Source organism: Anopheles ziemanni (genome assembly GCF_943734765.1).
Source record: "Anopheles ziemanni chromosome X unlocalized genomic scaffold, idAnoZiCoDA_A2_x.2 X_unloc_1, whole genome shotgun sequence".
NCBI lineage: Eukaryota > Metazoa > Arthropoda > Insecta > Diptera > Culicidae > Anopheles > Anopheles ziemanni.
In genome coordinates this window covers 1,036,539-1,108,627 of record NW_026689707.1, presented here as the reverse complement: position 1 = coordinate 1,108,627, position 72,089 = coordinate 1,036,539, and positions in this window count along the sequence as shown.

The window sequence follows — 72,089 nt, the reverse complement described above, 5'->3', positions numbered from 1 at the left end:
TTCAAATATTTGCTTCGTTTTGTATATTTAATTTTTAATTTCTATTAAATATTTTCTCACACATGTTGTACATTGCTAGAAATGATGTTTTGTTAGCTATCTTCTGAAATTATAAAAAGTGCCAACTTTACCAAAATATACAAATTTTTTTCAAAAATAAATGTAAAACTCACACAACATTTTGGCTTTTAGTGTTTCATAAGGCAGTACTTTTTTGGAACTAAACGGAACTCCTTGAGACCATATCATGGCGGTGACACAGGCGTTTCGGGACATACAGCGTAGTAGATTTTTCAAAAGCATTCCGTCGGTCCGCATTATTAGAATCATTTGTTTGGGAGTCATCGGGAAACGAGCAAAATTTCATCATAAGCCTTAGCATATTCTAGAATAAAACACAACACAGTTGAAATAATAATTGAACATGAATTTGTTCATCGATATCGGCAGATATGGAGACATTATTGTTTCTATTAGTAGTCAGGCATCGCTTTGTAGACAGACTTGTTCTAATTCTAAAGTTAACAGATGCGCTAAAGTTAACGGCTATGCTGAAGTATGACCGTATTTTCATTTCTCTGTTTTGCCTCGTTCTGTTTCGTCGACACATGATTGAACATGAAAGCACTGCCTCGCTCGCCGTCGATGGTTCGCTACGAAATCATCGCACTAGCGAATGCACGTCTTCAACAGAATTATGCATTAACACGTTGACTGCCAAGCCTTTTTGAGCGCATTTCACCGTCAGGCCAAGAAAATCGCTTCAGAGAGGGAGTCGCTTACTCATATGTATTAGTGGGAAGCGCTTCGCTCATTGATAACCTACTTTGCGATATAATTCTCTATTTTATTATTTTATTTTTTTATTATTTTATAAATTATTACACTTTTATTATATACGAAGTAACAGCATGGACCGGTCGAAGGCTCGCGCTAATGTAAAAAAAGTTACTACATATTGTGCAAGTTGCCTGAACCAATCACTGATTTGTTTAATTTGTTTCAACATTGTACACAAGAATTTATTTTATAATAAACCTAATAACGAATGAATTTTGTGAACTAATCATACTTATTTCTTTATTCAATGCAAACCGTTTTGCGCATATAACACAGTACAAACAGTAGCATGTTCATGGTATTATAATACAATGTATTATATACACTATAGTGTCTTTCGCACGCGAGAGAGCAAGCAGTTTCGCTGTCACCCAAAAAGTGGGTGACATGGCCTGGAGAGAAATGTTACGGTCACCCAAAATTGGGTGAGATGGCAGTCAAAGTGTTAATTGTGTTTTTTTTATATAATAGAACCAAAGGCAGTACAAATAATACGGCACACCCTGCCTCCAGTAAGGATTGCCCGTGCTACAAAAAAAATTTATAGCGCAATAAGCAGTTCGTGGACTAGCCATCAATGAGAATAAGAAAAAAAAGATGCTGTGGTGCCTTAATACGAGGGCTGACAATAAAGTAAGGTCTCCAATTTTGTTTTCATGGAAAATGACATTTATTTACAAAAAGCGATACACCGTTGGAAAGGCCAAGGTCTTGGCTACTTTTCTACATAATTGCCATTTTTTTCCAACACCTTGCGCATCCGCACGATGAACTTGTCTATGCCGGCAGAATACCACTCTCCGTCCGCCTCGCGCAGCCAGGTGTTGACCTCTTTCTGAACCTCCGCGTCAACTTTGTGATACTGCAAGTTGTTCACAAGGATATGACGGATTGTTTCGCTGGTACATACTCCTCCAAGCTTCTCTTCCAAGTCCCTAATTGTCGCACGGCGGTTTTTGAGCATTTCTGCCTCCACTGCTTGAACAATCGCATCCGAGACCGACGGTCGGCCACTTCTCTCCTCGTCGTGAACATTAGTGCGCCCGGAATTGAACTCGCGGCTTCACTTACGCACGTTTGTTATGTCCATACACTTTTCCCCGTAAACTTCAACTAGTTGACGATGGATTTCAATAGGTGTCACCTTTTTCGCACTCAAAAAACGTATTACAGAACGCAATTCGCACTTGGACGCTGACGCGAGGGGTACCTCCATCGTTCACGGCTGCTCAGCCAAGACTGAGCGGTCGGGGAAGCCTCACCCAGCAGCAAAGTAGTAGTGGGGGAACCAAGAAACACGGCGGTGTTGCCAGATTTCGCCTAGCGCGTGATCCGGCGAAGTTGCAGCGTTGGAGACCTTACTTTATTGTCAGCCCTCGTATTGCTGGTCTGACGTCCAATTATGTAGCGTTAAGGACTATGGTAGAAGAGGCACAACCAATTATGGTCTTCATCACAGAAACTCATATTGTTGAAGAGGATGCTTTTATCCAGTATGGCATTGCAGGATATCGTGTGGCGTATTGTTTGTCACAATCGCGACACACAGGAGGTGTCGCTGTGTATGTCCATGAAAGTATTGGGTTCAAACTGTTAGGCACTGAGTCTTGTGCAGGAAGTGGGGTACTAGCAATATCGGTGAACAAGGGCATGAGAGCCACAAACTGCGGTGAAGTTTATCGTTCTCCGAGTTCTAGTACACCTGATTTCTTAAGTTTTTTTGGATGGGTGGCTCGAAATGGTCATAGACCATGAAAGACGCAATATTGTACTTAGGGACTCCAATATTGACTGGCTCAAAGAGGCTGAGTCTAAAAATTTGAAAACCATTATACAAATTCATGGTCTAAACGGAGAAACTCAGTCTCCAGGATACATAAAAACCACTTTATCTTTTTCATCAAACGAATACCCTATAATTTTCCACATAGTGAACACTTTACCGTCAAATATTGTGGGATTAATCGGAGCATATTTTTTATCAGAACATGGAGCAATTTTAAACTTTAACGAAAAAAATTTTAAATTCATTTCAATGAATAATCACAATTCGTTTGTTATAGCTCCAAGAATGGAATCTATACTGCATGTTCCTACGACATTAAACGACACTTGAATGGTACTAAGCGAAGAAATCGTTCCATTTGTATATATTGCAAACACCATAGCAAACCCTTGTAACGGTACCATACCGGTTCGTGTAGTAAATTTTCAAAATCGTCCAATTACTTTAAAGGCATCAAAACCCACTATAAAACCAGCCAGTAACTACTGTATGCTTAAAATAAATACACCAAAATTTGATAGCGCTAATGCTTATCTACGATACAGTATTTTCAGTCATACAATTACTAGTTTCAACCGGTTAATTGAACCATCCAAATGTTGCGGTGATTCATACACCTGCTCAATTGCGGCTTACAAGCATATAGTGGCAAGAACCAATCGCTGAGGGGAATCATCGAAGCGAATTGTGGCGGCTGCCAACCGGTTGCAAACTTGCGGTTGTTTGGCAACCTTGCAACGGCGGCGCTGTTTACCGCATATTCAAATGTGTTACACAAATTTCCGTATCCATTTGCATTATGGTTTTGATTAAAGGTATGACACCAAAAGTTGCTTCGTCGTTTGCTTCGGTTGGTTCGCATTCGAGCGCATCGGAAATTGCTTTATTCAGAGTAGTGGGGCTCCGGGCTTGTAAGAAAAATCGGGTGCTAGGATTTTTTAAACCATTGATAAACGTACGGACTGCGATGGGTTCGACTATTTTGGTAGCGGCTGCTTCCGTTGGAAACGTATTGACTGACACATGGGCTGCTGCTAGTTTGGATGCTAGCTTTTCTATTTCCACACCATACTCGGAAACAGGTTGTTTGGATTGTCTTTTTGCAGACATTTCTTTTTCTACTGCTAGTGGTGTCAGACGTACGCAAAAGCGGTTTCGCAACAGTTGGAAAGCTTTATCAATGCACGATGCATTTTCTATTGTTCCAATGGCACTTCCGTTGCAGGTGGTTTTAATAAACTTCAGTAAAAACTGTAAATCGACACTTACGATGAAGGTATTTAGTTCCGACGTGGATTCATTAAACGGTTTAACCAACTTTAAAGCTAGGTTAATGTCCAATTTGGGCCTCATTGTAATTCCTTCCTCGGTCATGGTTTGGGTTTTGGTTGGAGCTAACCTTTTTGGTTTAACCTTTGATTTGGCTATTACCTTGGCAGAAATGCGTACTGATCTTTTCATATGAGCGATTTAAAGCAACTAAATATGGCGTACACTTGCACTGATTACCGTTCACACATATACTGGTTTATCACAGTTGCGGAATAATTTAGGTATAAAAATGTAAAAATGTAAATCAATCATTAAAACAGTACTTATAGAATTATGCAACAATTTGATAGAATAAATAGGGTTAGTGTTATAAATAATAAAAAGGTATAATATGAAGTGTACGAAGATATTGCAAAAGTTACCAGGAGAACTTCGCAAAAAAAAAAGAAAAATCTAAAAATGTATCCACACACATAAAACGTTTTACGCTGACAAGGATTTGTAAAAGATAAATTTTTTTTTTTTTAGAAAATGATTTTTTCAACCATAGCAATATTAGCTGGTATTCGCGGCACTTTTCAATTCAGCTTTCTTTTGTTGTTTTTCGTTACACATGGATTACAATTCTCTTTTTTTCCCTACTGTTCTAAACTTAAACTTAATTTAACGTACGCACTCGCAGGTTGGTGTTAGTTTTTCTTTCGTTGATTCACTCGCTTACCTCGCTTCTTGCTGGTGTAATAGTGATATCATTTCGCTGGCCAGGTGTCGTCTTCGAGGATGGTTAGGGCCGATTCGCGATGGCGGCAAGCGACGACCACATGCTTCTGCTGCGGGATCTTCGGTGGTGTCGATGTCCTCTCAGTGCCGATTCGTGATGGCGGAAAACGGCGACCGCATGCTTCTTTTTTTTTTTTGCTTGAGAAATACATACGTTACTCCCTACGCTGGCCCTTTTGGTGCCCCACACGGCATGCACCTACAAGGTAGAGCCGTGTTTGGCGGGCTTCTGGCCATCGGGCCACTAACTCCTAATCATATGTTTTCCGGGACGCATCCCCATTCCATCTTCCACGTCGGACGTGGCCGCTTTCCCGGCTTCGCTGCCGGTAACTTCTCCGCGTCGCTCGTTGCCGGGCGTTCCTCTGCTGTCGACGAGCGTTCTCCAGGCCCAGTTCGGCCTGCTGCAGGGTTGCTGCTGTTTCTGCCTGGTGATCCGGCGCCGCGTCATGGTGTCGAAGCCTCGCCACATAGAGTGCCATCGTGGCCTCGAACATCCTTACCGCTGCCTCTTCCACACGCTCCCAGGAGTCAGGATCATGCAGCATGTGGTCGAGGAGTGTGTCCGCTGTCACTGGTTGGAGACCATGACCCGTCAGGAGCCGGCTACGTACGTCCGCGAACCGCGGACACTCAAACAAGACATCCTCCGGTGACGCGTCGACTCCCGGACAGGCTGAGCAATTCGGGGACCGGGTAAACTTCCTGGAGTGCAGGTATTGCCTAAAAAAGCCGTGGCCTGTCAGGACCTGCTACAGGTGGAAGTTCACCCGTCCGTGCTTCCGATTCACCCATCTCTCCACGTCCGGGAGGACTCTGTGGCTCCAGCGGACGAAGCGGCTGGATTCCTCGCCATCCTGCGCCAGCTCTGCTGCCAGGTGCGCAGTGTCGCTGCCCTCTCCTCTTTGCGGATTGCTTCAGGGGTGCCCCCGGACTGCTGCCTCCGCTCGTGGCAGCGATGGTCTTCCTTGAGGAGCTCGACGATTGGCGGCAGACCGGCCACCAGCGTGGCGACGTCGTACCTCACGGTCCGGAAGGTTGCAATCAACTTCGCCGAACGGTTCTGCACTCGGTTGAGTAGGCGGCGATTGCTCTGGATCTTCGTGGCTTCCCACCAGACCGGACCTGCGTATCGTAGGATCGAGGTTGATACGCTTGCAAGGTACCGACGCCTGACGCTGGAAGGGCCACCATGATTCTTGAGAAGGTAACCGAGTGCCCGGTTGATCTTATTGGCCTTCTCGGTTACAGCACGAACATGGAAATTCCAGGAAAGATGATGTTTCGACGTTTGGACCGAAGCGTCGAGCCCCCAACGCGCACCGGAACCCTCGGATGGCCCTGCCGCAGACAGCTGACCATCACCATTTCGGTCTTTTAGGGCGAGGGACAGCTGGTGCTCCGCCATCCACCGCCGCACCACGTTGATCGCCCTTGTTGCCAGCGTTGATGACTCCCTTGGTGTTCGGCCGGGCACCAGCAGGACGATGTCATCCGCGAACCCCACTATTTCCGCTCCCGGTGGCAGCTCCAGTCCGAGGACTGCGTCGTACATAGCATTCCATAGGGTGGGTCCCAAGATGGATCCCTGTGGAACGCCGGCGGTGACGGGCCTCGATACCTGCCCGGTGTTGGTGGAGTAATGGAGCACACAGTCGCGGAAATAGCTGCCGATGATGCGAAGCAGTGACTGGGGAACGCCTTTGGCCTCCAGGGCCCTCCCAATGTGGGTCCAGCCAGCAGAATTGAAGGCGTTGCGGACGTCCAGGGCGACCACCATACAGCACCGGCGGTCTCGCTGGTTGGTACGCTTGAACGCCATCGCCCGACGTCCTGCCTTCACCACCTCCTGGATTGCCTCCACCGTAGATCTCCCCTTACGGAAACCGTACTGGCGGGGAGAGAGGCGAGGACCATCTGGCAGTGGGGCCTCCAGATGGTCGTTGAGGCGATCCAGGACTATGCGCTCAAACACTTTACCGACAGTGTCGAGCATGCATAGGGGCCGGAAGGATGACGCATGGCCCAGTGGTTTCCCTGGCTTGGGCAGCAACACAAGGCGCTGTGACTTCCACTGCACCGGGAAGTCTCCGCTGTCCAGCAACCGCTGGTAGATGCCCCGGAACGTTGCAGGAGACTCCCGGATAGCCGCCGTTACCGCGCCGTCCGAACCGGGGGCCTTTCGGGGGTTGAGCTTGGCCGCGATTGTCAGGAGTTGCTCGTCGGTGATGGGGCGCAGGGGCGGTTCCTCCACGCCCGGTGCGCCCTGGTGCCTCCGGCCACTCCATTGGGGGGTGCGTGGGAAACAATTCGTCAACTATGCCTCTCAGGACCTCGGCATCTCGTTCCTTCGGCGAACGGGCACCCGCGAACCCATGAAGTCACTACGCGGTACGCATCCCCCCAAGGGTTGTCCTCGATGCTATCGGCTAACTCCTCGTAGCAGCGAAGCTTACTGGCGTTGATGGAGAGTGCCCGCGCGCAGTGAACGCAGCGTGGGCTCGCGCGTGCAACGGACAGTAGCCCTGGCACGCTGGCAGCCCACTCGCAGTTCCGCTATCTCCTCTGTCCACCAAAACACGTGGGTCCGGTTTCTTGCAGTCATCCTTGGCATCACCTCATCACACGCGCGCTGCAACGTGGTAACGAGAGTGGCCGGGTCCCGCGCAACCTCGTCGAAGTGCTGCAAGCGGAGCGCCTCCGTGAACAACTCAGCTGAAAACACAGACGTGTCCCATCGTCGGCTCGGCGGGGGTGGTTGGTTTTCTCTCGCTGGACGACTCGTTGGTGCTACTGGCGTGCCTACGATATACCACAGCGGTTGGTGGCGCGCAGTGACAGCAGCTCCGCAAGCGCCATAATTTCATGGCCTCTGCAGTTGGTGGATCGACGACCCCACTCAACCGCAGCCGCGTTGAATTCACCTGCTGTGACGACACGCTGACGTCCATGTGCTGCTACCTGGACCGCTTCCATTAACACTCTGAACCGGGGGAGATCCCAGGATGGTGGTACGTAGCAACTGATGAAGGTGAGGCCGTTCACCTCCACCGTCACCAACCCTTACGCGACGTTGACGTTTCGCTGGATTGGGTATCTCCCCAGTGCGACGACCCACGTTCTTATGGAAGGATCGAAGACCCAGTTGCCGTTGTTCGCGGGAACGCGGTGGTAATCGGACAATAATGCCACGTCCACACCGCGTCCGCGGGCCAACTGAGTCAGGAGATCCCGTGCCATTGCACTCCGTCTTAAATTCTGCTGGATCACAGAGAATTTGAACGGCGGTTTCTGCATTGTGTCGATCCGAGGGTGTGTTGTACTCCACACACCAGGCACCTCTCTTTGTCAGAGCAATTCACCGCTTTGTGGTGCGCACTTACGGTATAATGCAGAGAAGTCGGGGCCGTTGCAGGATCGGGCGAGGTGTCCTCGCAGCAGGCAGCGAGCGCAGGTGACCTGCTCAACTGGCTTCCTCGGCGCCAGTTCCACCCACGATCTTGTGTGCCCAACGAGCAGCTTCTGCCCGAGTAGCGCGTTGGCGATGCGCCTTGAGACTCGGAAGTTCACCCGTTGGTCCTTGCGTTGGTATCGGTGGAGGGCGACTTCCTCCTCGGCGTTTATATCTCCGACCGCTGCTCCAACCGCCACCGCGACGCCCGCTTTCTCAGTCAACATGTCCACGCCCCGCAGCCGCAGAGTGATGGTGTTGGCGCGTAGGACGACCGTGCCCCCTTCTGAAGCCAGCTGCTTAACCTTCTGGAGGACCGCCCTCGTATCTGCTGATCTCCTAAGGACCATCTCCGCGGTGTTACCCGCGATTCGGGAACCCTTTCTCACCAGTTCAGCTACTTCCGGGACCGCTCACACTTTTCGGAATACATCCAGGAAGGATACACCCGCTGGGGCTATCCTCACCTAAAGTCTTGGTCCAACGCTGGCTCAATGCGCCCGGCTTCTAGTTCAGCGTTCAGCGTGCCGTCACAAGGTGCCAGACTCGCCCGGCGGGCAGTGATAAGTGTTGCGCTCCGGCGCTCCACGACGTTCGCTGCTGCAGCCAAGTGGGGCGGGCACCACCGTGACATCCAGGCATCTGGACATATCGACATCTGGACATATAACGGAGGTGTCCAAAGGTCAGCTCAGTGTGGACAGAAACCACACGCATAAGGACACAAGCTGGCTTGATGAACTCCGGCTCCTGGAACTGATGGGGATGCGGTCCTCCACATCCCCGTTCCCTGGTCGTCTGCGGCTTCGGCTTCGGTTCTCATGGTGGCCGCGAGGACGTGTACTGCTGCTGCTGACGCCATCTCCTACTTGCGTTGCGGGTGAGTGCCTGGTGTTTGGCATTTCGCTTCTGCTTCTCCTGGACCGCTGCTGCCTGCTGCTGCTGCTGCGCGTGCGGCCTGCTGGATCGGTGCGAGCTGGGGCATCGATGGAGATGGTGGAATCTGTGTCGGGCTCCGAACGCGCACGTCGCCTGCCTCGCCTGCGTCTCCCTGGATTGCGAAGGCGGTGCTCCGCTACTCGTAGGCGACCTGCTTCCCTCCTTGCCGCGGCGGCCGGCGAAGGTGGCTGGGTGGCATTGAGCCCCTCACTCTCTGCCCGTTCCTCAGCTCTCCGCTGCCTTCTCGCTGCGTTCCGCCTATCATTATACGCGCTACGCCGCTCCACACGTTCCGCAGCTAACTCTGCTGCCCTTTCCACCGCTTCCGCGTCGGCCTCGTCCTGGCGCTCCCTGGCCCTGCGGGCACGATCCTCGTTCCACTCTCGCTGCAGCGTCTCAGTGATCCGTTTGACCACTTCAGTTATCCGGCTCCACTCCTCTTGGCCACGGAGGAGGTGCCACTAACTAACTTGCTCGCTGAGCTGAGTGAACGGCTCGCGTACTTGATGAAACCGAGGACAGCAGAATATCGCGTGCTCTGGAGTCTCCTCAACGCCGGGACAGGATTTGTAGTCTGGAAAGTCGGTGAATTCCATGGTTTTCAGGTGAGCCCTGAAGAACCCGTGTCCAGTCAGCAACTGGCACAGATGGAAACCGACCTCTCCTTGCTTTCGGTCGATCCACGCCACGATGTCTGGTATAAGCCGGTGCGACCAGCGGATCCTTGACAAGGCGCCGCCAGGGGTTGCCACGTCAGCGTCCCACCGCTCCTGCCACGAGCGGATGGTAGCGATCCGCTCCTCCTTGCGGATGGTCTGACCGCTGGTCCCGGGTCCTCCACGCTGTTGCCGCTCGAAGCATCTGGCGTCCTCCAAACTGGAACTATTCCCGCGACGTCACAGCACGCACGGTACGAGGCGGTGCGGAAGGCCGAAGCTGCCCTTTGCACCACTCGGCGCTACGCCCGCTCCAGAATCCGCTGCGCTTCGCGAACCTCGACGATGGAACTCCACACTGGTGCAGCATACCTAAGCACAGACTCCACCACTGCCGCCAGCAGACGTCTCTTCCACTATGGTTCCGCATCAGGCGAGAGACGGCGTCGTCCACTCTCTGCGCCTTCTCAGCAACCTGCGTGAGGTGCGGATACCAGGAAATTTTGCAGTCCAGCAACACTCTCAGGTAGCATAGCTGCTTCTTGACAGCCACTACTTGGTCGTTCACGACAACGGTGACAGGGTTGTCTGGATCGTCAACGGCGACGTTCCGTTTCGACACAAGTACCGCCTCCGTCTTCTGCGTCGCGATGCTGAGTTGTCTATGCGCCACCATCCACTCATTCACCACGGTGACTGCGGCAGCCGCTCGTTCCGAGGAGTCCTGCGGTCCCACGCCCTCCACCAGCAGCACCAGGTCGTGGGTGGGGTCGAGGCTCGACCCCTGTGGAACGCCTGCACTACGCCGCCTGGACGCTGCTCCGTCGCTGCACTCGAACACCAGTCTCCGATCCTCCATCCAGCTAGCGAGAATCCTCTGCAGGTCGAACGGGACCTCCATGTCCTGGGCCGCTGTAGCGATGTGGCTCCAGCTAGCGGTGTTAAACGCGTTTCTGACGTCCAGTGACACTATCATCAGACAGTGGTGCACATGGCGTCGCGTTATCGGCTCCCTGGTGTTGAGTACTGCGCCGGATGGAGGTGAGGATTGTCCGGGGCCTCCAAATGCTCGTTGAGCCGGTCGAGCATGAGGCACTACAGGACCTTGCCAGCGCCGTTCAGCATCCCCAGGGGTCGGAACGACGAGGGCTCTCCTGGGGGCTTACCGGGCTTCGCCAGCAGCACCAGCCGCTGTTCCTTCCACGGTGATGGGAGCACACCATTGTCGAAGCACGACTGGTACACTCACCGGAAGACCTCGGGGTGTTGGCGGATGGCAGCCTCAAGCGCTCCATTGCAGATCCCGTTGAGGCCGGGTGCCTACCGGGGGGCCAAGGATCGCGCTATCTCCAGAAGCTCCTCGTCCGTGACCGCGCGTGTCGGAGGAGCACCATCTTCGGCGGCCAGTGGGGTCGGCCACACGAAGGGATCGTGTTGGGGGAACAGATCGTCAACGATGCGCTCAAGCACTGCGCGTTCCCTTTCGGGAACGACGCGGCTGCTCCGCAGGCGAGCCATCACGATCTTGTACCCAGCTCCGAATGTGTTCTCCTCGGCCTCCCGGATGAGCTCGTCGAAACTTTCATCCTTGCTCGCCTTGATGGCCCGGGGCAGGCGTGATCTGAGAGCCATGTGGCGCTCAGCTGCTACCAGTCGCTCACCTGGGTCCGCGGTAGAGCGGGCGCTTTCGCTGGCTGCCTGGCATTCTCTCCGCTGCCTGTCGAGCTCCGGGGTCCACCAGAACGCCGAGGACCTCACCTGGAAGGCTGGACCGTGGTTGCGCTCCATGGTTTCGTCGAAGGCGCGTGCTACCAGACCTACGGGTGAGTCCACGAGCTCCGAAAAATGGCTGTGCCGCCGAGCCTCCACGTAAGTCTCCGCGCGAACAGCCGCACCTTCCATCGCCGTCTTGCTGCGGCGCCGCTGCCGCTCGTTCCAGGATGCTGCTCCTCCCTGACACCACGCTGCTGCTGCTGCTGCTGACGATACACCTTGAAGCTCAGGTACTGGTGGTCGCTAGCGCTGTAGGACTCCAATACACGCCAAGTTCCTGATCGCGCGAGGCCCGGACTCGCAAACGACACGTCCACCACGCTGGCCGTAGCAACCCCATTCCCGGTGAAGGTGGGAGTGTTGCCACGGTTGAGCGTCTCCAGGACGAGGTAGCTCATCGTCGTACGCAACTCAAGACCTTTCGGCGTGTCGGAGAAGCCTCCAAAAGCCGTATGGGCGGCGTTGAAGTCTCCCGCGACCACCAGTCGTGCGTGACCCTGTGCTTCGATCTCCAGGAGGTCGAGGTACTGCTCAATCCTGGGCGGTCTCCAGCTAGGGGAGGTGTAGCAGCTGACGAAGCAGATGCCACCGATCTGCGCTGCCACCATCCCAGGGACACCGCTCCAAACTCGCTGGATGGGTGATGCACCTGTCGCGATGACCGCAACCTGCCCATTGCAGTCTACCGCCCAGTTCCCGTTGCCACCCGGGGGACGGTAAATTTCGCTTGCCAGGACGACATCGACCCTCGCCTCCCTAGCCGTCTGCAGCATGAGGTCCTACGCTGCTCGACCCCTACCCAGGTTCATCAGCAGTACCCTCAGCACGGACCGATCCTCCTGGTTACGTGTCCGTCTTAGCGGGAGCATGGCGCTGCTTTGCTTCTACATGAGGGATCCCCGATCATGTGGGGTTCACCACATACCATGCACCTCACCGGGGCGGTGCAGATCCTGGCGATGTGGCCCTTACCGCCACACCTGAAGCAGCAGTCCGAACGATCTACTCCTTTGCAAGCGGCTGCGTGATGCCCTCGATCTTTGCAACGGAAACACCGTTGGTCTGGTAGGCCAAGCGGTGGGAGTATCTAAATACGAACCCGAGTGTAGCCAATGCGAAGCGTATTCGGGCTCAGCTCAAGCGCCTGGCGCCGAGGAACGCGCATTCGCGCTACTTGTAGTCCATCGCTACGAGTCTGCATAAAGATCGCCTCTGCAGATACTTTTGTACCAGTGGCGAGCTCTACTGCCTGCGCCACCTAGTCAGTTGTGACCAGCATGTCGACGCCTCTCAGCTCGGCCGTCGCCATCTCCGTTTGTAAACTTGCCTTTGCGGTATCTCCCACCGCTTTGGCCACCTTCTCGAGGACCGCATTGCTGTCCGCTGTCTTCGCCAGATAAAGAGTTAGGACGTTATCCGCTGATCGCCGGGGACGATCGATGGCATCGTCCATGTCGCGGTCTTGTCGAACAGCCAAATAGACGTCCTTGTAGCTGCGCTCGGGCAGAGCCGTCAGCTTGATGGCGTCGAGTCGCGTCTTCCTCGGGCGCGATCGACGCTTCTTTTTTTTTATTTTATTATAATCTTACTGTTATTCGGCCCGAGGGCTTTATAACGACTAAACTTAAAATTAATTACAAAAAATTAGCAAGGGGTAGAGGACGCAGGGTCACCGAACGGAAGGACTAAGCAGGAGAGGAGAGGAGACGAGAACGGAATAGAGAGGTTGAAGTCAAACAGACTGTAAACGTCATTGAAGGCTGACAGTGCGCGGAGGAACGGGTCGTTTTGGCCGTAACGGGTAAGACGACGGGGGATAGCCAACGGTGGTCTATCACGTAGTGGGTGAGAAGGGGCATAAAGAGGGATTGAGGACAGGAGGGAAGGGGCATCCAAGTGATTGAGGAGAACGCCCGCGACAAAGAGTGCCTGAGCGTTTTTATGCCGCACACGAATCTCCCCCAACCCAAGGAGCTGACACCGAGTGGAATAGGACGGAATAGGAGAGGAGTTGTTACCAAGGAACCGACGGGCAGCAATCCGCGTGAACCTCCGCTGAATGCCCTCAAGCCTGTTCATGGAGGTTACCCCTGGAGGAGACCAAACAACACAAGCGTAATCGAGGGCAGAGCGGAGCCAACAACAATAAAGCGACTTGAGGCAGAGAGGGTCGCGAATCTCAGTCGCAATCCGTGTTATGTGGCCAAGCGTTTTGTTTGCCTTGGCGACGGTCGCGTCTAGATGCGCGTCGAAGGTGAGGGCGCTGTCCAACCAGACCCCAAGGTCCTTGACCACGGATACACGGGATAGGGGGAGCCCACAAACCGTATAGTCCGCATGGACAAGATTACGAGGTCTGCCGAACGACACCACACAACATTTATCAGGGCACAGCGTGAGTCCGTTGATGATGCACCACGTCGAGAAATCGTCAACAGCACTTTGGAGGGGACAGGAGTCAGTAAGTGAGGAGATAGGCAGGAAGATCTTGACATCATCGGCGTAGAGCAGGTGGCCATCACTAGGAAGGATGCTCATACAATCGTTAACGAAAAGACAGAACAGGAGGGGACCAAGAACACTTCCCTGGGGGACACCAGAGACGCCCACGAAGGGGTCGGATAAGCAATCCACCACTTTCACACGGTAGATGCGACCGGTCAGGAAAGACATGATCCAGGATAGGAAAGGATCACGGATGCCAAGCCGCTCAAGCTTAGCCATCAGAAGATCGTGCGGAAGCTAGTCGAAGGCGGCTTTGAAGTCAGTGTAAATGACATATAGCTGCCTTCCGGCCGAGATGTTCTCAAAGGCGCATTTAACTAAGGTCATCAGGTTGGACGAAGTTGAGCGACAAGGTGGTGAGGAGAAATGTAGGAAGAGAAACAAGAGAGGAGAGAGGTATGAACAATTGATTCTAGCACTTTGGCGATGGAGCACAGGTGGGATATGCCGCGGTAGTTAGAGGGAGTCGAACGGCAGCCCTTCTTGTGAGTAGGGACCATCCAGGCAGACTTCCACATCGACGGCACAAACCCTTCGGTGAGCGAGCGGTTGAAGAGGCGAGCCAGTCTCGGGGTGAAAGTATCCCTGCAGTCCCTAAGAACACAAGAAGGGATACCGTCAGGACTAGGGGAGGATGAGGGCTTTAGGGAGGAGAGTGCAGACAGGACAGTAGCATTGCCAACTGACACGGAGTGGAGCAACGCCGAGAGAGCCGGGACCCCAGAGATCGCCCTAGCAATAGATACAGAGGACCGCGCTGGGTCAACAAAATTTCCCGCAAAATGTATGGCAAAGAGCCCGCTCATCTCAGCGTGGGTCGACGCAGTCGTATTACCTTCGGACAGGGAGGAGGGGAGTTGGGAGGAAGAGCCCCGCCTGGAATTGACATGACGTCAAAAGGAGCGGGGATGGGATGAGAAGCGGGTTTGCACACGCCGAAGGTACACCCCATAGCGAGCCCGATTGAGCCCACGGTAAGCAGCCGAAGCATACTTAAATGCCCTCTTATGGAGCTCGCTGTTTACACGGTTGTAAATACGGAGCGTACGCTTTACATCAGCCTTCAACGCACGAAGTTGCCTGTTGGACCAGGGAGGATCAGGGGAAGGGCGTAGAGGAGGACAACAATTGGAGAGGAACGAGGAAATTACAATATTAAAACTAGAAACGGTGATCTCAATCGAGGGACAAGAATCGATAAAAGACCAATCGTGTGCTGCAATTAAACTATTAAGTCTAGACGCGTCCAGTTTACGGAAATTAAGCCCGGTCACACCAGGCCGAGCAATTGGTACGGCAACATTGCCTGGGACGGACAGAGAGACCGCTAGAGCGGGATGGTGTCGGTCTTCGGGAACGAGCGGTGCTGGATCATGGCAGACTGGAGAGCAGAACGCGGACAGGGCTGGATTCACGAACACGAGATCCAGTTGACGGCCAAGATCATTCCGGACTCCCGAAATCTGCACCAGGTCATTAAGGGACATCCCATCCATGAGCGCTGCAGAGGTAGCGGTGGTAGAGGCCGGCAGGAAGGACCTTGATGCAGCTGCTGGCTGCCAGTCTATGTGGGGGATGTTCAGATCCCCAAACAAAAGGAGCTGGTCGGACGGTTTGGCGCGTTCCTGGATTCGCCCAATGTAGTCGTGCAGCATGTCGATGATGGAAGGAGAGCAGCGGTCGGGAGGAATGTACACAGCACCCACGAAGAGTGCCGCATGAATCAACTGGATGCGTACCCAGGTCAGCTCCAGCTCGCAGTTGGGGAAGTTGATGGGAAACGCCTTGAGCCGCTCAGAACAGGCAATGAGAACACCACCGCCTCGGGAGTGTCTGCTGTTCGATACATTTCTGTCGCAGCGGTGCACAGAGAATGATGTGTCAAATAACATTTCCGACGGAATGTTATCGTCCAGCCACGTTTCGGTTAGCACAATGATGTCCGCCTCGGATTCCGAAATGGCCAGCCGAAATTCATTAGTCTTCGTCCGCAGGCCCCTTACGTTCTGATAGTGGCAGTGAATCGGCGATGCTGAATGCGCGGTGGGAGAGGGCGCCGGTGAGTGTGTAGAGATCCGTGCAGCTTGGTATGATGATGATGATGATGAGCGAGTGCGGGGAAAAAGGTATTGCTCAGTTAAGCGCTGGTCGGTGGAAGAGGCTGTTGCTCGCAGAGCTCGGTCGGAGACCGGGACGGTTCCGGGTCCAGTGAAGTGTCCGAAGTGAGGGTGTAAGTTGTGATGGATGGTGGTGGAGCATCCGAGGTTGGTGGGTCGGTAGCAATAGATGGCCCGATTCGAAAAATTGCTGGCTCTAAGGACGCCCTATGGTTCGAAAACTCACGGAATCCGATACCCTGCGGCCACGTGGATGGCGAGAGAGCCTTGTCACGTAAGTGCAGCGACATGCCGACCTTGAAAGAGACAAAGGTGGCAGTGCTAAGGTCTCTGTCCTTATTTACCAGTTTCCTGATGATGACGTCTTCAGTGCCCAGCTGTCGCTTAACCAAGCAATCCACCACTTCGTCGGAAACCAACGGGGCGATTCTGGTAAGGTACAGCCAGAATCTGGCGGCACCGTTAATAGAGCCAAAGATTCATCAATCGTCGCGGTGCCCTGGACGATGCGGGGCGTGGGGTCAGAATCCGGGGGCGAGCGGGCAATCAGACGGCGCTTGGCGGTGTTGGTAGCAACCATATCTTCAGCATGAGTCCGGTTAGGCTGAGAGAGGCTGAGAATATGTAAAAATCAACAAGGCTGAATCAGAAAGAAGGCACTTCCTTAGGCGCCCATGAACATTACGCCCTAGAAAAAGAAGGGAAAATAAAAACGTTAAGAATGATTTGCAAACAAATAAAGCACACACTTTCAACGCAATCGCTTCTACTGCTACAAGTCAAATTGATGAATTCTATTCAAGCCACGCTCCCTGTAATGCCGGGGTTAACACGTTAACCGCCCAACCTATTTTTTTACACTTTCCGTAGACGCCACTCGCTTTGCAATTTCGTTCGATGTTGAGTGCATGAGAATAATCAACTTACCATTGCGTGCCCCAGTTTCGACGGGACAAATTAACAGCACAAGTCATCAGCAACATTTCCGTCTCGAGACGGTACTTGAATAATTACCGATCAATTACCGATTAAACCCCGTGTTCCAAAATCATAAATTTACAGGAACCTAAGCTAACGAAGATGTATACCTTTTCGGCAGCAAGAACACTCGGCTAGTTTACACAACAGGAAACCAACCAGGCTAAAATTGACAGCTCGCGGGCACCATAATGCATATTATGACATAATTTCTCAAGAAAACTGTTACAAAAAGCGCGTGCGTGCAGTTGTGGAGTTCTGTACTAAACGAATACAGGGCTTTACCTACATACATACAGGAGCCAACCAACAATTCTGCTCGAAAAACTGTTCGAGTGCTGGAAAAATTTCCAAATTTTATTTTAGCCGACCTCAGCCCACACAAAAATTAGAAGTTTCTTTGTATGCGCAGAGGAATTTTGAGGGAAACCGTGTTCCGTACGATAAAAGGAAAATATTTGACAATCGCTCTTTCTAATTTATGTGTTCAGTTTGTCTTACTTGTGTCTACCATTGTTAGACGAGGAATTGATCTGTAATATTTTTCCAGACTTTTACTGCCCAAGTAAGCTCTGGCAGGGCGTTTGACATAAAAATGATGTCCGCTCGTGTAATATCGCAAAGTTCCACAAAACGGGTTTTGCAGTTATCTGAACATTTTCATATTTGAATTTAGCGTATTATTTATTCTATAGTAAGACTGATGTCAGTGCTTTGTCGCACGATGTTTTGTCGGACGACAGGTCCCCGCCAATTTTTCTGTAATTTTTCAAATTCTTGGGCGATTAAATGAATTTTATTATTTTTCTTACCGCCCCGCAACACGAGCCGCAAACTCAACAAGTTTGCGACGCAAAGAGGGGAACAACCGAAAAATTTTCTTCAAAATCTTTTCAGCTCCGTGAGCTGAAAACTGCAACCGCAAAGTTTTTGACAGCTAACCGCAAACTCAAAGCCATCAGAAGATCGTGCGGAAGCTAGTCGAAGGCGGCTTTGAAGTCAGTGTAAATGACATCTAGCTGCCTTCCGGCCGAGATGTTCTCAAAGGCGCATTTAACTAAGGTCATCAGGTTGGACGAAGTTGAGCGACAAGGTGGTGAGGAGAAATGTAGGAAGAGAAACAAGAGAGGAGAGAGGTATGAACAATTGATTCTAGCACTTTGGCGATGGAGCACAGGTGGGATATGCCGCGGTAGTTAGAGGGAGTCGAACGGCAGCCCTTCTTGTGAGTAGGGACCATCCAGGCAGACTTCCACAACGACGGCACAAACCCTTCGGTGAGCGAGCGGTTGAAGAGGCGAGCCAGTCTCGGGGTGAAAGTATCCCTGCAGTCCCTAAGAACACAAGAAGGGATACCGTCAGGACTAGGGGAGGATGAGGGCTTTAGGGAGGAGAGTGCAGACAGGACAGTAGCATTGCCAACTGACACGGAGTGGAGCAACGCCGAGAGAGCCGGGACCCCAGAGATCGCCCTAGCAATAGATACAGAGGACCGCGCTGGGTCAACAAAATTTCCCGCAAAATGTATGGCAAAGAGCCCGCTCATCTCAGCGTGGGTCGACGCCGTCGTATTACCTTCGGACAGGGAGGAGGGGAGTTGGGAGGAAGAGCCCCGCCTGGAATTGACATGACGTCAAAAGGAGCGGGGATGGGATGAGAAGCGGGTTTGCACACGCCGAAGGTACACCCCATAGCGAGCCCGATTGAGCCCACGGTAAGCAGCCGAAGCATACTTAAATGCCCTCTTATGGAGCTCGCTGTTTACACGGTTGTAAATACGGAGCGTACGCTTTACATCAGCCTTCAACGCACGAAGTTGCCTGTTGGACCAGGGAGGATCAGGGGAAGGGCGTAGAGGAGGACAACAATTGGAGAGGAACGAGGAAATTACAATATTAAAACTAGAAACGGTGATCTCAATCGAGGGACAAGAATCGATAAAAGACCAATCGTGTGCTGCAATTAAACTATTAAGTCTAGACGCGTCCAGTTTACGGAAATTAAGCCCGGTCACACCAGGCCGAGCAATTGGTACGGCAACATTGCCTGGGACGGACAGAGAGACCGCTAGAGCGGGATGGTGTCGGTCTTCGGGAACGAGCGGTGCTGGATCATGGCAGACTGGAGAGCAGAACGCGGACAGGGCTGGATTCACGAACACGAGATCCAGTTGACGGCCAAGATCATTCCGGACTCCCGAAATCTGCACCAGGTCATTAAGGGACATCCCATCCATGAGCGCTGCAGAGGTAGCGGTGGTAGAGGCCGGCAGGAAGGACCTTGATGCAGCTGCTGGCTGCCAGTCTATGTGGGGGATGTTCAGATCCCCAAACAAAAGGAGCTGGTCGGACGGTTTGGCGCGTTCCCGGATTCGCCCAATGTAGTCGTGCAGCATGTCGATGATGGAAGGAGAGCAGCGGTCGGGAGGAATGTACACAGCACCCACGAAGAGTGCCGCATGAATCAACTGGATGCGTACCCAGGTCAGCTCCAGCTCGCAGTTGGGGAAGTTGATGGGAAACGCCTTGAGCCGCTCAGAACAGGCAATGAGAACACCACCGCCTCGGGAGTGTCTGCTGTTCGATACATTTCTGTCGCAGCGGTGCACAGAGAATGATGTGTCAAATAACATTTCCGACGGAATGTTATCGTCCAGCCACGTTTCGGTTAGCACAATGATGTCCGCCTCGGATTCCGAAATGGCCAGCCGAAATTCATTAGTCTTCGTCCGCAGGCCCCTTACGTTCTGATAGTGGCAGTGAATCAGCGATGCTGAATGCGCGGTGGGAGAGGGCGCCGGTGAGTGTGTAGAGATCCGTGCAGCTTGGTATGATGATGATGATGATGAGCGAGTGCGGGGAAAAAGGTATTGCTCAGTTAAGCGCTGGTCGGTGGAAGAGGCTGTTGCTCGCAGAGCTCGGTCGGAGACCGGGACGGTTCCGGGTCCAGTGAAGTGTCCGAAGTGAGGGTGTAAGTTGTGATGGATGGTGGTGGAGCATCCGAGGTTGGTGGGTCGGTAGCAATAGATGGCCCGATTCGAAAAATTGCTGGCTCTAAGGACGCCCTATGGTTCGAAAACTCACGGAATCCGATACCCTGCGGCCACGTGGATGGCGAGAGAGCCTTGTCACGTAAGTGCAGCGACATGCCGACCTTGAAAGAGACAAAGGTGGCAGTGCTAAGGTCTCTGTCCTTATTTACCAGTTTCCTGATGATGACGTCTTCAGTGCCCAGCTGTCGCTTAACCAAGCAATCCACCACTTCGTCGGAAACCAACGGGGCGATTCTGGTAAGGTACAGCCAGAATCTGGCGGCACCGTTAATAGAGCCAAAGATTCATCAATCGTCGCGGTGCCCTGGACGATGCGGGGCGTGGGGTCAGAATCCGGGGGCGAGCGGGCAATCAGACGGCGCTTGGCGGTGTTGGTAGCAACCATATCTTCAGCATGAGTCCGGTTAGGCTGAGAGAGGCTGAGAATATGTAAAAATCAACAAGGCTGAATCAGAAAGAAGGCACTTCCTTAGGCGCCCATGAACATTACGCCCTAGAAAAAGAAGGGAAAATAAAAACGTTAAGAATGATTTGCAAACAAATAAAGCACACACTTTCAACGCAATCGCTTCTACTGCTACAAGTCAAATTGATGAATTCTATTCAAGCCACGCTCCCTGTAATGCCGGGGTTAACACGTTAACCGCCCAACCTATTTTTTTACACTTTCCGTAGACGCCACTCGCTTTGCAATTTCGTTCGATGTTGAGTGCATGAGAATAATCAACTTACCATTGCGTGCCCCAGTTTCGACGGGACAAATTAACAGCACAAGTCATCAGCAACATTTCCGTCTCGAGACGGTACTTGAATAATTACCGATCAATTACCGATTAAACCCCGTGTTCCAAAATCATAAATTTACAGGAACCTAAGCTAACGAAGATGTATACCTTTTCGGCAGCAAGAACACTCGGCTAGTTTACACAACAGGAAACCAACCAGGCTAAAATTGACAGCTCGCGGGCACCATAATGCATATTATGACATAATTTCTCAAGAAAACTGTTACAAAAAGCGCGTGCGTGCAGTTGTGGAGTTCTGTACTAAACGAATACAGGGCTTTACCTACATACATACAGGAGCCAACCAACAATTCTGCTCGAAAAACTGTTCGAGTGCTGGAAAAATTTCCAAATTTTATTTTAGCCGACCTCAGCCCACACAAAAATTAGAAGTTTCTTTGTATGCGCAGAGGAATTTTGAGGGAAACCATGTTCCGTACGATAAAAGGAAAATATTTGACAATCGCTCTTTCTAATTTATGTGTTCAGTTTGTCTTACTTGTGTCTACCATTGTTAGACGAGGAATTGATCTGTAATATTTTTCCAGACTTTTACTGCCCAAGTAAGCTCTGGCAGGGCGTTTGACATAAAAATGATGTCCGCTCGTGTAATATCGCAAAGTTCCACAAAACGGGTTTTGCAGTTATCTGAACATTTTCATATTTGAATTTAGCGTATTATTTATTCTATAGTAAGACTGATGTCCGACAAAACATCGTGCGACAAAGCACTGACGACAGGTCCCCGCCAATTTTTCTGTAATTTTTCAAATTCTTGGGCGATTAAATGAATTTTATTATTTTTCTTACCGCCCGCAACACGAGCCGCAAACTCAACAAGTTTGCGACGCAAAGAGGGGAACAACCGAAAAATTTTCTTCAAAATCTTTTCAGCTCCGTGAGCTGAAAACTGCAACCGCAAAGTTTTTGACAGCTAACCGCAAACTCAAATGCATCAGAACCAGAAGATGAAGAAGAAACAACTGTGAAAATAACAAAACTCAAAAACTAAATTAACGGAAATACGGGGATAAATTTAAGAGTTTATTTCGCAGCTACGGTAATATTTTGTCATTTTATAGCTAGAATATCAACTATAAATTCACTGTAGATGAAACTAAATTACATTTCCGTTGGATTTTCCAACTTTGTTTCAAGTTTTGGGTACTCGACGCGATGATCCGCAATAGGGTAGTTAGCCACACTTCACTCATCAACAGATTATCCATCTTTTACTTTTTGTGTGAACTGAAATAAGATCTTGTTTGCTTTGAAGGAAGCTTTTTGAGTTAACTGAAACAAAAACAGCAGAGACTGACGCGTGCATAGACTGTCAGAAACTTTGTGCTTGCATTGACTGGCGACAGCATTGGTACTGCAAAACGCGGCTACACGAACCGCAAAGAATTTGACGTCAACTTGTACGGTTTTCGAGATTGCGCTTGGAGTTTGCGGCTCGTGTAGCGGGGCTTTTAGATGAAAGCCACAACTCCGAGTTCATAAAGTCCAATTTTGTTGACGGATAAAACCGGATGCGTCCATCCGATAAAATCAAATGATTTTGATTTCATCGTGCGATTAAATCGTGCGAAGCTTGCAGCGAATCGTGCGAAGCTCCGCTGACGCGGAAAAGCACTGACACCAGCCTAATGAACAAAATCCGTTGCAAACAACAAAGCAAAAAGTAAACAAATCGCCACTTTGACATATAAATCCCAGTCGAAAGAAAATCGGAACCGGTCGTGCCTGATTCCGATTTTGAGGAAGGAATTCATCTCCCGCTAGGCGATTTCGAGTACTTTCCATTATCCGCAACCACCCCTGACCAGTACTTTGGATGTTGTATACAAGACTCGGTGCATGCTTTCTCCCTTACACGCCCAGGCTATTTTTTGCTATTTTCCTCTTCTTTGTTATGAACGTACCGCTTCTGTTGCGTATGGCAACGGTCCGATGTGTAGAAATATTGAGAAGTAGAGGGCGCTAGGAACTACGACCGATCATCGCTGCTGATAATCAGTAAATTCTGCCACTAATACGCGGTGATCGGAGTAGTGGTAAAGGCGAACGTGCCGAACCGACAGCTAATCGGGACAGGGCAACGCCTGATATCCGAAAATTAGCAAAGGGCAAGGACCGAGGTTGTAGCGTGACAGGCCAGAAAGTGATAAAAGGACGCGTGGCAGAGGATAACGGGTCTTACTTTCTGGGCAACGGGAGAAGACTCACGTTGTATTTTTTAAATCAATTTATATTCATTTCGTTATTCTCTATTAACTATTGACCAATTAAAGAGTTCAAAAAAAGCATAACAATCTTCTTATTGCCGGCCGAAAGTGTTTTATAGTTGAAGCTCATAGTTAATCACCTACTAGGCGTCTCCATCATGCCATATGCCGAATCGTGTGTGGTAAGAAATATATGAAATTTCCATTCAATAGCCTCACGGCCACGACAGCTGAAAAATAATTTTCACCCGAAAAAAACCGGTTTTTTTTTCGCTTCAACACCGTTTTCACGACGTTCACCATGGCCGGGCTCTTTATCGTAGGGCACTCACAACACTGTCTTTTATCAGAAGATTTTGGATGAAATTGATAATTCTTTAATTAATATATCAAATAAACGTTCAATATTTGCTAGACTCGGTGATCATACGCACCACGGCAGAAGAGTTTGCTTAGATTTGAGCTGTCAAAACATTTTCACCCTTTTTTCGCTACCATTTTCGTGGTCCTTCAGCAGATTTTGAAAAACTTTTTCGGCACTCACAGTCGCGAAAATGTGAGTGCCGAAAATGTTTTTCGCCTCTCGTGGCCGTGAGGCTAATGAAATATAGGTCGATGATCGTATCGTAAAAATGTGAAGCAGGGTAGTGGTTGATCATCACGTAAAAGGGGAAAGACAAACCAAGTCAATGGCAAAGAATGACATTTGGTTTGGTTTGCTTTGAAAGCTTTAGGTCGCTTTTTCTTGTTCTACAGCACACAAACCCATCTTTTTATAACCAAAATTCCTATGAATAATGAACCCTACACTAACATTTTGTTCTGTTTGTACCCTTACCTGTAAAAGTTGAAGTTAATCTTCAAGAGTTGGTGAATCACACTGCGTGTAGAATAATTGAAATGCAAAAAGCAGAAATCTTGCGTCACCTTTTATCTTCTTTGTGTGATTCACTAAGCGTCGTATTATTGCGCTAGTGGGGCATTGACGGATCTAGTGGACACAGCATTTACAATCAACTGTTTCATGGTTCTGGAGAAAATACTGCTTCAGACAGTGATTTACAGATATCGGCATTAACTCCTATCCGTCTTTCGTTCATTAGAGACAATTCAGATATCTTTTGGATAAACTTGATGCCCCAAAGTGTTGGTTGTGCAGGCCAATTGTGATCAAGTTTGCGAAAGATTCAAAAGAAAAAGTTATACAAACAGTAGATGAAATCAAAAGCCAAATAACCAGGTTAGTTCCTTATGCAATTCAGCTAAATGAAACAAGGTATATGACGGTAAATTATTCATTTTACATGAGTTGAATTGATGGACATATTTAGGCATATTTAACCGACACTATGTCTACGCAAACATGTTGTGTTTATGGTGCAAAACCAACAGAAATGAACAGTGTAGAGCACTTATAAAATGGAATTATTCCAAATCCTGAGAATTTATCTTATGACTTATATGCCACTACACTGCACTGTTGGATGAGATTTTTCCAATGCTTGCCAAATTTCGTACAGAATTGAATTAAAAAAACGGAAGCATGCTACAAATTATAAAAACATGTACAATGATGGAAAAAAAAATTGTGTTGGAAAAGATGTACAAGGAATTTGGTGTTAAAGTAGATGAACTAAGGTAGATGGGTAGAAATACTACGACTGGAAATGTTTGTCGTCGGGATTTTTCAAACATAGAAAAATTGAGCGATATTTTGCAAATGGAAACAGAACTTATAGAAAGGTTTCGAAATATTTTAATAGCCATCAACTGTTCACAGCCTTTAAATCCAAAAACTATTAGTCTTTATTGCAAAGACACATACAAGTTTTACATACATCATTAAAATTGGTACAAAATGCCTTCTACTGTCCATAAAGTTCTTGCGCATGTAGGTGAAATTAATCTAAATGCCCTAAGCACCATTGGGATCCTTAGGAGAGGAAGCAGCAGAAGGTAGAAATAAAATATAAAGAAGGGATAGACGAGAACACGTCCGTAAAATGAAACAAGAATTCAATATTAAAGTCATTTTTAATGAGAGCCCTACAATCATCCGATCCATACATTTCAAAAACAAATCCCATACCCACACGGCATGCACCTACACGGTAGAGCCGTGTGGGGCGGGCGTCTGGCTGTCGAGCCACTATCCACATTAAGCGTTAGCCTACTGAGACTCGTCCCCTGATGTTCATCTGCGTTGAACGCGAACTCTTGCGCGGCCCTCGCGCCGCTCTCTTCGTCTCGTCGCCCGTTGCCGGGCGTTCCTTTGCTCTCTTCGAGCGTTCTGCAAGGACAGTTGAGCCTGCTGTAGGGTTGTCGCCGTTGCTGTCTGGTGCTCTGGCGCCGCATCGTGGTGTCGGAGGCTGGCCACTCTGAGGGCCATACTGGCCTCGAACACCCTCGTCGGCATCCGACGGAAACCGTACTGGCGGGGAGAGAGGCGAGGACCATCTGGCAGTGGGGCCTCCAGATGGTCGTTTAGACGATCCAGGACTCTCGAACACTTTACCGACAGTGTCGAGCATGCATAGGGCCCTTCGGCAGCAATACCAAGCGCTGCGCCTTCCACGCCACCGGAAAGTCCCCGTTGTCCAGCAACCGCTGGTAGATGCCGCCGTTACCGCGCCGTTGGGGACCCCGTCCGAACCGGGGGCCTTTCGGGGGTTGAGCTTGGCCGCGATTGTCAGGAGTTCCTCGTCGGTGATGGGGCGCAGGGGCGGTTTCCCCACGCCCGGCCCTGGTGCCTCCGGCCACTCCATTGGGGGGGTGCGTGGGAAACAATTCGTCAACTATGCCTCTCAGGACCTCGGCATCTCGTTCCTTCGGCGAACGGGTACCCTTATACCCATGAAGTCACTACGCGGTACGCATCCCCCCAAGGGTTGTCCTCGATGCTATCGGCTAACTCCTCGTTGCAGCGAAGCTTACTGGCGTTGATGGAGAGTGCCCGCGCGCAGTGAACGCAGCGTGGGCTCGCGCGTGCAACGGACAGTAGCCCTGGCGCGCTGGCAGCCCACTCGCAGTTCCGCTATCTCCTCTGTCCACCAAAACACGTGGGTCCGGTTTCCATCATTGGCATCACCTCATCACACGCGCGCTGCAACGTGGTGACGAGAGTGGCCGGGTCCCGCGCAACCTCGTCGAAGTGCTGCAAGCGGAGCGCCTCCGTGAACAACTCAGCTGAAAACACAGACGTGTCCCATCGTCGGCTCGGCGGGGGTGGTTGGTTTTCTCTCGCTGGACGACTCGTTGGTGCTACTGGCGTGCCTACGATATACCACAGCGGTTGGTGGCGCGCAGTGACAGCAGCTCCGCAAGCGCCATAATTTCATGGCCTCTGCAGTTGGTGGATCGACGACCCCACTCAACCGCAGCCGCGTTGAAGTCACCTGCTGTGACGACACGCTGACGTCCATGTGCTGCTACCTGGACCGCTTCCATTAACACTCTAAACCGGGGGAGATCCCAGGATGGTGGTACGTAGCAACTGATGAAGGTGAGGCCGTTCACCTCCACCGTCACCAACCCTTACGCGACGTTGACGTTTCGCTGGATTGGGTATCTCCCCAGTGCGACGACCGACGTTCTTATGGAAGGATCGAAGACCCAGTTGCCGTTGTTCGCGGGAACGCGGTGGTAATCGGACAATAATGCCACGTCCACACCGCGTCCGCGGGCCAACTGAGTCAGGAGATCCCGTGCCATTGCACTCCGTCTTAAATTCTGCTGGATCACAGAGAATTTGAACGGCGGTTTCTGCATTGTGTCGATCCGAGGGTGTGTTGTACTCCACACACCAGGCACCTCTCTTTGTCAGAGCAATTCACCGCTTTGTGGTGCGCACTTACGGTATAATGCGGAGAAGTCGGGGCCGTTGCAGGATCGGGCGAGGTGTCCTCGCAGCAGGCAGCGAGCGCAGGTGACCTGCTCAACTGGCTTCCTCGGCGCCAGTTCCACCCACGATCTTGTGTGCCCAACGAGCAGCTTCTGCCCGAGTAGCGCGTTGGCGATGCGCCTTGAGACTCGGAAGTTCACCCGTTGGTCCCCGCGTGGGCGACTTCCTCCTCGGCGTTTATATCTCCGACCGCTGCTCCAACCGCCACCGCGACGCCCGCTTTCTCAGTCAACATGTTCACGCCCCGCCGCCGCAGAGTGATGGTGTTGGCGCGTAGGACGACCGTGCCCCCTTCTGAAGCCAGCTGCTTAACCTTCTGGAGGACCGCCCTCGTATCTGCTGATCTCCTAAGGACCATCTCCGCGGTGTTACCCGCGATTCGGGAACCCTTTCTCACCAGTTCAGCTACTTCCGGGACCGCTCACACTTTTCGGAATACATCCAGGAAGGATACGCCCGCTGGGGCTATCCTCACCTAAAGTCTTGGTCCAACGCTGGCTCAATGCGCCCGGCTTCTAGTTCAGCGTTCAGCGTGCCGTCACAAGGTGCCAGACTCGCCCGGCGGGCAGTGATAAGTGTTGCGCTCCGGCGCTCCACGACGTTCGCTGCTGCAGCCAAGTGGGGCGGGCACCACCGTGACATCCAGGCATCTGGACATATCGACATCTGGACATATAACGGAGGTGTCCAAAGGTCAGCTCAGTGTGGACAGAAACCACACGCATAAGGACACAAGCTGGCTTGATGAACTCCGGCTCCTGGAACTGATGGGGATGCGGTCCTCCACATCCCCGTTCCCTGGTCGTCTGCGGCTTCGGCTTCGGTTCTCATGGTGGCCGCGAGGACGTGTACTGCTGCTGCTGACGCCATCTCCTGCTTGCGTTGCGGGTGAGTGCCTGGTGTTTGGCATTTCGCTTCTGCTTCTCCTGGACCGCTGCTGCCTGCTGCTGCTGCTGCGCGTGCGGCCTACTGGATCGGTGCGAGCTGGGGCATCGATGGAGATGGTGGAATCTGTGTCGGGCTCCGAACGCGCACGTCGCCTGCCTCGCCTGCGTCTCCCTGGATTGCGAAGGCGGTGCTCCGCTACTCGTAGGCGACCTGCTTCCCTCCTTGCCGCGGCGGCCGGCGAAGGTGGCTGGGTGGCATTGAGCCCCTCACTCTCTGCCCGTTCCTCAGCTCTCCGCTGCCTTCTCGCTGCGTTCCGCCTATCATTATACGCGCTACGCCGCTCCACACGTTCCGCAGCTAACTCTGCTGCCCTTTCCACCGCTTCCGCGTCGGCCTCGTCCTGGCGCTCCCTGGCCCTGCGGGCACGATCCTCGTTCCACTCTCGCTGCAGCGTCTCAGTGATCCGTTTGACCACTTCAGTTATCCGGCTCCACTCCTCTTGGCCACGGAGGAGGTGCCACTAAAGGGAGTCGCCGGAACTTGCTCGCTAAGCTGAGTGAACGGCTCGCGGACTTGATGAAACCGAGGACAGCAGAATATCGCGTGCTCTGGAGTCTCCTCAACGCCGGGACAGGATTTGTAGTCTGGAAAGTCGGTGAATTCCATGGTTTTCAGGTGAGCCCTGAAGAACCCGTGTCCAGTCAGCAACTGGCACAGATGGAAACCGACCTCTCCTTGCTTTCGGTCGATCCACGCCACGATGTCTGGTATAAGCCGGTGCGACTAGCGGATCCTTGACGAGGCGCCGCCAGGGGTTGCCACGTCAGCGTCCCACCGCTCCTGCCACGAGCGGATGGTAGCGATCCGCTCCTCCTTGCGGATGGTCTGACCGCTGGTCCCGGGTCCTCCACGCTGTTGCCGCTCGAAGCATCTGGCGTCCTCCAAACTGGAACTATTCCCGCGACGTCACAGCACGCTCGGTACGAGGCGGTGCGGAAGTCCAAAGCTGCCCTTTGCACCACTCGGCGCTACGCCCGCTCCAGAATCCGCTGCGCTTCGCGAACCTCGACGATGGAACTCCACACTGGTGCAGCATACCTAAGCACAGACTCCACCACTGCCGCCAGCAGACGTCTCTTCCACTATGGTTCCGCATCAGGCGAGAGACGGCGTCGTCCACTCTCTGCGCCTTCTCAGCAACCTGCGTGAGGTGCGGATACCAGGAAATTTTGCAGTCCAGCAACACTCTCAGGTAGCATAGCTGCTTCTTGACAGCCACTACTTGGTCGTTCACGACAACGGTGACAGGGTTGTCTGGATCGTCAACGGCGACGTTCCGTTTCGACACAAGTACCGCCTCCGTCTTCTGCGTCGCGATGCTGAGTTGTCTATGCGCCACCATCCACTCATTCACCACGGTGACTGCGGCAGCCGCTCGTTCCGAGGAGTCCTGCGGTCCCACGCCCTCCACCAGCAGCACCAGGTCGTGGGTGGGGTCGAGGCTCGACCCCTGTGGAACGCCTGCACTACGCCGCCTGGACGCTGCTCCGTCGCTGCACTCGAACACCAGTCTCCGATCCTCCATCCAGCTAGCGAGAATCCTCTGCAGGTCGAACGGGACCTCCATGTCCTGGGCCGCTGTAGCGATGTGGCTCCAGCTAGCGGTGTTAAACGCGTTTCTGACGTCCAGTGACACTATCATCAGACAGTGGTGCACATGGCGTCGCGTTATCGGCTCCCTGGTGTTGAGTACTGCGCCGGATGGAGGTGAGGATTGTCCGGGGCCTCCAAATGCTCGTTGAGCCGGTCGAGCATGAGGCACTACAGGACCTTGCCAGCGCCGTTCAGCATCCCCAGGGGTCGGAACGACGAGGGCTCTCCTGGGGGCTTACCGGGCTTCGCCAGCAGCACCAGCCGCTGTTCCTTCCACGGTGATGGGAGCACACCATTGTCGAAGCACGACTGGTACACTCACCGGAAGACCTCGGGGTGTTGGCGGATGGCAGCCTCAAGCGCTCCATTGCAGATCCCGTTGAGGCCGGGTGCCTACCGGGGGGCCAAGGATCGCGCTATCTCCAGAAGCTCCTCGTCCGTGACCGCGCGTGTCGGAGGAGCACCATCTTCGGCGGCCAGTGGGGTCGGCCACACGAAGGGATCGTGTTGGGGGAACAGATCGTCAACGATGCGCTCAAGCACTGCGCGTTCCCTTTCGGGAACGACGCGGCTGCTCCGCAGGCGAGCCATCACGACCTTGTACCCAGCTCCGAATGTGTTCTCCTCGGCCTCCCGGATGAGCTCGTCGAAACTTTCATCCTTGCTCGCCTTGATGGCCCGGGGCAGGCGTGATCTGAGAGCCATGTGGCGCTCAGCTGCTACCACTCGCTCACCTGGGTCCGCGGTAGAGCGGGCGCTTTCGCTGGCTGCCTGGCATTCTCTCCGCTGCCTGTCGAGCTCCGGGGTCCACCAGAACGCCGAGGACCTCACCTGGAAGGCTGGACCGTGGTTGCGCTCCATGGTTTCGTCGAAGGCGCGTGCTACCAGACCTACGGGTGAGTCCACGAGCTCCGAAAAATGGCTGTGCCGCCGAGCCTCCACGTAAGTCTCCGCGCGAACAGCCGCACCTTCCATCGCCGTCTTGCTGCGGCGCCGCTGCCGCTCGTTCCAGGATGCTGCTCCTCCCTGACACCACGCTGCTGCTGCTGCTGCTGACGATACACCTTGAAGCTCAGGTACTGGTGGTCGCTAGCGCTGTAGGACTCCAATACACGCCAAGTTCCTGATCGCGCGAGGCCCGGACTCGCAAACGACACGTCCACCACGCTGGCCGTAGCAACCCCATTCCCGGTGAAGGTGGGAGTGTTGCCACGGTTGAGCGTCTCCAGGACGAGGTAGCTCATCGTCGTACGCAACTCAAGACCTTTCGGCGTGTCGGAGAAGCCTCCAAAAGCCGTATGGGCGGCGTTGAAGTCTCCCGCGACCACCAGTCGTGCGTGACCCTGTGCTTCGATCTCCAGGAGGTCGAGGTACTGCTCAATCCTGGGCGGTCTCCAGCTAGGGGAGGTGTAGCAGCTGACGAAGCAGATGCCACCGATCTGCGCTGCCACCATCCCAGGGACACCGCTCCAAACTCGCTGGATGGGTGATGCACCTGTCGCGATGACCGCAACCTGCCCATTGCAGTCTACCGCCCAGTTCCCGTTGCCACCCGGGGGACGGTAAATTTCGCTTGCCAGGACGACATCGACCCTCGCCTCCCTAGCCGTCTGCAGCATGAGGTCCTACGCTGCTCGACCCCTACCCAGGTTCATCAGCAGTACCCTCAGCACGGACCGATCCTCCTGGTTACGTGTCCGTCTTAGCGGGAGCATGGCGCTGCTTTGCTTCTACATGAGGGATCCCCGATCATGTGGGGTTCACCACATACCATGCACCTCACCGGGGCGGTGCAGATCCTGGCGATGTGGCCCTTACCGCCACACCTGAAGCAGCAGTCCGAACGATCTACTCCTTTGCAAGCGGCTGCGTGATGCCCTCGATCTTTGCAACGGAAACACCGTTGGTCTGGTAGGCCAAGCGGTGGGAGTATCTCCATACGAACCCGAGTGTAGCCAATGCGAAGCGTATTCGGGCTCAGCTCAAGCGCCTGGCGCCGAGGAACGCGCATTCGCGCTACTTGTAGTCCATCGCTACGAGTCTGCATAAAGATCGCCTCTGCAGATACTTTTGCACCAGTGGCGAGCTCTACTGCCTGCGCCACCTAGTCAGTTGTGACCAGCATGTCGACGCCTCTCAGCTCGGCCGTCGCCATCTCCGTTTGTAAACTTGCCTTTGCGGTATCTCCCACCGCTTTGGCCACCTTCTCGAGGACCGCATTGCTGTCCGCTGTCTTCGCCAGATAAAGAGTTAGGACGTTATCCGCTGATCGCCGGGGACGATCGATGGCATCGTCCATGTCGCGGTCTTGTCGAACAGCCAAATAGACGTCCTTGTAGCTGCGCTCGGGCAGAGCCGTCAGCTTGATGGCGTCGAGTCGCGTCTTCCTCGGGCGCGATCGACGCTTCTTTTTTTTATTTTATTATAATCTTACTGTTATTCGGCCCGAGGGCTTTATAACGACTAAACTTAAAATTAATTACAAAAAATTAGCAAGGGGTAGAGGACGCAGGGTCACCGAACGGAAGGGCTAAGCAGGAGAGGAGAGGAGACGAGAACGGAATAGAGAGGTTGAAGTCAAACAGACTGTAAACGTCATTGAAGGCTGACAGTGCGCGGAGGAACGGGTCGTTTTGGCCGTAACGGGTAAGACGACGGGGGATAGCCAACGGTGGTCTATCACGTAGCGGGTGAGAAGGGGCATAAAGAGGGATTGAGGACAGGAGGGAAGGGGCATCCAAGTGATTGAGGAGAACGCCCGCGACAAAGAGTGCCTGAGCGTTTTTATGCCGCACACGAATCTCCCCCAACCCAAGGAGCTGACACCGAGTGGAATAGGACGGAATAGGAGAGGAGTTGTTACCAAGGAACCGACGGGCAGCAATCCGCGTGAACCTCCGCTGAATGCCCTCAAGCCTGTTCATGGAGGTTACCCCTGGAGGAGACCAAACAACACAAGCGTAATCGAGGGCAGAGCGGAGCCAACAACAATAAAGCGACTTGAGGCAGAGAGGGTCGCGAATCTCAGTCGCAATCCGTGTTATGTGGCCAAGCGTTTTGTTTGCCTTGGCGACGGTCTAGTCTAGATGCGCGTCGAAAGTGAGGGCGCTGTCCAACCAGACCCCAAGGTCCTTGACCACGGATACACGGGATAGGGAGAGCCCACAAACCGTATAGTCCGCATGGACAAGATTACGAGGTCTGCCGAACGACACCACACAACATTTATCAGGGCACAGCGTGAGTCCGTTGATGATGCACCACGTCGAGAAATCGTCAACAGCACTTTGGAGGGGACAGGAGTCAGTAAGTGAGGAGATAGGCAGGAAGATCTTGACATCATCGGCGTAGAGCAGGTGGTCATCACTAGGAAGGATGCTCATACAATCGTTAACGAAAAGACAGAACAGGAGGGGACCAAGAACACTTCCCTGGGGGACACCAGAGACGCCCACGAAGGGGTCGGATAAGCAATCCACCACTTTCACACGGTAGATGCGACCGGTCAGGAAGGACATGATCCAGGATAGGAGAGGATCACGGATGCCAAGCCGCTCAAGCTTAGCCATCAGAAGATCGTGCGGAAGCTAGTCGAAGGCGGCTTTGAAGTCAGTGTAAATGACATCTAGCTGCCTTCCGGCCGAGATGTTCTCAAAGGCGCATTTAACTAAGGTCATCAGGTTGGACGAAGTTGAGCGACAAGGTGGTGAGGAGAAATGTAGGAAGAGAAACAAGAGAGGAGAGAGGTATGAACAATTGATTCTAGCACTTTGGCGATGGAGCACATTTGGGATATGCCGCGGTAGTTAGAGGGAGTCGAACGGCAGCCCTTCTTGTGAGTAGGGACCATCCAGGCAGACTTCCACATCGACGGCACAAACCCTTCGGTGAGCGAGCGGTTGAAGAGGCGAGCCAGTCTCGGGGTGAAAGTATCCCTGCAGTCCCTAAGAACACAAGAAGGGATACCGTCAGGACTAGGGGAGGATGAGGGCTCTAGGGAGGAGAGTGCAGACAGGACAGTAGCATTGCCAACTGACACGGAGTGGAGCAACGCCGAGAGAGCCGGGACCCCAGAGATCGCCCTAGCAATAGATACAGAGGACCGCGCTGGGTCAACAAAATTTCCCGCAAAATGTATGGCAAAGAGCCCGCTCATCTCAGCGTGGGTCGACGCAGTCGTATTACCTTCGGACAGGGAGGAGGGGAGTTGGGAGGAAGAGCCCCGCCTGGAATTGACATGACGTCAAAAGGAGCGGGGATGGGATGAGAAGCGGGTTTGCACACGCCGAAGGTACACCCCATAGCGAGCCCGATTGAGCCCACGGTAAGCAGCCGAAGCATACTTAAATGCCCTCTTATGGAGCTCGCTGTTTACACGGTTGTAAATACGGAGCGTACGCTTTACATCAGCCTTCAACGCACGAAGTTGCCTGTTGGACCAGGGAGGATCAGGGGAAGGGCGTAGAGGAGGACAACAATTGGAGAGGAACGAGGAAATTACAATATTAAAACTAGAAACGGTGATCTCAATCGAGGGACAAGAATCGATAAAAGACCAATCGTGTGCTGCAATTAAACTATTAAGTCTAGACGCGTCCAGTTTACGGAAATTAAGCCCGGTCACACCAGGCCGAGCAATTGGTACGGCAACATTGCCTGGGACGGACAGAGAGACCGCTAGAGCGGGATGGTGTCGGTCTTCGGGAACGAGCGGTGCTGGATCATGGCAGACTGGAGAGCAGAACGCGGACAGGGCTGGATTCACGAACACGAGATCCAGTTGACGGCCAAGATCATTCCGGACTCCCGAAATCTGCACCAGGTCATTAAGGGACATCCCATCCATGAGCGCTGCAGAGGTAGCGGTGGTAGAGGCCGGCAGGAAGGACCTTGATGCAGCTGCTGGCTGCCAGTCTATGTGGGGGATGTTCAGATCCCCAAACAAAAGGAGCTGGTCGGACGGTTTGGCGCGTTCCCGGATTCGCCCAATGTAGTCGTGCAGCATGTCGATGATGGAAGGAGAGCAGCGGTCGGGAGGAATGTACACAGCACCCACGAAGAGTGCCGCATGAATCAACTGGATGCGTACCCAGGTCAGCTCCAGCTCGCAGTTGGGGAAGTTGATGGGAAACGCCTTGAGCCGCTCAGAACAGGCAATGAGAACACCACCGCCTCGGGAGTGTCTGCTGTTCGATACATTTCTGTCGCAGCGGTGCACAGAGAATGATGTGTCAAATAACATTTCCGACGGAATGTTATCGTCCAGCCACGTTTCGGTTAGCACAATGATGTCCGCCTCGGATTCCGAAATGGCCAGCCGAAATTCATTAGTCTTCGTCCGCAGGCCCCTTACGTTCTGATAGTGGCAGTGAATCGGCGATGCTGAATGCGCGGTGGGAGAGGGCGCCGGTGAGTGTGTAGAGATCCGTGCAGCTTGGTATGATGATGATGATGATGAGCGAGTGCGGGGAAAAAGGTATTGCTCAGTTAAGCGCTGGTCGGTGGAAGAGGCTGTTGCTCGCAGAGCTCGGTCGGAGACCGGGACGGTTCCGGGTCCAGTGAAGTGTCCGAAGTGAGGGTGTAAGTTGTGATGGATGGTGGTGGAGCATCCGAGGTTGGTGGGTCGGTAGCAATAGATGGCCCGATTCGAAAAATTGCTGGCTCTAAGGACGCCCTATGGTTCGAAAACTCACGGAATCCGATACCCTGCGGCCACGTGGATGGCGAGAGAGCCTTGTCACGTAAGTGCAGCGACATGCCGACCTTGAAAGAGACAAAGGTGGCAGTGCTAAGGTCTCTGTCCTTATTTACCAGTTTCCTGATGATGACGTCTTCAGTGCCCAGCTGTCGCTTAACCAAGCAATCCACCACTTCGTCGGAAACCAACGGGGCGATTCTGGTAAGGTACAGCCAGAATCTGGCGGCACCGTTAATAGAGCCAAAGATTCATCAATCGTCGCGGTGCCCTGGACGATGCGGGGCGTGGGGTCAGAATCCGGGGGCGAGCGGGCAATCAGACGGCGCTTGGCGGTGTTGGTAGCAACCATATCTTCAGCATGAGTCCGGTTAGGCTGAGAGAGGCTGAGAATATGTAAAAATCAACAAGGCTGAATCAGAAAGAAGGCACTTCCTTAGGCGCCCATGAACATTACGCCCTAGAAAAAGAAGGGAAAATAAAAACGTTAAGAATGATTTGCAAACAAATAAAGCACACACTTTCAACGCAATCGCTTCTACTGCTACAAGTCAAATTGATGAATTCTATTCAAGCCACGCTCCCTGTAATGCCGGGGTTAACACGTTAACCGCCCAACCTATTTTTTTACACTTTCCGTAGACGCCACTCGCTTTGCAATTTCGTTCGATGTTGAGTGCATGAGAATAATCAACTTACCATTGCGTGCCCCAGTTTCGACGGGACAAATTAACAGCACAAGTCATCAGCAACATTTCCGTCTCGAGACGGTACTTGAATAATTACCGATCAATTACCGATTAAACCCCGTGTTCCAAAATCATAAATTTACAGGAACCTAAGCTAACGAAGATGTATACCTTTTCGGCAGCAAGAACACTCGGCTAGTTTACACAACAGGAAACCAACCAGGCTAAAATTGACAGCTCGCGGGCACCATAATGCATATTATGACATAATTTCTCAAGAAAACTGTTACAAAAAGCGCGTGCGTGCAGTTGTGGAGTTCTGTACTAAACGAATACAGGGCTTTACCTACATACATACAGGAGCCAACCAACAATTCTGCTCGAAAAACTGTTCGAGTGCTGGAAAAATTTCCAAATTTTATTTTAGCCGACCTCAGCCCACACAAAAATTAGAAGTTTCTTTGTATGCGCAGAGGAATTTTGAGGGAAACCGTGTTCCGTACGATAAAAGGAAAATATTTGACAATCGCTCTTTCTAATTTATGTGTTCAGTTTGTCTTACTTGTGTCTACCATTGTTAGACGAGGAATTGATCTGTAATATTTTTCCAGACTTTTACTGCCCAAGTAAGCTCTGGCAGGGCGTTTGACATAAAAATGATGTCCGCTCGTGTAATATCGCAAAGTTCCACAAAACGGGTTTTGCAGTTATCTGAACATTTTCATATTTGAATTTAGCGTATTATTTATTCTATAGTAAGACTGATGTCAGTGCTTTGTCGCACGATGTTTTGTCGGACGACAGGTCCCCGCCAATTTTTCTGTAATTTTTCAAATTCTTGGGCGATTAAATGAATTTTATTATTTTTCTTACCGCCCCGCAACACGAGCCGCAAACTCAACAAGTTTGCGACGCAAAGAGGGGAACAACCGAAAAATTTTCTTCAAAATCTTTTCAGCTCCGTGAGCTGAAAACTGCAACCGCAAAGTTTTTGACAGCTAACCGCAAACTCAAATGCATCAGAACCAGAAGATGAAGAAGAAACAACTGTGAAAATAACAAAACTCAAAAACTAAATTAACGGAAATACGGGGATAAATTTAAGAGTTTATTTCGCAGCTACGGTAATATTTTGTCATTTTATAGCTAGAATATCAACTATAAATTCACTGCAGATGAAACTAAATTACATTTCCGTTGGATTTTCCAACTTTGTTTCAAGTTTTGGGTACTCGACGCGATGATCCGCAATAGGGTAGTTAGCCACACTTCACTCATCAACAGATTATCCATCTTTTACTTTTTGTGTGAACTGAAATAAGATCTTGTTTGCTTTGAAGGAAGCTTTTTGAGTTAACTGAAACAAAAACAGCAGAGACTGACGCGTGCATAGACTGTCAGAAACTTTGTGCTTGCATTGACTGGCGACAGCATTGGTACTGCAAAACGCGGCTACACGAACCGCAAAGAATTTGACGTCAACTTGTACGGTTTTCGAGATTGCGCTTGGAGTTTGCGGCTCGTGTAGCGGGGCTTTTAGATGAAAGCCACAACTCCGAGTTCATAAAGTCCAATTTTGTTGACGGATAAAACCGGATGCGTCCATCCGATAAAATCAAATGATTTTGATTTCATCGTGCGATTAAATCGTGCGAAGCTTGCAGCGAATCGTGCGAAGCTCCGCTGACGCGGAAAAGCACTGACACCAGCCTAATGAACAAAATCCGTTGCAAACAACAAAGCAAAAAGTAAACAAATCGCCACTTTGACATATAAATCCCAGTCGAAAGAAAATCGGAACCGGTCGTGCCTGATTCCGATTTTGAGGAAGGAATTCATCTCCCGCTAGGCGATTTCGAGTACTTTCCATTATCCGCAACCACCCCTGACCAGTACTTTGGATGTTGTATACAAGACTCGGTGCATGCTTTCTCCCTTACACGCCCAGGCTATTTTTTGCTATTTTCCTCTTCTTTGTTATGAACGTACCGCTTCTGTTGCGTATGGCAACGGTCCGATGTGTAGAAATATTGAGAAGTAGAGGGCGCTAGGAACTACGACCGATCATCGCTGCTGATAATCAGTAAATTCTGCCACTAATACGCGGTGATCGGAGTAGTGGTAAAGGCGAACGTGCCGAACCGACAGCTAATCGGGACAGGGCAACGCCTGATATCCGAAAATTAGCAAAGGGCAAGGACCGAGGTTGTAGCGTGACAGGCCAGAAAGTGATAAAAGGACGCGTGGCAGAGGATAACGGGTCTTACTTTCTGGGCAACGGGAGAAGACTCACGTTGTATTTTTTAAATCAATTTATATTCATTTCGTTATTCTCTATTAACTATTGACCAATTAAAGAGTTCAAAAAAAGCATAACAATCTTCTTATTGCCGGCCGAAAGTGTTTTATAGTTGAAGCTCATAGTTAATCACCTACTAGGCGTCTCCATCATGCCATATGCCGAATCGTGTGTGGTAAGAAATATATGAAATTTCCATTCAATAGCCTCACGGCCACGACAGCTGAAAAATAATTTTCACCCGAAAAAAACCGGTTTTTTTTTCGCTTCAACACCGTTTTCACGACGTTCACCATGGCCGGGCTCTTTATCGTAGGGCACTCACAACACTGTCTTTTATCAGAAGATTTTGGATGAAATTGATAATTCTTTAATTAATATATCAAATAAACGTTCAATATTTGCTAGACTCGGTGATCATACGCACCACGGCAGAATAGTTTGCTTAGATTTGAGCTGTCAAAACATTTTCACCCTTTTTTCGCTACCATTTTCGTGGTCCTTCAGCAGATTTTGAAAAACTTTTTCGGCACTCACAGTCGCGAAAATGTGAGTGCCGAAAATGTTTTTCGCCTCTCGTGGCCGTGAGGCTAATGAAATATAGGTCGATGATCGTATCGTAAAAATGTGAAGCAGGGTAGTGGTTGATCATCACGTAAAAGGGGAAAGACAAACCAAGTCAATGGCAAAGAATGACATTTGGTTTGGTTTGCTTTGAAAGCTTTAGGTCGCTTTTTCTTGTTCTACAGCACACAAACCCATCTTTTTATAACCAAAATTCCTATGAATAATGAACCCCACACTAACATTTTGTTCTGTTTGTACCCTTACCTGTAAAAGTTGAAGTTAATCTTCAAGAGTTGGTGAATCACACTGCGTGTAGAATAATTGAAATGCAAAAAGCAGAAATCTTGCGTCACCTTTTATCTTCTTTGTGTGATTCACTAAGCGTCGTATTATTGCGCTAGTGGGGCATTGACGGATCTAGTGGACACAGCATTTACAATCAACTATTTCATGGTTCTGGAGAAAATACTGCTTCAGACAGTGATTTACAGATATCGGCATTAACTCCTATCCGTCTTTCGTTCATTAGAGACAATTCAGATATCTTTTGGATAAACTTGATGCCCCAAAGTGTTGGTTGTGCAGGCCAATTGTGATCAAGTTTGCGAAAGATTCAAAAGAAAAAGTTATACAAACAGTAGATGAAATCAAAAGCCAAATAACCAGGTTAGTTCCTTATGCAATTCAGCTAAATGAAACAAGGTATATGACGGTAAATTATTCATTTTACATGAGTTGAATTGATGGACATATTTAGGCATATTTAACCGACACTATGTCTACGCAAACATGTTGTGTTTATGGTGCAAAACCAACAGAAATGAACAGTGTAGAGCACTTATAAAATGGAATTATTCCAAATCCTGAGAATTTATCTTATGACTTATATGCCACTACACTGCACTGTTGGATGAGATTTTTCCAATGCTTGCCAAATTTCGTACAGAATTGAATTAAAAAAACGGAAGCATGCTACAAATTATAAAAACATGTACAATGATGGAAAAAAAAATTGTGTTGGAAAAGATGTACAAGGAATTTGGTGTTAAAGTAGATGAACTAAGGTAGATGGGTAGAAATACTACGACTGGAAATGTTTGTCGTCGGGCTTTTTCAAACATAGAAAAATTGAGCGATATTTTGCAAATGGAAACAGAACTTATAGAAAGGTTTCGAAATATTTTAATAGCCATCAACTGTTCACAGCCTTTAAATCCAAAAACTATTAGTCTTTATTGCAAAGACACATACAAGTTTTACATACATCATTAAAATTGGTACAAAATGCCTTCTACTGTCCATAAAGTTCTTGCGCATGTAGGTGAAATTAATCTAAATGCCCTAAGCACCATTGGGATCCTTAGGAGAGGAAGCAGCAGAAGGTAGAAATAAAATATAAAGAAGGGATAGACGAGAACACGTCCGTAAAATGAAACAAGAATTCAATATTAAAGTCATTTTTAATGAGAGCCCTACAATCATCCGATCCATACATTTCAAAAACAAATCCCATACCCACACGGCATGCACCTACACGGTAGAGCCGTGTGGGGCGGGCGTCTGGCTGTCGAGCCACTATCCACATTAAGCGTTAGCCTACTGAGACTCGTCCCCTGATGTTCATCTGCGTTGAACGCGAACTCTTGCGCGGCCCTCGCGCCGCTCTCTTCGTCTCGTCGCCCGTTGCCGGGCGTTCCTTTGCTCTCTTCGAGCGTTCTGCAAGGACAGTTGAGCCTGCTGTAGGGTTGTCGCCGTTGCTGTCTGGTGCTCTGGCGCCGCATCGTGGTGTCGGAGGCTGGCCACTCTGAGGGCCATACTGGCCTCGAACACCCTCGTCGGCATCCGACGGAAACCGTACTGGCGGGGAGAGAGGCGAGGACCATCTGGCAGTGGGGCCTCCAGATGGTCGTTTAGACGATCCAGGACTCTCGAACACTTTACCGACAGTGTCGAGCATGCATAGGGCCCTTCGACAGCAATACCAAGCGCTGCGCCTTCCACGCCACCGGAAAGTCCCCGTTGTCCAGCAACCGCTGGTAGATGCCGCCGTTACCGCGCCGTTGGGGACCCCGTCCGAACCGGGGGCCTTTCGGGGGTTGAGCTTGGCCGCGATTGTCAGGAGTTCCTCGTCGGTGATGGGGCGCAGGGGCGGTTTCCCCACGCCCGGCCCTGGTGCCTCCGGCCACTCCATTGGGGGGGTGCGTGGGAAACAATTCGTCAACTATGCCTCTCAGGACCTCGGCATCTCGTTCCTTCGGCGAACGGGCACCCGCTAACCCATGAAGTCACTACGCGGTACGCATCCCCCCAAGGGTTGTCCTCGATGCTATCGGCTAACTCCTCGTTTCAGCGAAGCTTACTGGCGTTGATGGAGAGTGCCCTCGCGCAGTGAACGCAGCGTGGGCTCGCGCGTGCAACGGACAGTAGCCCTGGCGCGCTGGCAGCCCACTCGCAGTTCCGCTATCTCCTCTGTCCACCAAAACACGTGGGTCAGGTTTCCATCCTTGGCATCACCTCATCACACGCGCGCTGCAACGTAGTGACGAGAGTGGCCGGGTCCCGCGCAACCTCGTCGAAGTGCTGCAAGCGGAGCACCTCCGTGAACAACTCAGCTGAAAACACAGACGTGTCCCATCGTCGGCTCGGCGGGGGTGGTTGGTTTTCTCTCGCTGGACGACTCGTTGGTGCTGCTTGGGTGCCTACGGTGTACCACAGCGGTTGGTGGTCGCTCGCCGTATAGTCTGGTTGGACGAACCAGTCCTCGCCACCCGCGATACTCCGAGATGCCATGCTGATGTCATTTACCACTGGGGGGCAACGGCACTCTCCGTAAGGTCGGTGTTCGGCCGCGGTTCAGCACCCGCAGTGACAGCAGCTCCGCAAGCGCCATAATTTCATGGCCTCTGCAGTTGGTGGATCGACGACCCCACTCAACCGCAGCCGCGTTGAAGTCACCTGCTATGACGACACGCTGACGTCCATGTGCTGCTACCTGGACCGCTTCCATTAACACTCTGAACCGGGGGAGATCCCAGGATGGTGGTACGTAGCAACTGATGAAGGTGAGGCCGTTCACCTCCACCGTCACCAACCCTTACGCGACGTTGACGTTTCGCTGGATTGGGTATCTCCCCAGTGCGACGACCGACGTTCTTATGGAAGGATCGAAGACCCAGTTGCCGTTGTTCGCGGGAACGCGGTGGTAATCGGACAATAATGCCACGTCCACACCGCGTCCGCGGGCCAACTGAGTCAGGAGATCCCGTGCCATCGCACTCCGTCTTAAATTCTGCTGGATCACAGAGAATTTGAACGGCGGTTTCTGCATTGTGTCGATCCGAGGGTGTGTGGTACTCCACACACCAGGCACCTCTCTTTGTCAGAGCAATTCACCGCTTTGTGGTGCGCACTTACGGTATAATGCGGAGAAGTCGGGGCCGTTGCAGGATCGGGCGAGGTGTCCTCGCAGCAGGCAGCGAGCGCAGGTGACCTGCTCAACTGGCTTCCTCGGCGCCAGTCCCACCCACGATCTTGTGTGCCCAACGAGCAGCTTCTGCCCGAGTAGCGCGTTGGCGATGCGCCTTGAGACTCGGAAGTTCACCCGTTGGTCCCCGCGTTGGTATCGGTGGAGGGCGTCTTCCTCCTCGGCGTTTCTCGGCGCGACCGCCACCGCGACGCCCGCTTTCTCAGTCAACATGTCCACGCCCCGCAGCCGCAGAGTGATGGTGTTGGCGCGTAGGACGACCGTGCCCCCTTCTGAAGCCAGCTGCTTAACCTTCTGGAGGACCGCCCTCGTATCTGCTGATCTCCTAAGGACCATCTCCGCGGTGTTACCCGCGATTCGGGAACCCTTTCTCACCAGTTCAGCTACTTCCGGGACCGCTCACACTTTTCGGAATACATCCAGGAAGGATACGCCCGCTGGGGCTATCCTCACCTAAAGTCTTGGTCCAACGCTGGCTCAATGCGCCCGGCTTCTAGTTCAGCGTTCAGCGTGCCGTCACAAGGTGCCAGACTCGCCCGGCGGGCAGTGATAAGTGTTGCGCTCCGGCGCTCCACGACGTTCGCTGCTGCAGCCAAGTGGGGCGGGCACCACCGTGACATCCAGGCATCTGGACATATCGACATCTGGACATATAACGGAGGTGTCCAAAGGTCAGCTCAGTGTGGACAGAAACCACACGCATAAGGACACAAGCTGGCTTGATGAACATCCCCGTTCCCTGGTCGTCTGCGGCTTCGGCTTCGGTTCTCATGGTGGCCGCGAGGACGTGTACTGCTGCTGCTGACGCCATCTCCTGCTTGCGTTGCGGGTGAGTGACTGGTGTTTGGCATTTCGCTTCTGCTTCTCCTGGACCGCTGCTGCCTGCTGCTGCTGCTGCGCGTGCGACCTACTGGATCGGTGCGAGCTGGGGCATCGATGGAGATGGTGGAATCTGTGTCGGGCTCCGAACGCGCACGTCGCCTGCCTCGCCTGCGTCTCCCTGGATTGCGAAGGCGGTGCTCCGCTACTCGTAGGCGACCTGCTTCCCTCCTTGCCGCGGCGGCCGGCGAAGGTGGCTGGGTGGCATTGAGCCCCTCACTCTCTGCCCGTTCCTCAGCTCTCCGCTGCCTTCTCGCTGCGTTCCGCCTATCATTATACGCGCTACGCCGCTCCACACGTTCCGCAGCTAACTCTGCTGCCCTTTCCACCGCTTCCGCGTCGGCCTCGTCCTGGCGCTCCCTGGCCCTGCGGGCACGATCCTCGTTCCACTCTCGCTGCAGCGTCTCAGTGATCCGTTTGACCACTTCAGTTATCCGGCTCCACTCCTCTTGGCCACGGAGGAGGTGCCACTAAAGGGAGTCACCGGAACTTGCTCGCTGAGCTGAGTGAACGGCTCGCGGACTTGATGAAACCGAGGACAGCAGAATATCGCGTGCTCTGGAGTCTCCTCAACGCCGGGACAGGATTTGTAGTCTGGAAAGTCGGTGAATTCCATGGTTTTCAGGTGAGCCCTGAAGAACCCGTGTCCAGTCAGCAACTGGCACAGATGGAAACCGACCTCTCCTTGCTTTCGGTCGATCCACGCCACGATGTCTGGTATAAGCCGGTGCGACCAGCGGATCCTTGACAAGGCGCCGCCAGGGGTTGCCACGTCAGCGCCCCACCGCTCCTGCCACGAGCGGATGGTAGCGATCCGCTCCTCCTAGCGGATGGTCTGACCGCTGGTCCCGGGTCCTCCACGCTGTTGCCGCTCGAAGCATCTGGCGTCCTCCAAACTGGAACTATTCCCGCGACGTCACAGCACGCACGGTACGAGGCGGTGCGGAAGTCCAAAGCTGCCCTTTGCACCACTCGGCGCTACGCCCGTTCCAGAATCCGCTGCGCTTCGCGAACCTCGACGATGGAACTCCACACTGGTGCAGCATACCTAAGCACAGACTCCACCACTGCCGCCAGCAGACGTCTCTTCCACTATGGTTCCGCATCAGGCGAGAGACGGCGTCGTCCACTCTCTGCGCCTTCTCAGCAACCTGCGTGAGGTGCGGATACCAGGAAATTTTGCAGTCCAGCAACACTCTCAGGTAGCATAGCTGCTTCTTGACAGCCACTACTTGGTCGTTCACGACAACGGTGACAGGGTTGTCTGGATCGTCAACGGCGACGTTGCGTTTCGACACAAGTACCGCCTCCGTCTTCTGCGTCGCGATGCTGAGTTGTCTATGCGCCACCATCCACTCATTCACCACGGTGACTGCGGCAGCCGCTCGTTCCGAGGAGTCCTGCGGTCCCACGCCCTCCACCAGCAGCACCAGGTCGTGGGTGGGGTCGAGGCTCGACCCCTGTGGAACGCCTGCACTACGCCGCCTGGACGCTGCTCCGTCGCTGCACTCGAACACCAGTCTCCGATCCTCCATCCAGCTAGCGAGAATCCTCTGCAGGTCGAACGGGACCTCCATGTCCTGGGCCGCTGTAGCGATGTGGCTCCAGCTAGCGGTGTTAAACGCGTTTCTGACGTCCAGTGACACTATCATCAGACAGTGGTGCACATGGCGTCGCGTTATCGGCTCCCTGGTGTTGAGTACTGCGCCGGATGGAGGTGAGGATTGTCCGGGGCCTCCAAATGCTCGTTGAGCCGGTCGAGCATGAGGCACTACAGGACCTTGCCAGCGCCGTTCAGCATCCCCAGGGGTCGGAACGACGAGGGCTCTCCTGGGGGCTTACCGGGCTTCGCCAGCAGCACCAGCCGCTGTTCCTTCCACGGTGATGGGAGCACACCATTGTCGAAGCACGACTGGTACACTCACCGGAAGACCTCGGGGTGTTGGCGGATGGCAGCCTCAAGCGCTCCATTGCAGATCCCGTTGAGGCCGGGTGCCTACCGGGGGGCCAAGGATCGCGCTATCTCCAGAAGCTCCTCGTCCGTGACCGCGCGTGTCGGAGGAGCACCATCTTCGGCGGCCAGTGGGGTCGGCCACACGAAGGGATCGTGTTGGGGGAACAGATCGTCAACGATGCGCTCAAGCACTGCGCGTTCCCTTTCGGGAACGACGCGGCTGCTCCGCAGGCGAGCCATCACGATCTTGTACCCAGCTCCGAATGTGTTCTCCTCGGCCTCCCGGATGAGCTCGTCGAAACTTTCATCCTTGCTCGCCTTGATGGCCCGGGGCAGGCGTGATCTGAGAGCCATGTGGCGCTCAGCTGCTACCAGTCGCTCACCTGGGTCCGCGGTAGAGCGGGCGCTTTCGCTGGCTGCCTGGCATTCTCTCCGCTGCCTGTCGAGCTCCGGGGTCCACCAGAACGCCGAGGACCTCACCTGGAAGGCTGGACCGTGGTTGCGCTCCATGGTTTCGTCGAAGGCGCGTGCTACCAGACCTACGGGTGAGTCCACGAGCTCCGAAAAATGGCTGTGCCGCCGAGCCTCCACGTAAGTCTCCGCGCGAACAGCCGCACCTTCCATCGCCGTCTTGCTGCGGCGCCGCTGCCGCTCGTTCCAGGATGCTGCTCCTCCCTGACACCACGCTGCTGCTGCTGCTGCTGACGATACACCTTGAAGCTCAGGTACTGGTGGTCGCTAGCGCTGTAGGACTCCAATACACGCCAAGTTCCTGATCGCGCGAGGCCCGGACTCGCAAACGACACGTCCACCACGCTGGCCGTAGCAACCCCATTCCCGGTGAAGGTGGGAGTGTTGCCACGGTTGAGCGTCTCCAGGACGAGGTAGCTCATCGTCGTACGCAACTCAAGACCTTTCGGCGTGTCGGAGAAGCCTCCAAAAGCCGTATGGGCGGCGTTGAAGTCTCCCGCGACCACCAGTCGTGCGTGACCCTGTGCTTCGATCTCCAGGAGGTCGAGGTACTGCTCAATCCTGGGCGGTCTCCAGCTAGGGGAGGTGTAGCAGCTGACGAAGCAGATGCCACCGATCTGCGCTGCCACCATCCCAGGGACACCGCTCCAAACTCGCTGGATGGGTGATGCACCTGTCGCGATGACCGCAACCTGCCCATTGCAGTCTACCGCCCAGTTCCCGTTGCCACCCGGGGGACGGTAAATTTCGCTTGCCAGGACGACATCGACCCTCGCCTCCCTAGCCGTCTGCAGCATGAGGTCCTACGCTGCTCGACCCCTACCCAGGTTCATCAGCAGTACCCTCAGCACGGACCGATCCTCCTGGTTACGTGTCCGTCTTAGCGGGAGCATGGCGCTGCTTTGCTTCTACATGAGGGATCCCCGATCATGTGGGGTTCACCACATACCATGCACCTCACCGGGGCGGTGCAGATCCTGGCGATGTGGCCCTTACCGCCACACCTGAAGCAGCAGTCCGAACGATCTACTCCTTTGCAAGCGGCTGCGTGATGCCCTCGATCTTTGCAACGGAAACACCGTTGGTCTGGTAGGCCAAGCGGTGGGAGTATCTCCATACGAACCCGAGTGTAGCCAATGCGAAGCGTATTCGGGCTCAGCTCAAGCGCCTGGCGCCGAGGAACGCGCATTCGCGCTACTTGTAGTCCATCGCTACGAGTCTGCATAAAGATCGCCTCTGCAGATACTTTTGCACCAGTGGCGAGCTCTACTGCCTGCGCCACCTAGTCAGTTGTGACCAGCATGTCGACGCCTCTCAGCTCGGCCGTCGCCATCTCCGTTTGTAAACTTGCCTTTGCGGTATCTCCCACCGCTTTGGCCACCTTCTCGAGGACCGCATTGCTGTCCGCTGTCTTCGCCAGATAAAGAGTTAGGACGTTATCCGCTGATCGCCGGGGACGATCGATGGCATCGTCCATGTCGCGGTCTTGTCGAACAGCCAAATAGACGTCCTTGTAGCTGCGCTCGGGCAGAGCCGTCAGCTTGATGGCGTCGAGTCGCGTCTTCCTCGGGCGCGATCGACGCTTCTTTTTTTTATTTTATTATAATCTTACTGTTATTCGGCCCGAGGGCTTTATAACGACTAAACTTAAAATTAATTACAAAAAATTAGCAAGGGGTAGAGGACGCAGGGTCACCGAACGGAAGGGCTAAGCAGGAGAGGAGAGGAGACGAGAACGGAATAGAGAGGTTGAAGTCAAACAGACTGTAAACGTCATTGAAGGCTGACAGTGCGCGGAGGAACGGGTCGTTTTGGCCGTAACGGGTAAGACGACGGGGGATAGCCAACGGTGGTCTATCACGTAGCGGGTGAGAAGGGGCATAAAGAGGGATTGAGGACAGGAGGGAAGGGGCATCCAAGTGATTGAGGAGAACGCCCGCGACAAAGAGTGCCTGAGCGTTTTTATGCCGCACACGAATCTCCCCCAACCCAAGGAGCTGACACCGAGTGGAATAGGACGGAATAGGAGAGGAGTTGTTACCAAGGAACCGACGGGCAGCAATCCGCGTGAACCTCCGCTGAATGCCCTCAAGCCTGTTCATGGAGGTTACCCCTGGAGGAGACCAAACAACACAAGCGTAATCGAGGGCAGAGCGGAGCCAACAACAATAAAGCGACTTGAGGCAGAGAGGGTCGCGAATCTCAGTCGCAATCCGTGTTATGTGGCCAAGCGTTTTGTTTGCCTTGGCGACGGTCTAGTCTAGATGCGCGTCGAAAGTGAGGGCGCTGTCCAACCAGACCCCAAGGTCCTTGACCACGGATACACGGGATAGGGAGAGCCCACAAACCGTATAGTCCGCATGGACAAGATTACGAGGTCTGCCGAACGACACCACACAACATTTATCAGGGCACAGCGTGAGTCCGTTGATGATGCACCACGTCGAGAAATCGTCAACAGCACTTTGGAGGGGACAGGAGTCAGTAAGTGAGGAGATAGGCAGGAAGATCTTGACATCATCGGCGTAGAGCAGGTGGTCATCACTAGGAAGGATGCTCATACAATCGTTAACGAAAAGACAGAACAGGAGGGGACCAAGAACACTTCCCTGGGGGACACCAGAGACGCCCACGAAGGGGTCGGATAAGCAATCCACCACTTTCACACGGTAGATGCGACCGGTCAGGAAGGACATGATCCAGGATAGGAGAGGATCACGGATGCCAAGCCGCTCAAGCTTAGCCATCAGAAGATCGTGCGGAAGCTAGTCGAAGGCGGCTTTGAAGTCAGTGTAAATGACATCTAGCTGCCTTCCGGCCGAGATGTTCTCAAAGGCGCATTTAACTAAGGTCATCAGGTTGGACGAAGTTGAGCGACAAGGTGGTGAGGAGAAATGTAGGAAGAGAAACAAGAGAGGAGAGAGGTATGAACAATTGATTCTAGCACTTTGGCGATGGAGCACAGGTGGGATATGCCGCGGTAGTTAGAGGGAGTCGAACGGCAGCCCTTCTTGTGAGTAGGGACCATCCAGGCAGACTTCCACATCGACGGCACAAACCCTTCGGTGAGCGAGCGGTTGAAGAGGCGAGCCAGTCTCGGGGTGAAAGTATCCCTGCAGTCCCTAAGAACACAAGAAGGGATACCGTCAGGACTAGGGGAGGATGAGGGCTCTAGGGAGGAGAGTGCAGACAGGACAGTAGCATTGCCAACTGACACGGAGTGGAGCAACGCCGAGAGAGCCGGGACCCCAGAGATCGCCCTAGCAATAGATACAGAGGACCGCGCTGGGTCAACAAAATTTCCCGCAAAATGTATGGCAAAGAGCCCGCTCATCTCAGCGTGGGTCGACGCAGTCGTATTACCTTCGGACAGGGAGGAGGGGAGTTGGGAGGAAGAGCCCCGCCTGGAATTGACATGACGTCAAAAGGAGCGGGGATGGGATGAGAAGCGGGTTTGCACACGCCGAAGGTACACCCCATAGCGAGCCCGATTGAGCCCACGGTAAGCAGCCGAAGCATACTTAAATGCCCTCTTATGGAGCTCGCTGTTTACACGGTTGTAAATACGGAGCGTACGCTTTACATCAGCCTTCAACGCACGAAGTTGCCTGTTGGACCAGGGAGGATCAGGGGAAGGGCGTAGAGGAGGACAACAATTGGAGAGGAACGAGGAAATTACAATATTAAAACTAGAAACGGTGATCTCAATCGAGGGACAAGAATCGATAAAAGACCAATCGTGTGCTGCAATTAAACTATTAAGTCTAGACGCGTCCAGTTTACGGAAATTAAGCCCGGTCACACCAGGCCGAGCAATTGGTACGGCAACATTGCCTGGGACGGACAGAGAGACCGCTAGAGCGGGATGGTGTCGGTCTTCGGGAAAGAGCGGTGCTGGATCATGGCAGACTGGAGAGCAGAACGCGGACAGGGCTGGATTCACGAACACGAGATCCAGTTGACGGCCAAGATCATTCCGGACTCCCGAAATCTGCACCAGGTCATTAAGGGACATCCCATCCATGAGCGCTGCAGAGGTAGCGGTGGTAGAGGCCGGCAGGAAGGACCTTGATGCAGCTGCTGGCTGCCAGTCTATGTGGGGGATGTTCAGATCCCCAAACAAAAGGAGCTGGTCGGACGGTTTGGCGCGTTCCCGGATTCGCCCAATGTAGTCGTGCAGCATGTCGATGATGGAAGGAGAGCAGCGGTCGGGAGGAATGTACACAGCACCCACGAAGAGTGCCGCATGAATCAACTGGATGCGTACCCAGGTCAGCTCCAGCTCGCAGTTGGGGAAGTTGATGGGAAACGCCTTGAGCCGCTCAGAACAGGCAATGAGAACACCACCGCCTCGGGAGTGTCTGCTGTTCGATACATTTCTGTCGCAGCGGTGCACAGAGAATGATGTGTCAAATAACATTTCCGACGGAATGTTATCGTCCAGCCACGTTTCGGTTAGCACAATGATGTCCGCCTCGGATTCCGAAATGGCCAGCCGAAATTCATTAGTCTTCGTCCGCAGGCCCCTTACGTTCTGATAGTGGCAGTGAATCGGCGATGCTGAATGCGCGGTGGGAGAGGGCGCCGGTGAGTGTGTAGAGATCCGTGCAGCTTGGTATGATGATGATGATGATGAGCGAGTGCGGGGAAAAAGGTATTGCTCAGTTAAGCGCTGGTCGGTGGAAGAGGCTGTTGCTCGCAGAGCTCGGTCGGAGACCGGGACGGTTCCGGGTCCAGTGAAGTGTCCGAAGTGAGGGTGTAAGTTGTGATGGATGGTGGTGGAGCATCCGAGGTTGGTGGGTCGGTAGCAATAGATGGCCCGATTCGAAAAATTGCTGGCTCTAAGGACGCCCTATGGTTCGAAAACTCACGGAATCCGATACCCTGCGGCCACGTGGATGGCGAGAGAGCCTTGTCACGTAAGTGCAGCGACATGCCGACCTTGAAAGAGACAAAGGTGGCAGTGCTAAGGTCTCTGTCCTTATTTACCAGTTTCCTGATGATGACGTCTTCAGTGCCCAGCTGTCGCTTAACCAAGCAATCCACCACTTCGTCGGAAACCAACGGGGCGATTCTGGTAAGGTACAGCCAGAATCTGGCGGCACCGTTAATAGAGCCAAAGATTCATCAATCGTCGCGGTGCCCTGGACGATGCGGGGCGTGGTGTCAGAATCCGGGGGCGAGCGGGCAATCAGACAGCGCTTGGCGGTGTTGGTAGCAACCATATCTTCAGCATGAGTCCGGTTAGGCTGAGAGAGGCTGAGAATATGTAAAAATCAACAAGGCTGAATCAGAAAGAAGGCACTTCCTTAGGCGCCCATGAACATTACGCCCTAGAAAAAGAAGGGAAAATAAAAACGTTAAGAATGATTTGCAAACAAATAAAGCACACACTTTCAACGCAATCGCTTCTACTGCTACAAGTCAAATTGATGAATTCTATTCAAGCCACGCTCCCTGTAATGCCGGGGTTAACACGTTAACCGCCCAACCTATTTTTTTACACTTTCCGTAGACGCCACTCGCTTTGCAATTTCGTTCGATGATGAGTGCATGAGAATAATCAACTTACCATTGCGTGCCCCAGTTTCGACGGGACAAATTAACAGCACAAGTCATCAGCAACATTTCCGTCTCGAGACGGTACTTGAATAATTACCGATCAATTACCGATTAAACCCCGTGTTCCAAAATCATAAATTTACAGGAGCCTAAGCTAACGAAGATGTATACCTTTTCGGCAGCAAGAACACTCGGCTAGTTTACACAACAGGAAACCAACCAGGCTAAAATTGACAGCTCGCGGGCACCATAATGCATATTATGACATAATTTCTCAAGAAAACTGTTACAAAAAGCGCGTGCGTGCAGTTGTGGAGTTCTGTACTAAACGAATACAGGGCTTTACCTACATACATACAGGAGCCAACCAACAATTCTGCTCGAAAAACTGTTCGAGTGCTGGAAAAATTTCCAAATTTTATTTTAGCCGACCTCAGCCCACACAAAAATTAGAAGTTTCTTTGTATGCGCAGAGGAATTTTGAGGGAAACCGTGTTCCGTACGATAAAAGGAAAATATTTGACAATCGCTCTTTCTAATTTATGTGTTCAGTTTGTCTTACTTGTGTCTACCATTGTTAGACGAGGAATTGATCTGTAATATTTTTCCAGACTTTTACTGCCCAAGTAAGCTCTGGCAGGGCGTTTGACATAAAAATGATGTCCGCTCGTGTAATATCGCAAAGTTCCACAAAACGGGTTTTGCAGTTATCTGAACATTTTCATATTTGAATTTAGCGTATTATTTATTCTATAGTAAGACTGATGTCAGTGCTTTGTCGCACGATGTTTTGTCGGACGACAGGTCCCCGCCAATTTTTCTGTAATTTTTCAAATTCTTGGGCGATTAAATGAATTTTATTATTTTTCTTACCGCCCCGCAACACGAGCCGCAAACTCAACAAGTTTGCGACGCAAAGAGGGGAACAACCGAAAAATTTTCTTCAAAATCTTTTCAGCTCCGTGAGCTGAAAACTGCAACCGCAAAGTTTTTGACAGCTAACCGCAAACTCAAATGCATCAGAACCAGAAGATGAAGAAGAAACAACTGTGAAAATAACAAAACTCAAAAACTAAATTAACGGAAATACGGGGATAAATTTAAGAGTTTATTTCGCAGCTACGGTAATATTTTGTCATTTTATAGCTAGAATATCAACTATAAATTCACTGCAGATGAAACTAAATTACATTTCCGTTGGATTTTCCAACTTTGTTTCAAGTTTTGGGTACTCGACGCGATGATCCGCAATAGGGTAGTTAGCCACACTTCACTCATCAACAGATTATCCATCTTTTACTTTTTGTGTGAACTGAAATAAGATCTTGTTTGCTTTGAAGGAAGCTTTTTGAGTTAACTGAAACAAAAGCAGCAGAGACTGACGCGTGCATAGACTGTCAGAAACTTTGTGCTTGCATTGACTGGCGACAGCATTGGTACTGCAAAACGCGGCTACACGAACCGCAAAGAATTTGACGTCAACTTGTACGGTTTTCGAGATTGCGCTTGGAGTTTGCGGCTCGTGTAGCGGGGCTTTTAGATGAAAGCCACAACTCCGAGTTCATAAAGTCCAATTTTGTTGACGGATAAAACCGGATGCGTCCATCCGATAAAATCAAATGATTTTGATTTCATCGTGCGATTAAATCGTGCGAAGCTTGCAGCGAATCGTGCGAAGCTCCGCTGACGCGGAAAAGCACTGACACCAGCCTAATGAACAAAATCCGTTGCAAACAACAAAGCAAAAAGTAAACAAATCGCCACTTTGACATATAAATCCCAGTCGAAAGAAAATCGGAACCGGTCGTGCCTGATTCCGATTTTGAGGAAGGAATTCATCTCCCGCTAGGCGATTTCGAGTACTTTCCATTATCCGCAACCACCCCTGACCAGTACTTTGGATGTTGTATACAAGACTCGGTGCATGCTTTCTCCCTTACACGCCCAGGCTATTTTTTGCTATTTTCCTCTTCTTTGTTATGAACGTACCGCTTCTGTTGCGTATGGCAACGGTCCGATGTGTAGAAATATTGAGAAGTAGAGGGCGCTAGGAACTACGACCGATCATCGCTGCTGATAATCAGTAAATTCTGCCACTAATACGCGGTGATCGGAGTAGTGGTAAAGGCGAACGTGCCGAACCGACAGCTAATCGGGACAGGGCAACGCCTGATATCCGAAAATTAGCAAAGGGCAAGGACCGAGGTTGTAGCGTGACAGGCCAGAAAGTGATAAAAGGACGCGTGGCAGAGGATAACGGGTCTTACTTTCTGGGCAACGGGAGAAGACTCACGTTGTATTTTTTAAATCAATTTATATTCATTTCGTTATTCTCTATTAACTATTGACCAATTAAAGAGTTCAAAAAAAGCATAACAATCTTCTTATTGCCGGCCGAAAGTGTTTTATAGTTGAAGCTCATAGTTAATCACCTACTAGGCGTCTCCATCATGCCATATGCCGAATCGTGTGTGGTAAGAAATATATGAAATTTCCATTCAATAGCCTCACGGCCACGACAGCTGAAAAATAATTTTCACCCGAAAAAAACCGGTTTTTTTTTCGCTTCAACACCGTTTTCACGACGTTCACCATGGCCGGGCTCTTTATCGTAGGGCACTCACAACACTGTCTTTTATCAGAAGATTTTGGATGAAATTGATAATTCTTTAATTAATATATCAAATAAACGTTCAATATTTGCTAGACTCGGTGATCATACGCACCACGGCAGAATAGTTTGCTTAGATTTGAGCTGTCAAAACATTTTCACCCTTTTTTCGCTACCATTTTCGTGGTCCTTCAGCAGATTTTGAAAAACTTTTTCGGCACTCACAGTCGCGAAAATGTGAGTGCCGAAAATGTTTTTCGCCTCTCGTGGCCGTGAGGCTAATGAAATATAGGTCGATGATCGTATCGTAAAAATGTGAAGCAGGGTAGTGGTTGATCATCACGTAAAAGGGGAAAGACAAACCAAGTCAATGGCAAAGAATGACATTTGGTTTGGTTTGCTTTGAAAGCTTTAGGTCGCTTTTTCTTGTTCTACAGCACACAAACCCATCTTTTTATAACCAAAATTCCTATGAATAATGAACCCTACACTAACATTTTGTTCTGTTTGTACCCTTACCTGTAAAAGTTGAAGTTAATCTTCAAGAGTTGGTGAATCACACTGCGTGTAGAATAATTGAAATGCAAAAAGCAGAAATCTTGCGTCACCTTTTATCTTCTTTGTGTGATTCACTAAGCGTCGTATTATTGCGCTAGTGGGGCATTGACGGATCTAGTGGACACAGCATTTACAATCAACTGTTTCATGGTTCTGGAGAAAATACTGCTTCAGACAGTGATTTACAGATATCGGCATTAACTCCTATCCGTCTTTCGTTCATTAGAGACAATTCAGATATCTTTTGGATAAACTTGATGCCCCAAAGTGTTGGTTGTGCAGGCCAATTGTGATCAAGTTTGCGAAAGATTCAAAAGAAAAAGTTATACAAACAGTAGATGAAATCAAAAGCCAAATAACCAGGTTAGTTCCTTATGCAATTCAGCTAAATGAAACAAGGTATATGACGGTAAATTATTCATTTTACATGAGTTGAATTGATGGACATATTTAGGCATATTTAACCGACACTATGTCTACGCAAACATGTTGTGTTTATGGTGCAAAACCAACAGAAATGAACAGTGTAGAGCACTTATAAAATGGAATTATTCCAAATCCTGAGAATTTATCTTATGACTTATATGCCACTACACTGCACTGTTGGATGAGATTTTTCCAATGCTTGCCAAATTTCGTACAGAATTGAATTAAAAAAACGGAAGCATGCTACAAATTATAAAAACATGTACAATGATGGAAAAAAAAATTGTGTTGGAAAAGATGTACAAGGAATTTGGTGTTAAAGTAGATGAACTAAGGTAGATGGGTAGAAATACTACGACTGGAAATGTTTGTCGTCGGGCTTTTTCAAACATAGAAAAATTGAGCGATATTTTGCAAATGGAAACAGAACTTATAGAAAGGTTTCGAAATATTTTAATAGCCATCAACTGTTCACAGCCTTTAAATCCAAAAACTATTAGTCTTTATTGCAAAGACACATACAAGTTTTACATACATCATTAAAATTGGTACAAAATGCCTTCTACTGTCCATAAAGTTCTTGCGCATGTAGGTGAAATTAATCTAAATGCCCTAAGCACCATTGGGATCCTTAGGAGAGGAAGCAGCAGAAGGTAGAAATAAAATATAAAGAAGGGATAGACGAGAACACGTCCGTAAAATGAAACAAGAATTCAATATTAAAGTCATTTTTAATGAGAGCCCTACAATCATCCGATCCATACATTTCAAAAACAAATCCCATACCCACACGGCATGCACCTACACGGTAGAGCCGTGTGGGGCGGGCGTCTGGCTGTCGAGCCACTATCCACATTAAGCGTTAGCCTACTGAGACTCGTCCCCTGATGTTCATCTGCGTTGAACGCGAACTCTTGCGCGGCCCTCGCGCCGCTCTCTTCGTCTCGTCGCCCGTTGCCGGGCGTTCCTTTGCTCTCTTCGAGCGTTCTGCAAGGACAGTTGAGCCTGCTGTAGGGTTGTCGCCGTTGCTGTCTGGTGCTCCGGCGCCGCATCGTGGTGTCGGAGGCTGGCCACTCTGAGGGCCATACTGGCCTCGAACACCCTCGTCGGCATCCGACGGAAACCGTACTGGCGGGGAGAGAGGCGAGGACCATCTGGCAGTGGGGCCTCCAGATGGTCGTTTAGACGATCCAGGACTCTCGAACACTTTACCGACAGTGTCGAGCATGCATAGGGCCCTTCGACAGCAATACCAAGCGCTGCGCCTTCCACGCCACCGGAAAGTCCCCGTTGTCCAGCAACCGCTGGTAGATGCCGCCGTTACCGCGCCGTTGGGGACCCCGTCCGAACCGGGGGCCTTTCGGGGGTTGAGCTTGGCCGCGATTGTCAGGAGTTCCTCGTCGGTGATGGGGCGCAGGGGCGGTTTCCCCACGCCCGGCCCTGGTGCCTCCGGCCACTCCATTGGGGGGGTGCGTGGGAAACAATTCGTCAACTATGCCTCTCAGGACCTCGGCATCTCGTTCCTTCGGCGAACGGGCACCCGCTAACCCATGAAGTCACTACGCGGTACGCATCCCCCCAAGGGTTGTCCTCGATGCTATCGGTTAACTCCTCGTTTCAGCGAAGCTTACTGGCGTTGATGGAGAGTGCCCTCGCGCAGTGAACGCAGCGTGGGCTCGCGCGTGCAACGGACAGTAGCCCTGGCGCGCTGGCAGCCCACTCGCAGTTCCGCTATCTCCTCTGTCCACCAAAACACGTGGGTCAGGTTTCCATCCTTGGCATCACCTCATCACACGCGCGCTGCAACGTAGTGACGAGAGTGGCCGGGTCCCGCGCAACCTCGTCGAAGTGCTGCAAGCGGAGCACCTCCGTGAACAACTCAGCTGAAAACACAGACGTGTCCCATCGTCGGCTCGGCGGGGGTGGTTGGTTTTCTCTCGCTGGACGACTCGTTGACCTGCTGACCTGCTCAACTGGCTTCCTCGGCGCCAGTCCCACCCACGATCTTGTGTGCCCAACGAGCAGCTTCTGCCCGAGTAGCGCGTTGGCGATGCGCCTTGAGACTCGGAAGTTCACCCGTTGGTCCCCGCGTTGGTATCGGTGGAGGGCGACTTCCTCCTCGGCGTTTATATCTCCGACCGCTGCTCCAACCGCCACCGCGACGCCCGCTTTCTCAGTCAACATGTCCACGCCCCGCAGCCGCAGAGTGATGGTGTTGGCGCGTAGGACGACCGTGCCCCCTTCTGAAGCCAGCTGCTTAACCTTCTGGAGGACCGCCCTCGTATCTGCTGATCTCCTAAGGACCATCTCCGCGGTGTTACCCGCGATTCGGGAACCCTTTCTCACCAGTTCAGCTACTTCCGGGACCGCTCACACTTTTCGGAATACATCCAGGAAGGATACGCCCGCTGGGGCTATCCTCACCTAAAGTCTTGGTCCAACGCTGGCTCAATGCGCCCGGCTTCTAGTTCAGCGTTCAGCGTGCCGTCACAAGGTGCCAGACTCGCCCGGCGGGCAGTGATAAGTGTTGCGCTCCGGCGCTCCACGACGTTCGCTGCTACAGCCAAGTGGGGCGGGCACCACCGTGACATCCAGGCATCTGGACATATCGACATCTGGACATATAACGGAGGTGTCCAAAGGTCAGCTCAGTGTGGACAGAAACCACACGCATAAGGACACAAGCTGGCTTGATGAACATCCCCGTTCCCTGGTCGTCTGCGGCTTCGGCTTCGGTTCTCATGGTGGCCGCGAGGACGTGTACTGCTGCTGCTGACGCCATCTCCTGCTTGCGTTGCGGGTGAGTGACTGGTGTTTGGCATTTCGCTTCTGCTTCTCCTGGACCGCTGCTGCCTGCTGCTGCTGCTGCGCGTGCGACCTACTGGATCGGTGCGAGCTGGGGCATCGATGGAGATGGTGGAATCTGTGTCGGGCTCCGAACGCGCACGTCGCCTGCCTCGCCTGCGTCTCCCTGGATTGCGAAGGCGGTGCTCCGCTACTCGTAGGCGACCTGCTTCCCTCCTTGCCGCGGCGGCCGGCGAAGGTGGCTGGGTGGCATTGAGCCCCTCACTCTCTGCCCGTTCCTCAGCTCTCCGCTGCCTTCTCGCTGCGTTCCGCCTATCATTATACGCGCTACGCCGCTCCACACGTTCCGCAGCTAACTCTGCTGCCCTTTCCACCGCTTCCGCGTCGGCCTCGTCCTGGCGCTCCCTGGCCCTGCGGGCACGATCCTCGTTCCACTCTCGCTGCAGCGTCTCAGTGATCCGTTTGACCACTTCAGTTATCCGGCTCCACTCCTCTTGGCCACGGAGGAGGTGCCACTAAAGGGAGTCACCGGAACTTGCTCGCTGAGCTGAGTGAACGGCTCGCGGACTTGATGAAACCGAGGACAGCAGAATATCGCGTGCTCTGGAGTCTCCTCAACGCCGGGACAGGATTTGTAGTCTGGAAAGTCGGTGAATTCCATGGTTTTCAGGTGAGCCCTGAAGAACCCGTGTCCAGTCAGCAACTGGCACAGATGGAAACCGACCTCTCCTTGCTTTCGGTCGATCCACGCCACGATGTCTGGTATAAGCCGGTGCGACCAGCGGATCCTTGACAAGGCGCCGCCAGGGGTTGCCACGTCAGCGCCCCACCGCTCCTGCCACGAGCGGATGGTAGCGATCCGCTCCTCCTAGCGGATGGTCTGACCGCTGGTCCCGGGTCCTCCACGCTGTTGCCGCTCGAAGCATCTGGCGTCCTCCAAACTGGAACTATTCCCGCGACGTCACAGCACGCACGGTACGAGGCGGTGCGGAAGTCCAAAGCTGCCCTTTGCACCACTCGGCGCTACGCCCGTTCCAGAATCCGCTGCGCTTCGCGAACCTCGACGATGGAACTCCACACTGGTGCAGCATACCTAAGCACAGACTCCACCACTGCCGCCAGCAGACGTCTCTTCCACTATGGTTCCGCATCAGGCGAGAGACGGCGTCGTCCACTCTCTGCGCCTTCTCAGCAACCTGCGTGAGGTGCGGATACCAGGAAATTTTGCAGTCCAGCAACACTCTCAGGTAGCATAGCTGCTTCTTGACAGCCACTACTTGGTCGTTCACGACAACGGTGACAGGGTTGTCTGGATCGTCAACGGCGACGTTGCGTTTCGACACAAGTACCGCCTCCGTCTTCTGCGTCGCGATGCTGAGTTGTCTATGCGCCACCATCCACTCATTCACCACGGTGACTGCGGCAGCCGCTCGTTCCGAGGAGTCCTGCGGTCCCACGCCCTCCACCAGCAGCACCAGGTCGTGGGTGGGGTCGAGGCTCGACCCCTGTGGAACGCCTGCACTACGCCGCCTGGACGCTGCTCCGTCGCTGCACTCGAACACCAGTCTCCGATCCTCCATCCAGCTAGCGAGAATCCTCTGCAGGTCGAACGGGACCTCCATGTCCTGGGCCGCTGTAGCGATGTGGCTCCAGCTAGCGGTGTTAAACGCGTTTCTGACGTCCAGTGACACTATCATCAGACAGTGGTGCACATGGCGTCGCGTTATCGGCTCCCTGGTGTTGAGTACTGCGCCGGATGGAGGTGAGGATTGTCCGGGGCCTCCAAATGCTCGTTGAGCCGGTCGAGCATGAGGCACTACAGGACCTTGCCAGCGCCGTTCAGCATCCCCAGGGGTCGGAACGACGAGGGCTCTCCTGGGGGCTTACCGGGCTTCGCCAGCAGCACCAGCCGCTGTTCCTTCCACGGTGATGGGAGCACACCATTGTCGAAGCACGACTGGTACACTCACCGGAAGACCTCGGGGTGTTGGCGGATGGCAGCCTCAAGCGCTCCATTGCAGATCCCGTTGAGGCCGGGTGCCTACCGGGGGGCCAAGGATCGCGCTATCTCCAGAAGCTCCTCGTCCGTGACCGCGCGTGTCGGAGGAGCACCATCTTCGGCGGCCAGTGGGGTCGGCCACACGAAGGGATCGTGTTGGGGGAACAGATCGTCAACGATGCGCTCAAGCACTGCGCGTTCCCTTTCGGGAACGACGCGGCTGCTCCGCAGGCGAGCCATCACGATCTTGTACCCAGCTCCGAATGTGTTCTCCTCGGCCTCCCGGATGAGCTCGTCGAAACTTTCATCCTTGCTCGCCTTGATGGCCCGGGGCAGGCGTGATCTGAGAGCCATGTGGCGCTCAGCTGCTACCAGTCGCTCACCTGGGTCCGCGGTAGAGCGGGCGCTTTCGCTGGCTGCCTGGCATTCTCTCCGCTGCCTGTCGAGCTCCGGGGTCCACCAGAACGCCGAGGACCTCACCTGGAAGGCTGGACCGTGGTTGCGCTCCATGGTTTCGTCGAAGGCGCGTGCTACCAGACCTACGGGTGAGTCCACGAGCTCCGAAAAATGGCTGTGCCGCCGAGCCTCCACGTAAGTCTCCGCGCGAACAGCCGCACCTTCCATCGCCGTCTTGCTGCGGCGCCGCTGCCGCTCGTTCCAGGATGCTGCTCCTCCCTGACACCACGCTGCTGCTGCTGCTGCTGACGATACACCTTGAAGCTCAGGTACTGGTGGTCGCTAGCGCTGTAGGACTCCAATACACGCCAAGTTCCTGATCGCGCGAGGCCCGGACTCGCAAACGACACGTCCACCACGCTGGCCGTAGCAACCCCATTCCCGGTGAAGGTGGGAGTGTTGCCACGGTTGAGCGTCTCCAGGACGAGGTAGCTCATCGTCGTACGCAACTCAAGACCTTTCGGCGTGTCGGAGAAGCCTCCAAAAGCCGTATGGGCGGCGTTGAAGTCTCCCGCGACCACCAGTCGTGCGTGACCCTGTGCTTCGATCTCCAGGAGGTCGAGGTACTGCTCAATCCTGGGCGGTCTCCAGCTAGGGGAGGTGTAGCAGCTGACGAAGCAGATGCCACCGATCTGCGCTGCCACCATCCCAGGGACACCGCTCCAAACTCGCTGGATGGGTGATGCACCTGTCGCGATGACCGCAACCTGCCCATTGCAGTCTACCGCCCAGTTCCCGTTGCCACCCGGGGGACGGTAAATTTCGCTTGCCAGGACGACATCGACCCTCGCCTCCCTAGCCGTCTGCAGCATGAGGTCCTACGCTGCTCGACCCCTACCCAGGTTCATCAGCAGTACCCTCAGCACGGACCGATCCTCCTGGTTACGTGTCCGTCTTAGCGGGAGCATGGCGCTGCTTTGCTTCTACATGAGGGATCCCCGATCATGTGGGGTTCACCACATACCATGCACCTCACCGGGGCGGTGCAGATCCTGGCGATGTGGCCCTTACCGCCACACCTGAAGCAGCAGTCCGAACGATCTACTCCTTTGCAAGCGGCTGCGTGATGCCCTCGATCTTTGCAACGGAAACACCGTTGGTCTGGTAGGCCAAGCGGTGGGAGTATCTCCATACGAACCCGAGTGTAGCCAATGCGAAGCGTATTCGGGCTCAGCTCAAGCGCCTGGCGTCGAGGAACGCGCATTCGCGCTACTTGTAGTCCATCGCTACGAGTCTGCATAAAGATCGCCTCTGCAGATACTTTTGCACCAGTGGCGAGCTCTACTGCCTGCGCCACCTAGTCAGTTGTGACCAGCATGTCGACGCCTCTCAGCTCGGCCGTCGCCATCTCCGTTTGTAAACTTGCCTTTGCGGTATCTCCCACCGCTTTGGCCACCTTCTCGAGGACCGCATTGCTGTCCGCTGTCTTCGCCAGATAAAGAGTTAGGACGTTATCCGCTGATCGCCGGGGACGATCGATGGCATCGTCCATGTCGCGGTCTTGTCGAACAGCCAAATAGACGTCCTTGTAGCTGCGCTCGGGCAGAGCCGTCAGCTTGATGGCGTCGAGTCGCGTCTTCCTCGGGCGCGATCGACGCTTCTTTTTTTTATTTTATTATAATCTTACTGTTATTCGGCCCGAGGGCTTTATAACGACTAAACTTAAAATTAATTACAAAAAATTAGCAAGGGGTAGAGGACGCAGGGTCACCGAACGGAAGGACTAAGCAGGAGAGGAGAGGAGACGAGAACGGAATAGAGAGGTTGAAGTCAAACAGACTGTAAACGTCATTGAAGGCTGACAGTGCGCGGAGGAACGGGTCGTTTTGGCCGTAACGGGTAAGACGACGGGGGATAGCCAACGGTGGTCTATCACGTAGCGGGTGAGAAGGGGCATAAAGAGGGATTGAGGACAGGAGGGAAGGGGCATCCAAGTGATTGAGGAGAACGCCCGCGACAAAGAGTGCCTGAGCGTTTTTATGCCGCACACGAATCTCCCCCAACCCAAGGAGCTGACACCGAGTGGAATAGGACGGAATAGGAGAGGAGTTGTTACCAAGGAACCGACGGGCAGCAATCCGCGTGAACCTCCGCTGAATGCCCTCAAGCCTGTTCATGGAGGTTACCCCTGGAGGAGACCAAACAACACAAGCGTAATCGAGGGCAGAGCGGAGCCAACAACAATAAAGCGACTTGAGGCAGAGAGGGTCGCGAATCTCAGTCGCAATCCGTGTTATGTGGCCAAGCGTTTTGTTTGCCTTGGCGACGGTCGCGTCTAGATGCGCGTCGAAAGTGAGGGCGCTGTCCAACCAGACCCCAAGGTATAGGGGGAGCCCACAAACCGTATAGTCCGCATGGACAAGATTACGAGGTCTGCCGAACGACACCACACAACATTTATCAGGGCACAGCGTGAGTCCGTTGATGATGCACCACGTCGAGAAATCGTCAACAGCACTTTGGAGGGGACAGGAGTCAGTAAGTGAGGAGATAGGCAGGAAGATCTTGACATCATCGGCGTAGAGCAGGTGGCCATCACTAGGAAGGATGCTCATACAATCGTTAACGAAAAGACAGAACAGGAGGGGACCAAGAACACTTCCCTGGGGGACACCAGAGACGCCCACGAAGGGGTCGGATAAGCAATCCACCACTTTCACACGGTAGATGCGACCGGTCAGGAAAGACATGATCCAGGATAGGAGAGGATCACGGATGCCAAGCCGCTCAAGCTTAGCCATCAGAAGATCGTGCGGAAGCTAGTCGAAGGCGGCTTTGAAGTCAGTGTAAATGACATCTAGCTGCCTTCCGGCCGAGATGTTCTCAAAGGCGCATTTAACTAAGGTCATCAGGTTGGACGAAGTTGAGCGACAAGGTGATGAGGAGAAATGTAGGAAGAGAAACAAGAGAGGAGAGAGGTATGAACAATTGATTCTAGCACTTTGGCGATGGAGCACAGGTGGGATATGCCGCGGTAGTTAGAGGGAGTCGAACGGCAGCCCTTCTTGTGAGTAGGGACCATCCAGGCAGACTTCCACATCGACGGCACAAACCCTTCGGTGAGCGAGCGGTTGAAGAGGCGAGCCAGTCTCGGGGTGAAAGTATCCCTGCAGTCCCTAAGAACACAAGAAGGGATACCGTCAGGACTAGGGGAGGATGAGGGCTTTAGGGAGTAGAGTGCAGACAGGACAGTAGCATTGCCAACTGACACGGAGTGGAGCAACGCCGAGAGAGCCGGGACCCCAGAGATCGCCCTAGCAATAGATACAGAGGACCGCGCTGGGTCAACAAAATTTCCCGCAAAATGTATGGCAAAGAGCCCGCTCATCTCAGCGTGGGTCGACGCAGTCGTATTACCTTCGGACAGGGAGGAGGGGAGTTGGGAGGAAGAGCCCCGCCTGGAATTGACATGACGTCAAAAGGAGCGGGGATGGGATGAGAAGCGGGTTTGCACACGCCGAAGGTACACCCCATAGCGAGCCCGATTGAGCCCACGGTAAGCAGCCGAAGCATACTTAAATGCCCTCTTATGGAGCTCGCTGTTTACACGGTTGTAAATACGGAGCGTACGCTTTACATCAGCCTTCAACGCACGAAGTTGCCTGTTGGACCAGGGAGGATCAGGGGAAGGGCGTAGAGGAGGACAACAATTGGAGAGGAACGAGGAAATTACAATATTAAAACTAGAAACGGTGATCTCAATCGAGGGACAAGAATCGATAAAAGACCAATCGTGTGCTGCAATTAAACTATTAAGTCTAAACGCGTCCAGTTTACGGAAATTAAGCCCGGTCACACCAGGCCGAGCAATTGGTACGGCAACATTGCCTGGGACGGACAGAGAGACCGCTAGAGCGGGATGGTGTCGGTCTTCGGGAACGAGCGGTGCTGGATCATGGCAGACTGGAGAGCAGAACGCGGACAGGGCTGGATTCACGAACACGAGATCCAGTTGACGGCCAAGATCATTCCGGACTCCCGAAATCTGCACCAGGTCATTAAGGGACATCCCATCCATGAGCGCTGCAGAGGTAGCGGTGGTAGAGGCCGGCAGGAAGGACCTTGATGCAGCTGCTGGCTGCCAGTCTATGTGGGGGATGTTCAGATCCCCAAACAAAAGGAGCTGGTCGGACGGTTTGGCGCGTTCCCGGATTCGCCCAATGTAGTCGTGCAGCATGTCGATGATGGAAGGAGAGCAGCGGTCGGGAGGAATGTACACAGCACCCACGAAGAGTGCCGCATGAATCAACTGGATGCGTACCCAGGTCAGCTCCAGCTCGCAGTTGGGGAAGTTGATGGGAAACGCCTTGAGCCGCTCAGAACAGGCAATGAGAACACCACCGCCTCGGGAGTGTCTGCTGTTCGATACATTTCTGTCGCAGCGGTGCACAGAGAATGATGTGTCAAATAACATTTCCGACGGAATGTTATCGTCCAGCCACGTTTCGGTTAGCACAATGATGTCCGCCTCGGATTCCGAAATGGCCAGCCGAAATTCATTAGTCTTCGTCCGCAGGCCCCTTACGTTCTGATAGTGGCAGTGAATCGGCGATGCTGAATGCGCGGTGGGAGAGGGCGCCGGTGAGTGTGTAGAGATCCGTGCAGCTTGGTATGATGATGATGATGATGAGCGAGTGCGGGGAAAAAGGTATTGCTCAGTTAAGCGCTGGTCGGTGGAAGAGGCTGTTGCTCGCAGAGCTCGGTCGGAGACCGGGACGGTTCCGGGTCCAGTGAAGTGTCCGAAGTGAGGGTGTAAGTTGTGATGGATGGTGGTGGAGCATCCGAGGTTGGTGGGTCGGTAGCAATAGATGGCCCGATTCGAAAAATTGCTGGCTCTAAGGACGCCCTATGGTTCGAAAACTCACGGAATCCGATACCCTGCGGCCACGTGGATGGCGAGAGAGCCTTGTCACGTAAGTGCAGCGACATGCCGACCTTGAAAGAGACAAAGGTGGCAGTGCTAAGGTCTCTGTCCTTATTTACCAGTTTCCTGATGATGACGTCTTCAGTGCCCAGCTGTCGCTTAACCAAGCAATCCACCACTTCGTCGGAAACCAACGGGGCGATTCTGGTAAGGTACAGCCAGAATCTGGCGGCACCGTTAATAGAGCCAAAGATTCATCAATCGTCGCGGTGCCCTGGAATCCGGGGGCGAGCGGGCAATCAGACGGCGCTTGGCGGTGTTGGTAGCAACCATATCTTCAGCATGAGTCCGGTTAGGCTGAGAGAGGCTGAGAATATGTAAAAATCAACAAGGCTGAATCAGAAAGAAGGCACTTCCTTAGGCGCCCATGAACATTACGCCCTAGAAAAAGAAGGGAAAATAAAAACGTTAAGAATGATTTGCAAACAAATAAAGCACACACTTTCAACGCAATCGCTTCTACTGCTACAAGTCAAATTGATGAATTCTATTCAAGCCACGCTCCCTGTAATGCCGGGGTTAACACGTTAACCGCCCAACCTATTTTTTTACACTTTCCGTAGACGCCACTCGCTTTGCAATTTCGTTCGATGTTGAGTGCATGAGAATAATCAACTTACCATTGCGTGCCCCAGTTTCGACGGGACAAATTAACAGCACAAGTCATCAGCAACATTTCCGTCTCGAGACGGTACTTGAATAATTACCGATCAATTACCGATTAAACCCCGTGTTCCAAAATCATAAATTTACAGGAACCTAAGCTAACGAAGATGTATACCTTTTCGGCAGCAAGAACACTCGGCTAGTTTACACAACAGGAAACCAACCAGGCTAAAATTGACAGCTCGCGGGCACCATAATGCATATTATGACATAATTTCTCAAGAAAACTGTTACAAAAAGCGCGTGCGTGCAGTTGTGGAGTTCTGTACTAAACGAATACAGGGCTTTACCTACATACATACAGGAGCCAACCAACAATTCTGCTCGAAAAACTGTTCGAGTGCTGGAAAAATTTCCAAATTTTATTTTAGCCGACCTCAGCCCACACAAAAATTAGAAGTTTCTTTGTATGCGCAGAGGAATTTTGAGGGAAACCGTGTTCCGTACGATAAAAGGAAAATATTTGACAATCGCTCTTTCTAATTTATGTGTTCAGTTTGTCTTACTTGTGTCTACCATTGTTAGACGAGGAATTGATCTGTAATATTTTTCCAGACTTTTACTGCCCAAGTAAGCTCTGGCAGGGCGTTTGACATAAAAATGATGTCCGCTCGTGTAATATCGCAAAGTTCCACAAAACGGGTTTTGCAGTTATCTGAACATTTTCATATTTGAATTTAGCGTATTATTTATTCTATAGTAAGACTGATGTCAGTGCTTTGTCGCACGATGTTTTGTCGGACGACAGGTCCCCGCCAATTTTTCTGTAATTTTTCAAATTCTTGGGCGATTAAATGAATTTTATTATTTTTCTTACCGCCCGCAACACGAGCCGCAAACTCAACAAGTTTGCGACGCAAAGAGGGGAACAACCGAAAAATTTTCTTCAAAATCTTTTCAGCTCCGTGAGCTGAAAACTGCAACCGCAAAGTTTTTGACAGCTAACCGCAAACTCAAATGCATCAGAACCAGAAGATGAAGAAGAAACAACTGTGAAAATAACAAACTAAATTAACGGAAATACGGGGATAAATTTAAGAGTTTATTTCGCAGCTACGGTAATATTTTGTCATTTTATAGCTAGAATATCAACTATAAATTCACTGTAGATGAAACTAAATTACATTTCCGTTGGATTTTCCAACTTTGTTTCAAGTTTTGGGTACTCGACGCGATGATCCGCAATAGGGTAGTTAGCCACACTTCACTCATCAACAGATTATCCATCTTTTACTTTTTGTGTGAACTGAAATAAGATCTTGTTTGCTTTGAAGGAAGCTTTTTGAGTTAACTGAAACAAAAACAGCAGAGACTGACGCGTGCATAGACTGTCAGAAACTTTGTGCTTGCATTGACTGGCGACAGCATTGGTACTGCAAAACGCGGCTACACGAACCGCAAAGAATTTGACGTCAACTTGTACGGTTTTCGAGATTGCGCTTGGAGTTTGCGGCTCGTGTAGCGGGGCTTTTAGATGAAAGCCACAACTCCGAGTTCATAAAGTCCAATTTTGTTGACGGATAAAACCGGATGCGTCCATCCGATAAAATCAAATGATTTTGATTTCATCGTGCGATTAAATCGTGCGAAGCTTGCAGCGAATCGTGCGAAGCTCCGCTGACGCGGAAAAGCACTGACACCAGCCTAATGAACAAAATCCGTTGCAAACAACAAAGCAAAAAGTAAACAAATCGCCACTTTGACATATAAATCCCAGTCGAAAGAAAATCGGAACCGGTCGTGCCTGATTCCGATTTTGAGGAAGGAATTCATCTCCCGCTAGGCGATTTCGAGTACTTTCCACTATCCGCAACCACCCCTGACCAGTACTTTGGATGTTGTATACAAGACTCGGTGCATGCTTTCTCCCTTACACGCCCAGGCTATTTTTTGCTATTTTCCTCTTCTTTGTTATGAACGTACCGCTTCTGTTGCGTATGGCAACGGTCCGATGTGTAGAAATATTGAGAAGTAGAGGGCGCTAGGAACTACGACCGATCATCGCTGCTGATAATCAGTAAATTCTGCCACTAATACGCGGTGATCGGAGTAGTGGTAAAGGCGAACGTGCCGAACCGACAGCTAATCGGGACAGGGCAACGCCTGATATCCGAAAATTAGCAAAGGGCAAGGACCGAGGTTGTAGCGTGACAGGCCAGAAAGTGATAAAAGGACGCGCGGCAGAGGATAACGGGTCTTACTTTCTGGGCAACGGGAGAAGACTCACGTTTCGGTAGGGACGCCGATGTCGTTGCAATCTGGGCTGCGACCGCCTGCGAGCTACGCTGGTTCCGGGCTGGCACTACAAACCAGGGATGTCCTGTCGCTGTGCCTGGATTTGCAGGCTTTCCTCCTCATCCTAGTTGCGCCTCTAGTTCCCGTAGCTGTTTCTTGAACAAGCGGATCACATTATCACGTTTTAGCTGACGCTCCTCCTCACGCCGCCGGAATCGTTCAGCTGACGCCCTGCGCGAGACTGGCTACGCTGACGCCCTGCGCGAGATTGGCTACGCTGACGCTGCTGATTTTTTAGCTGCTTCTCCTGCTGTTGCTGCTGCGGCTGAAGCTTCTGCTTTTGAGGCCCTGCGCGAGACCGGCTGCGCTGGCGCTTCTCCTTCTGCTGCTTTTCCTGCTGTTGCTGCTGCTCCTGCTGCTGATGCTGCTGCTGCTGCTGATGCTGCCGCTGCTGCTGCCGCTGCTGCTGCTGCTCCTGCTCTAGCTGCTGCTGCTGCTGCTCCTGCTCAAGCTGCTGCTGCTGTTGCTGCTGCTCCTTCTTGTTTCCAGACTTGGAAGATGGACCCGGCTTTGAGGCTGAGAGGCCGCCAAAGTTTGCCTCGATCAACTTCTGCAGGATATCCATCTTCCTCGTCTGGTTCTCCACAGTTTTCATCAGGTCAGCCACCGTGTCGGCGAGCGCCTCCACCTGCATGCGCAGCGAGGCTTCAGTGCGCTCCGGCTGCACTTGAGATGAGATCTCCATCTGCATCTCCTGCTCAAGACTCAACGGCTCAGAGCCGGAGTCCACTACGATGGTGCCTGGTTCCAGTGCTTGCAGCTGCACTGCCAGACGCCTTGTCCGTGACAGTGATCGATCACGCGATCGAACTGTCAACTCGGTTGTTCCTTCTCCCTCAGGGGGCGAGCCGGAAGGCCGCTTGCCCAGTTCCCTCAAAACTTCACTGCTAGCGTCCATCGCGTTGCCGAGGTCGCTACGCGACTTGATGGGGGAGAAAAAATAGGGTGGATGGGGGGGGGGGGGGGGGGGGGGGGAGTGTGGGCACTCAACCCCGGCTCCAGATATTTACTGTGTAAGACCACTTACCTCCAAAGTACCGCGATCTCGACAGGGAAGATCGGGCCTTCGATGGGTCGAAAAACAGCTACCAGGGAGCGCCATGCCTCCTACAGCTACTTGGATCACTATTTCCCACCTAGTACACCGTCAACTCCCACCAAATACCCGCTAAACCGGCTCGAAAACCACGAAACCACAGCAAAATCGCGTTTTCGAGCAGTTCTAGCAGTATAAACCTGCAATAGGGGGTCGGGGGGTGAGAGGGTGGAAGTGGGGTGGTTGCGGGGGGGGGGGGGGTCCTGCACGACCCAAAGGGGGTTCCTGGGTACCACCGGGGCACAGAACTACTTTTCACGCACTTCGAGCACTTCCACTCGACTTTTGCTCGAACTCGCCTTTGCTCAAGGGCCGAGTTTTTGCCACCTGGGCCGCACGGAAAATCAGCACCACTTTTGCCAAAAGGTTTTTCGTTCACCGTTTGCACAAATTTTGACCGACCACAAATTTTTAAATAATTTTCTCCGCCGAAAGACACCTCACTTGCCCGGGAAATCGGGAAAAAATTTTTCTCTAATTTCCCGGCTGACAGCTTGTCAAAAAGTTTTCCACTAATGTCTCCGTCAATTTTTCACCAAATCGATCGCGGTTTCTTTACTTTTTGATGATTTTTTAACACCATACCAAGGGAGCGTCTTTGGTTCGACCGAACGCTTTGACAACTCGCTTGCTACTACTGGGATAACTGGCTTTTTTTTTTTTTGTTTTACGTCAGGGAAATCTTCGAAAGATCCGGGCGCGACTCCGAATGCCGGATTTTTACCGACTAAACAACCTGACGGGTGCTGACCTCTTCGCCGCTGACCGTGACCGCGAGGTATTGGTCATTGGCTGGGGCCTGTCTCTGTGTTTTGCGAGCACACACCTGAAAGCCTCTAGGACTTTCGAATGAAAGCCCTTGCGCGTTGTGGCAACTCACCCGCAGCATCAGCTGCACAACTTCCGTGCCGTGGGGCACCTACAGGACGACCAGTCGCTGGTTAGCGACCCGATGTGGTGGCCTCTGAAACCGCCGCCTCCTCCGCCGCCGTCATAGGGCTGCGGCTGGTTTCGTCGGTCGTCGCCTCCCGTGGAGCATGGGAACTCCGGCTCCTGGGACGAGTGGGGATGCTGTCCTCCACAACCCCGTTCCCTGGTCGTCTGCGGTTTCAGCTTCGGCCCTCGCGGTGGTGCGAGGATGTGTGCTGCTGTTGCCAACGTCGTCAACTGCAGGTGCTGTTGGCGGGTGACTCCGTACTGCGGCTTCGCTGATGCTACTCCTAGGTCGCTGCTGCCTCCTGCTGCTGCGGGTGCGGCCTAATGGATCGGTGCGAGCTGGGGCACTGGTGGCGATGGTGGTATCTGCAGCCTGGTTTCTGCGACTCCTAGGGCCATGGCTGGTGCTGCTGCCAATATCTGCTCTCCGATTTCTCCTGCTACTTCGGGTGCGGCCTAGAGGATCAGTCCGAGCATGGAGGCCACTGATACCGATATCATCGAAATCAGTATCCGCCGCTGCCGAGTTGGTTGCCTCCAGCTCAGCTACTGCTCGTCGCTCCCTAGCACGGCGGGCGCGCTCCTCATTCCACTCTCGCTGGAGCACCTGCGTAATCCGTCGCACCACTTCGGTTATACGGCTCCACTCCTCTTGTCCGCGGAGGAGGTGCCACTGAAGGGTGTCCTGTGTTACGGGCACTTGCTCCCCTAGCTGAGTGAACACCTCGCGCATGTCGTCAAATCGGGGGCAACGGAAGATAGCATGCTCGGGCGTCTCCTCCGTTCCGGGGCACCAACCGCAGACAGGGGACGTGGGGAAGTCCATCCTATTGAGGTGAGCCCTGAAAAAGCCGTGGCCTGAGAGGAGCTGGCAAAGGTGGAAGCTCACTTCGCCATGCGTCCTGTCCAGCCAGGCAGCGATGTCGGGGATCAGGCGATGCGTCCAGCGTGTCGTCGAGGTAATCTCGGCGACCTGCGCATCTGCATCCCATTGCTCCTGCCACGAGCGGATGGTTGCAGCTTGCTCCTCTTCCCGGATTTGCTTGGCGCTGGTGTCGCGTGCTCCTGCATGCTGGCGCTCATAGCACTTGGCGTCCTTCTTTGCAAGCCTCCAGACTGGCACGATGCCCGCGATTACGCAGGCGGCGCGGAAGGATACAGTGCGGAAGGCCGTGGCTGCCTTCTGGATCACATGGCGCTGCGCTCGCTCCAGGATTACCTGCACTCCCGGTTTCTCGACGTCGGTATGCCACACCGGAGCCGCGTAGCGTAGAACCGACTCAACAACTGACGCAAGCAGCCGCCTCTTCGCTCCTTTGGGGCCGCTATGGTTCCTCATCAGTCTGGAAACTGCATTGCCGACTCGTTGTGCCTTCTCTGCAGCGCCCCTAAGTTGCGGAAACCATGAAAGCTTTCCGTTTATCTGCACGCCAAGATATCTGATCTCCTTGCTCGCAGTCACTACTTGCCCGTTGATGGAAACGGGGACTGAGTTGCCACCGGCCCGCTTCGAAACAAGAACCGCCTCCGTCTTCAGCGGCGCGATGCTGAGTTGATGTGCCACCATCCACTCATTCACCGCGGTGACTGCTGCCGACGCGCGCCTTGAGGCTGCCTGCGGACTGGTGTCCTCTGCGAGTAGTACCAGGTCGTCCGCATATGCGACCAATTCCACTACGACCTCTACGCTGGTAATAATCTAGATCCTCAAAAAGAATTTTTCAATGAGAAGCTTAGTAGCTCAAGAAATGTAGTAGAGTGTGCATTTGGGCTCCTTGTAGCTAAATGGAGATGCTTGAAAACTGAAATACAGCTGGACCCAGACAATGTTGATAAAGTGGTCAGAACAGTTTGTTTATTACATAATATTTGTATAAATGAAGCAATACCAGCGGGTCATTCTCCAACATTACCAAGCTCAACCACTAATGTAGGGAGAACGTACAATCACCCATCGCGTGAAGCTTGTAGAGTACGAGATAGTTTTAAAGACTACTTTTATGTAAATAGAATTGTTATAGACTAATGATATAAGTTATAGGTAAGTTTAAGAAATATTATAAGAAATAGATTAGGTACAGGTATATGTAAGTTTAGTAAAGATAGGTTGTAT